Below are 72,089 nucleotides of genomic sequence, written 5' to 3'. Positions count from 1 at the left end.
TAATTTCTGTCACGGCTACAGGGTAGCTAAATCGAGTATGGGAAAACTTGAAAATTGGTGTGTATAGGCTGATCATTGTAGTACTTACTATATAAGGTTTTCAAAATGTATAAGAAACCTATATCACCAAGAGACAGTTTTGATTGTGGGATTCAGTTGGTCTCAGTTGAGAGCCACAGAAGGCTAGCGCTCAATTGTAAGCCACAGGAGATCTCACTGAAACCCACAATGTAAAAGTGCATCTTGCTCATATAGGTTTATATACTTTTTAACTACAGTATTCAATAGTAAGAAGCATTAAAACTGTACAGTTGTGGAATGTAGTAACGAGTTGTCAGCACACTTTACAGTGTGACATCTGGATGCTGCACTGCTAAGTGTGCTACATCATATTTGTAGCATAAAAAATTCCTTTGATCTGAGGTGTGAAAGTGTTACATGTGCTGTTTGCTTCACAAACTTTCTACAAAGGTCTGGATTGATAAGATTCAACTGTGAAACAAGTGATTTTTACTGATTCATATCTAGCTAGTTTACGTCATAGATCTGAGCTATCAAGTTAGCCATTCACCCAAAGCTGAACAGTCTGGAATCAGTATTGAAAATTAAACTTTCTGAACCTGGAACCCCCTCTGAAAATTTCTAGATCCACCACTGGTTGGGGTTAGGGCTCACTAGTTTTATTTGGATTTTTTTTATTTTATTCCCAGGGTGACTAGCACCCCTTGCCACCACTCCCAGCACCAGATAGTAAAATGCTGGACAAAGATGTTAGACTAATGTGAAGGAAGCACCTGACCTTCAGATGTTGTAAGGTCAAGTGCTCCAATCACTACTGGGCTGCCACAGATGGATCTAGCTCCACGTAGGCAGGATATAGCAAACCGCAGCAAGGAAAAACTTATGGGGCACTTCAGCCAAGACATCACCAAACTATAGGGCTGTTCCCTCTTTGCAGAGAGTAGGGAAGCAATTCTCTTATAAACAGTAGTAGCAACACTACCTATTCCCCCAAAGGTGAAAAACACAAAAGGGGTGAATGAACCCATTTCTACCTCACGAACTCTTTGCTCATATCTTCTCTATTTCTCTCGCTCAAATCATCTATAGAGAGAAGCAACAGCAGTGTCATGGTAGCTGGAAACAGTTGGATTAAACACTCTTACATCAAAAAATCCCCTTTGATGTCGACAACCTCAAAACCCTTGGGTGCTAACATCTAAACGAGCCTCAACATCAACATTCGCTGTTGCATACTGAAGATTCTCACCTGTCAGTCTCTGTAATACCGGTTCAATGGCAACATCATGGCATACCTCAGATAGAACAGTTGCAGTGAAGTCCCCAAGTTCGTTATGTCTAATAGTAGGGAACCCACCGGATGAACAATTCATAGCATGGTCAACAGTAAATCCATTGCCACAAACACATTTGGATGGAAGACCAAAAGGTAACCATCCATAACAAAGGCACAAAGCATCACAAAAAGCCCCCTTGTGTAGGGCAAACCCGTGTTCTTCAATTGGGAGAACAGAAAGCCAGGACGAAGCTCATTTCTCACTGGACAAGGTTAGAATCCGTTGAAGATTAGCTGGCAATAATGGAGTTATCTGAGAAACTAAGGATGCCTGCCGCTGTTGTCTTAAAGCAATGATGTCAACCTTAGCATGACATTGATCAGAAAAAACGGTGGGGACTATTCTACGGAACGGAACGGAACGGAACGGAACGGAACGGAATGATGGACTAAACCACGGAACGGAACGCTTTCTCAAATTGAAGCTTGCAACTTACCATTCCCTTATAAGTTAGCAGTGGCATCTCCAGTGGGTGATTAAACCAGATTAAACATAAGATAAAAAGAATTAACGGATCGATTGTGGGTTTTTGTTGGTTGTCATTAGTAACGAAGTATTATTGTGGGATGAGCTGTATCAGTGATGTTCATCCATACGGAAGGGAACTTTATGTGAGCTGTTTTTCTTATTTAGACTTTAGAAAACAGTCTGGGCCGGTCTTTCAAGCCATAAGTCAGTGTATAAATAAAGCAAGCAGGAAGATACTGGTAACAGGAAAGAGCCAGCTGAATTAAAACTTGAAGAATTTTGTGCAGTGTGTGAGGAGCAAATATTTTGGCAGACCGCAAGGAGGGTATATTCTGCAAACATCACTGAAGTGTATGCATGGAGTTATTTATATCTTAACAGCTGGTGCAATGGACTAATGCCGTATTCAATAGTGAGCTGATTTTATCTGTTGCACAATTCAAGGATGTGTCTGACTGCTAGCCTTGAATTAGGCTAAATGCCAAAACTCCAAGATCAGCCAAATCTCTATTATAAGCCGCATGTGAAACCATGCCCGTAGCCACCAGGCAAACGTGATTTGGACCAGGATGTGTGTGTAATTTCAATGTATCTAGTCAGACCTGAAATGGAACACTCACATTAATTACATGCCACCTAAGAATCCTAGGATTTCTTAAGTGTAACATTTCACATGCTTCACTTCAAAAAAAAACAGGCTAAATTTGTTCGTCTATTTTCAAGTGATTCCCAGTCCAGCTGGTCCATGAAATTACAATGGGATCACATGTATTTGTTACAGTGCGGGCTGTCCTGTGTTGGATCTACTCTAGAGTTGAGATTTCAAGGTAGACTCACTGCCAATGTACTGACACTAGTACTGTTGTAGCATGTTTAAGTGGAGGACAAATGAAATAGTAATGCTAGATTATTTATGTATACAAATTTTTCATAATGAAATTGATATCCCATTTTGATTTGTACTTCCACTTAGCAACATATTCAAGAACAAAAAGCTACCACACTTAATCTCCAACCACTGTCATTAATTAACCAAGATCTCACTAGTCTGTAATTCACCTTACTGTAGTGATTTTATTGATTCATCTGTATGTTTTCTTCATTTTCCTTTGAAGTTGTACCAAGAGTTCATAATAAGGTGGAGAGTGTCTAACTTGAATGCATTCACCAAACACCCTGCTTAAAGTAACACCTCGGCCTTATTTCAGAACAAAGGCTTTACCTTCTTCAGCAACACTAATCAACAGTTTTCTATCCCCCAGTAAAGGTGTTGATTTGATGAAAGGTGAACTTTACGCAGGGTGTTTGTACAGGCCATACTGAGAGTTAGACACTCTCCCCCATACAAATCAGTATTACGAACTCTTGGTTGTACAGTATAGGTAAACAAAGATAAGTTTCTCTCCCATCTTATTCTAGGATTTCTATTGACAAGGAAAATTCAATTATTTGTATACAGGCTCAAAATTGAGAATATAAAGAAAGTGAATTAATATTATACAGTCAGTTTGCTTTTGGATATTTAATGCCTCCAACCACAACAAAAATTTGATGAATCCATGCATCTCATCACTGGTCGTCTGAACATTCTGAAAGTGATACCTCACTCAATCAACCATATAATCTGTTTATTAGACTGAATAAAGTCATGATTACCTAAACAATCACTTAATTAATGTTTTATAATTATCCTATTCCATTTTCCTGGAGGTTCCACTGATAAAATGCAATTTCAGCAATGATAGCAGCTAGCCAAGCTGCAAGTTGATTCAGAAAGCATTCCATTCTGTAAAATAGACCCCATCCAGAATTCAACTCAGTACTCAGGCTGAGATATCTGACAATAGTCCACTACTCTGTTAATGAATCATTGACGTTCACACAATATAGCCTCCTTGAGGTATCTGAATGTTTGCTCCTCACACACTGCACAAAATTCCTTTAGATTCTGCTTAGACTGAAGCTTGTCACCATACTTGTTTCCTTTGTAGTGTAGCTATACACATACTGATTTATGCCGATTAGAAAGGCTGGGCCTCAGACTGTACATTCTAAAGTCAAGTAAGTAAAAATAACTCACATACTAGTAAAAAAGTCATACATTAAGTTCCCTACTTGATATATCCGAAGATGAACACACTGAGTCAGCTATTCCCACAATTAGTACTTCGTTACTAATGACAACCAACAAGAACCCACAATCGATCCATAAATTCGTTTTATCTTTTTTGTGGTACGTTTGATTACCTGCTGGAAGTGCCACTGATAACTTGTACAGCAATGGTAAGCTGCAAGCTTCAATCTGAGAAAGCATTCCGTTCCGCAGTTTAGTCCATCATTCCGTTCCGTTCCGTTCCGTTCCGTTCCGTAGAATAGTCCCCACCGAAAAAACAGTAGAGACCCGCCGATTATGCTCATAATTTTACCTATTATGCTATGCTGCACTGCTCAAAAATTTACCTATTATGCTTAAATTTATGCTCAATACTTACCCATTATGCTCAAATTATGCCCAATTATTTATGCCTCAGTTCTCATGCTCTGCTAATAATTTCCAATTTATGGATAAATAATAAGTGGCTGAAACACAAACTTACTTGTCAAAATGCATATCACAGAAAAGATCGATATACTCTAATAGAACAGTCAGCTATGTGATTGTTCTATTAGAGTTACTGACTGTTCTATTAGAGTATATCGATCTTTCTGTGATAGCTATACTATTACACAAATATTCTACCTATTATGCTAGCATTATGCTCAATGCTTTCAGACACCTATTATGCTCATAATTATGCCAGCATAATCGGCGGGTCCCTAAAAAACAGTTGCATTGAAATTATACTGTTGTTGAATAATCTGAGTGGTCAAAGCAGAAGTAACTGATTCAGATGCATTAAACTCAGGGCAAGCAACTGCTGATGGATCAACCAAGCCAAGTCCTCCCAATCACACAGGAAGAGTAAACAACTTTCTTCCAATTCATCTACAGATCATCCAGTAATTATGTAATCACTGGAATAAACTCACTAGTGATTGTAGCTCCAAGAGGCTCAAGTAAATCAGAAATATCAGGAACAGTATGAAGAAAATAAGTCCACTTTCCAATGAGACCATGCGTAAAAGCACAGTAGGCAACATGAGGCTGAACCATAGCAATCCTACTCAACTGTCAGACACAAGACACCCAATAGTCCACCTTCTCATGCATGTACTGCACAATAAATGATCTGGAGCCAATAGCAACACCTAAATGACGCCTACCTTCTATAGTGATATTTACACCACAGCCAGCAAAAACTGCTTCAGCAGTTGACAAACTCTCTGCCTTTAACAATCAGCCACGTCTTAGCAGCATTCACAAAATAGCCATAAGCTGGTCCTAGGGAAGCAAGTCTGGACCACCAACTATGCAAACCAATTAGAGACCCACCTGCCGTGGCATCATCTGCAAACCATGTTTGTCGGACATTACATTCACGTACAGCATTAATCAATGGCAACACACTGGTGGCATACATTGCCATGGCAAGTGGATCTCCCTGAGTGGTACCCTCTGACGACAGCATTTGGTGACCATCAATAAATAAAAAAACATCATTACGATAAGTATTCAAGAGGATAGTAGCTAAAGATGGACACAAGTATTATAAGTTGTGAAGGGCTACCTGATGATTCAAACTATTGAAAGCATTGCTAGCATCAACCAACAACACAGCCTCTGTATTATCCTCACTAAAAACATGGCGCATAGCATGTACAACAGCCTCACATCCCACATCCTGCCCTGCACAAAGCTGAAGTGGACCAGCAGCTTCCAAAATCTCCATCTTAAGAATAGTTAACACAGCCTTGCCAATAATTCTCCTAACTACTTCACCCACACCTATAGGACGAACACCTAGCGACAGGCCACCAAAGCAGAAGCTCCATTGGGATCAACAACATCAGTACACAGACACCTGGCAACCAAGCAAGACTAGGACACAAATCATCTGACGCTGGTGGGAATGAAGTACAAAGTCGTCTCCAGCGGAAGGCACCAACACCAAACGGACCAGCAGCACCTCTAGTACAGAGGGCAGCACGACAGATTGTAGCACTATCCAAGGCATCAAAAATAACTGAGTGAAACTCGGGTGGATGGAGATAACAGAGCTTCCTTCCTGACTGGCTGCCCAGGAGGATGCTTTTTCTGAAGTTCATCAAATACTGTCCATGAGGGCTTATCAGGTGAAACAGAATCCCTCAGGTGGAGTGGAGCACCAGCATGTTCCACATCATCCAACAGAGCCAAAGCCGCATGCACATTACCCTTAAACATATGAGAAATAAAGCACGGTCAAAGTTATGGTTTGAGGCAATAGGTGGATGTCGATGCTGGATGGTGCAGTCTTCACATAACAAAGTGTCAATGTCGCTCTGATGCCACAGAGTGAGGCGTTGTTGCAGAGAGGAAATAAAGTCCTTTGAAGAGGCATTGGAATAGGGCCTCTGTAGAAGAAGTGTGCAAAGAAGCATGGCAGCCTTCAGGGCAATGCACTCCAATGCAGAACCCTCTCCATAGGAGTGAAACAAAACAGCTAGTTCCTGCACAAATTCACATCTAGCTTTTCCATAAAAAGGTTGCGCCTCCAGTGAACAACCTCATCATAAGCAATAGACACGTTTAACAAATTCCACACCTTCAATAGTGTTGTTCCACAAAAAGGAGGGGGGAGACATCACTGTAAATGGTGGTAGCTCCATTGGTTCAATATTAGAACTGGTCTCCATAATGGTAATATCAGAACACATAGGACAGATAAAGTCTATAGCATCATGCTCCATACGTTTTCCACGAAATTTTGTAATACCAACACAATCCCCATGATTTATTTATTTATTTATTATCAAACTGGGTAGGCAGTACTGCTGATACACCCAGGAAAAAAAGAAATAATTTACAATTAGATTAGTTAATTAGATGCTAGATTGAAATATAATTAATGAACTACACTGTAAAAAATTAGTAGTGAATTTCACTACTAATTTCTGCCACAATACTCACTATTTTTGTGTAGTGACGTTCACTACTTTTGTAGTGACTTTCACTACCTTTTTGTAGTGAACATCACTAATGGTAGTGACGTTCACTACAAAAATAGTAAACGTCACTACACAAAAATAGTGAGTATTGTAGCAGACATTAGTAGTGACGTTCACTACATTTAGTAGTGACCTTCACTAGTTAGTTTTTACTGTGTACTGTCACTGGAGGTAATGCATTCCATTCCTTAATTGTTTGGGGAAGAAACTGTTCATATATGAAGATGTTCTGGTAAATGGATGTATAAAGGAAGGTTGGTGATGAAGTCTTGTTTGAGTAGGACGTGTTTGGTAGTATACTTGAAGTGCAATAAGGTTATTGTTAGCTTTGTAGAGCAGAGATAGTCTAGCCTTCTTGTGTCTCTCTTCCAAGGTGGGCCATTGCAATTGTTGAAGCATTGATGTTACACTGCTGTATCTACTGTAGTCATTTAACACCCAACGGGCAGCCCTTCTTTGGATCTTCTCAATGTTGGTAATGTAAACTGCTTGATAGGGGTCCCGTACAGCGCTGGAATATTCTAATGTAGGCCGAACAAGACTGAGATATGCAACTTGATACCACGCAGATCTTACAGTTTGGTTCTTTAGAATCACAACAAATCATAAATCTGCCATCATCAGGCTGCTGACATGAACACCACAGCTTCCAAGAGTCGTTCACGGCAGCCTCATCACGGAGCCAGGGGGTTTCAAAGGGTTCCATGGAATCCCCCTTTTGAAGGAGCCTCTCTTACTCGAGATACTCTAATAGAGCAGTCAAATCGATATACTCTAAGAGCAGTCATAATAGCCTTTTTAGGAGCAGTGTAGCAAGCTATGTATACAGTTATAATAGGAAATATAGTTATTATTATTGTTAATTAGCAAAGCCCACTAGGGGCAACACGCTAATGAGCATTACAATCACGCATTATATTATATTAGCTACTTACAGCGTTCTTAAATGTTTCAAGATCTATTGTGTCGATGTTAGGAATTTGAAGGGAGTTCCATTGAATAATTGTTCGAGGGAGGAAGGAGTATTTGTACACATCAACTCTTGTTTGCAATTGAGTTAGCTTGAGAGGATGTTGAGCACGGGTGGAGGACACTGGAGTTGGTAACGGTAAGCAATGATCAGGTATTGCTAGTAAGTTCCTGACAATCTTGAATAGGAAGGTGAGTCTAGCAATTGTTCTTCTGTTTTGAAGTGTAGGCCATTCAAGACTGGTTAACATGTCTGTGATGCTATCATGGTTTTGGTTAGATCTGTGCCAGGGTTTGTTCAAAACGAAACGAGCAGCGCGGTGTTGAATCATTTCTAGTTTACTAATACTAGTGTGATGATAGGGGTCCCAGATGGTCGAGCAGTATTCTAATGATGGTAAGTTGGTGAGGGCATCTATGGTGAGGGGTAGTCTCGTGCCCAGACTCCCCCCACTGCGTTGAATAGGGTCTGGTGACTTACGCAATGTTTTTGGGCCCGACGCCATATTGTTTACGCATTTGTATCCATAGCTATAGTCGGCCATTTTCCTAGTTCCAGCCTATCAAATCGCGTTGTACCTGAATCAAGGCGTCCGATTGGTCAGAAAAGAAAAATGGCGTAGGGCCCAAAACTCCTGCAAATGTCACCAGACCCATTCAACGCAGTGGGTGGGGTCTGGGCACGAGACTATGGTGAGGGGCAGCTATTGTCAATAGGTGATGACCTTTTTTTTTTGTCTTCAACTTACAGCTAGGCTGAAGTTGCAATTCCAAAGTGGAACCCCCCTTTTTAAAAGTCTGGATCCGCCCCTGGGAGCGTAGTGGAAGCCGCTGTACGTCGCTTAGAGCGACGTATCTTCAATTAATGCCCAACTCGACGTCTGGTACCTGAAAAGAGCGCCACAGCAACAACATAAACCACCTTAGAAAACCATGCCACGGCAAAAGGAAGCTGCTGCACCAAAGAGAGCTCGCCCAACGCGCACCAAATCACGTAAGCACAATTCCTAGGTGAAGTCAAGTTTATTTGGGGTTTCCGCGAAAACTGCAATTAACGTAGTACTTTCAAGTTAGTTTTTTATTTTTTTTATTTTTTTGACAGAAGATATAAAGAAAATAAGATTAGAACATACAAATAACAGTTAAACAATTAAATCAAAAACTGAGTTAGTAGCTAGTACCTAAAACGCTTCCGCTCTCTTCTACTTTATAGTTTACCCAAGGGGTCTGCAACTCCTTTGAAATCTTGTACAGCTCTCTTTGAAATCTTGTTGAAATCGCTCTTTTTGAAATCTCTGAAAATTGTTGTAAAGTTTCGTGTATTTCCAGTATACTTCCGTATTTGCAGCATCACGTATGCTACGTCCAGCATCCCCACAAGTTTGCAGAGAACTCAAAAAAGAATTCCGCGTATTCCCGTATACTACGTATCACGTGATGCCATTATTCCGGATATCTAAGATTTCAAATGCTCTGAAATCTTGAAAAATCACAAAGATTTGAAATCTCGTAACGGATTTTTCGGAGTTGCGGACCCCTTGAGCCATAGGCGGCGGAAAGGGGGGGGGGGGGGCTAGAGGGTTGAAGCCCCCCTCGGTCTGCTGAGGGGGGCTTAGCACCCCTCAGAATGATATCACACCGAAATTATCTTTCTTGGAGTGGGGCTGAAAACCGTGATAAAGATCGAGATACTCTAATAGAGCAGTCACTCTAATAAAGTAGTAAGTGTGTAGCGAGCTATAAGTAAGCTATATGTAAGGATTTTTATGTAGTTTATCAGCTAGAAATGGTAGCTAGTGAGGTGGAAGCTCTTGTCAGTTGGTTGTGACCTTTTTTTTTTTTTTTGGTCTCACCTTACCAAACTAATAAGTCTGGGTCAGCCCAGCCCCCCTCATATCAACTACTTCCTCCGCCGCTGCCTTGAGCTTACTCCAGTTTGAAATTGTCAAGGGGGTGTCACTCAGGCTCTTGTGGTAGGTAGATCTGCGACCGCGGTCAAACTCTAAGTCAACGGTCAAGGCCACTAAATAGCTCTTACAGTGGGTCAAGGGTCAAGACGACACGGAAGGTTCGAAACCCACAATCGAAAACTGTACGTAGCTATTATCAAGTTTACGGGATTATACGTAACTCACAAGAAGTAAGGATCTCTAAGATGTTTTTAAGTTCCAACAGGTATTTCGCCGTAATTATAATGATTTTTCTCTCCCAGTTGCTGGTATCACGCTCTAAGAAAGTATTATACTAGGTTACAAGCGCAAGTGCGTATAGGAAAATAGAGAAATAAGTGTAGGTTAAAAGTTCGACAAGAAACGCTCAAGTCACAGGTCAAAGACGATAAACGCTGCAAGTCAAGGGTCAAGGTGAAATTTTCCCCGGTCAAGACTTTGACCGCGGTCGCAGATCTACCTACAGCGTGAGCCGACATGACACCCCCTTGTAAAGCTTTACAGCGACCAGCAATTGAATGGACGATGAATGCATTGACAATTGTTGCGATCAGGTCCTGCGATCTGTAGAGGGGGGCGGCAATGAGTATAAGGCTCGACAGCGGACAAGCAGTGAGATCAAGCCGACGCTTGTGGATACTACTGTGACGCCATATTGACTCTAACTGTACGCACGTGATACATTACATCATAACAATAATAACTACTAACAGTCACTATAACTAACTACTGTCAATTCCTGACATACCCCAGGCCACCAAGGTCTCTAATCCATGTCAAGATCTGTTGTTCAGCCTTCTTCTTGGATGCTCGTTGAGGTCAGGTAAGCTTGACTTCTGTAGCGTCTGCAGCTGGACTCTCCACATCAGTTGGGACTAGCTGATCTGGACTAGCTGATCTGTACTCACTTCTGAAGTGTTATCTGTTTGTGTCTCAGTGGAACACACTTCTAGAGGACACAACTTGGAGATGGGTCTGTTTGTTCTACCATTTACAGTTCTGATGTGAGCAGCTCTCACCAAGCCATCATGTCCTACTATTAACTCCTCTACCACAGCAAGCCTCCAGTTGATTCGGGGTCCATCATCTTGAACCAAAACCACATCTCCAACAGTAACTCTCTGTTTGGTTGTACCATAGCCAGTAGTCTTCTTGTGGTACTCTCGTAGAGGTGAGATATTCATGCCTCCACCTGGACTTGAAGTGTTGTAGTGTCAGTGCCTGTCGTTTAGCTAGTCTTCTTACACTTGACTTGTCACCAAAGGTTGGATCGTCCACTTCATCATCTTTAACAAATTCATAGGTTATTCTCCTGCCATAGAGCAAGTGTGCTGGGGTCAAAGGATCCACATCATTGCACTCTGATGGTGTGTATGTCAGGGGCCTATCATTAAGGACCACTTCTACCTCCACAACTAGCGTTTCCAGCACCATCAATGAAACATTAGCTCTGCCCAGCATTTTCATCAACGCAGTCTTCGTTAATCCGATCAAACATTCCCACCAACCTCCGTACCAAGGTGCACGTTTCGGTATGAATTTCCACACTATTCCACGTTTACCTAATGACTCTGCTAGTCTCCTTGATGACAGTAATTCTCTTAATTCCTCTGTTGCTGAGAGGTATGTAGAACCATTATCCGATACAATAATCCGTGGCAATGATTATCTACTTGCAAATCTTCTAAGGGCTAGGAGGAAGGTATCAGTGGTGAGGTCCGTCACGATCTCCAGGTGCACTCCTCTTGTTGTGGCACATGTAAATAGACAGATGTAGACTTTACTCTCCACACCATTCATCTGTACATAAAGAGCACCCGTAAAGTCGATTCCAGTCACAGTAAATGGTGCCACATCACACATCCTCATTTCTGGAAGTGGTGGGGAATCAGGGAGTGGATAAGGTCTTCCACCATGTCTCTTGCAGATAGTACAACTTCGTAAAAGTGACCTGACATGCTGTCCTACTTTAGGAATCCAGAAAGTCTGCCGAATAGCTGTTACTACGCTGTTGGTTCCAGCATGAAACAACCTGACATGGGAATTGCAGATAATCATTGCTGTGAGTGGGTGCTTTGGAGGAGGCAAGTATGGAAACCTGGTTGTCTGGCACAAAGGTGCATTGTGGATCCTCCCACCACAGCGAATGAAGTCATCTTCATCAATAAAAAGATGGAGTTGTCTCACAAGAGGTAGCCGTTTGGGTGCTGATGAATGAGAACACATGTTGGTAAACTCATTATAGTATACCTGTTGCTGACAGTCTTTGACCCACTTCATCTTGGCTGCATGTAGCTCAACTGCTGTGAGTGGCCCAGTCTGCTTGGTATCCTTCGACTTCAGGTTGGCAACAAACCGTAACACAACGGCTGTAACTTTCACAACTCTTTCAAGGGTACTATAGTTATCCAAACCTATAATCTTGTGTAGACCATTACAGGGAGGTGAGGACATGAATGGAACAAACTCTGAAGTTGTTACTGCTGCTGCTTGCAAGTGAAGTGTTGCTGTTGGTTGCCAAACAGGCCAGTTATTGCAATTAGTTAGCCACTGTGGTCCATGATGCCAAAGCAGGGATGACTGCATCTGTACTACGGTGATACCCCTGGTTAGTAAGTCCGCAGGGTTTTCTTCTGTAGGACAATACTTCCATGTAGCAGTAGAAGTAAGCTGACGGATTTCTGTCACCCGATGTGATACAAATTGATGCAGTTTCTTATCACTCTTTAGCCAATAAAGGACTATTTGACTGTCGGACCACAAATGCACAGTTGACGGTGGTAAGTCTAATGCCTGGGAGATGAAGTAGCTTAGTCTGGCACCAGTAAGTGTACCCATGAGTTCTAGTTTGGGTAGTGTCAATTGCTTCAGTGGTGCTACTCTTGCCTTGGACATCACAAAACTGGTGCTGGACTTATTACAAAGGAAGGCTACTGCACCGTAGCCTTCATGATGGCTTCTGTGAACACGTGAAGCTGACGAAATGATTGGGTGTTCTCAGTAAAATACTGTCTATCGATGGAAGTAAAAGTGGCTTCTCCTATATATCTCCTTGGTAATGGTCAACCACTGGTCTTGGTCATCCTGCTGTAAAGGTTCATCCCATTGTAGTTGTTGCTGCCACAGATTCTGAATGAAAACCTGGCCTTAATGGTGACCGGAGATATTAATCCCAAGGGATCAAATATAGCAGATGATTCACGCAGGACCTCGCGCTTCGTGACTAAGTTGTTGTGGTTAGATAAGGGGGGGTCTTGGAGTCAAGGAGAGGGTGTCAGTTAGGACGTTCCACTTCATACCCAATACATTGACATCAGTAGAGTCAGCTGCTACCTTGTCCTGTGAAGCCTTAGCTGTAAGCAATTCACTGTTGGACGACTAGCTTCTGAGATTGAACTTGGCCTCCTTCATGATATTCCGTGAAATTGTGTAGTACTTAATGACATCTTCTTCTGTATCACAGCCTGACATAATATTATCCACATACAGACTATAGAGCATGTCTTGTGCTAAGGGGGAAGTGTAATGTGATAAGCGATGGTGAATAACTGAGTTCAAAATGAACAGTGAGCACGTAGCACCAAACAGTACAACACAAAATCGATATACAACCAACTCACTTTCTGGGTCTGAGGGATCGGACAGCCACAGAAATCTAGTAAAAATCATCATGAAGGCGGACGTGTAAAAATGCCTTCTCAATATCTGTAGATATTGCAAACTTGTGAAGTCGGAATCGTAAGATGATTGAACACAAATCTTGAAGATATGGGGCACCAACTTGAAGACAGTCATTAAAAGTGGGTGAGATTTTAGACTGGTGACAGCTACAATCGTATACGATTCTGATTGGGATGGTTGGGGATTCCTTCTTAACCACATGATGTGGGATGTAGTGACATCTGGAAGTGACTGGTGGTGAATTGATCTTCTCTATGAACCCCCGTCGTTCTTGATCACTGAGTATTGTGTTGTATGCATTGAGCAAATCTGGTGACATTACTAGTCGACAAGCCAGTGCTCGTGTCCTCTTTTCACACAATGTTCGATTGGTAGGCAAGGGAGGGTGGTTTGGCTTCCAGGGAAACTGTGCCATATAAGAACCGTCTGCTTGACGACTTATACAAGTACTCTGGTACTCGGTCATGAATGCCTTATCTGAGTCAACTGAGGCAGGTGAAGTAGCTGTGGATTCCATGTTCCAAAACAAATTAGATTGTTGCACTGATTGTGTAGAGATGTGAAGGACACTGGCTGCATGATTCTCAGACTGCTTGGTTGACGGTGTCAATGGTCCTGATAACAAGTAGCCAAGCTTTGATTTCATTGCTATGGGACCTTGTCCTCTGACTATCTGATCCTCTACCACCTGCTAGTAATAATCAGCACCGATCAAGAGTGTGATATTGAATTGCTCTCCAGCTGTTAATGGGTTAGCAAGTTTGAGCTCCTTCAGGTAAGGTAGGTTGGCAATGGAAGAGCATGAAGTGTTCTGTATGGGGGCTGCAATGGCAGGTACCAAAAGAACAGACAGTGGCAGCTTGTCCCCTGTGATGGTTTCCAATAAAATTGTAGCAACATTTAACCTTCTTACTAATCCAGTTGAAGATCCAAATGAGGCTAGACAGATGTCTTCTGTGTGATCAGGTTGTAACTGCAAGCTTCTAGCCAAGCATTCTGTTAAAAACGATCTTTGGGAGCCTTCGTCAAGGAGTATGTTGGCTTCAATTCCTGTGTTGTTAGCATAAACATTGGCAACAGCAGTTTTCAATAAACAAACATTGTCTCCAGCTACGTGTAGGGATGATGAAGCACTGGTAGCAATGATGGTCATGCCTGCAGTTGTGGTTAGAGTGGTAACTGTGTCAGGTGTATTACTGCTGTTCTGGTGATCACTAGCATTGCTAGAGCTATTATTTCCACCTTGTTGGTTGCATAGGCTGGTATGGTGCTTTCTAGAACACTTGCGGCATCGATTTCTGGAAGTACATTGTGACATTTTGTGTCGGGCAAGGCAGTTAAAGCACAAATTGTGTTGACAAACTATCTCCAGCCTCTTCGATGGTTGAGGAACAACATCACAGTCTATAGAGGCATGGGAGCCCTTGCAGTATACGCAGACTCTCTTTTTGAGGTCTCCTGCAGCTTGTCGAGTAGTGATTCTTCTGGTCCCAGCATGGAATGATGCTGTGGGTGTGTGAGATGGCGGGGAAGGCATGTTCAACACAGATTCAAACACACGGATTTCCTTAAGGACTGCATCTTGTAAACTCTGAAAGGTCCACTCACCATCAGTACGTTCTCTGGCAAGGTGTTTCCTAGTTTCACCAGGTAGCTTCTCTAGAATTACTGATAGCAGCATGTCTGCGTAGGAGTCAAGTGGTTTGCCAAGCGAGGTGAGGCTTCTGACATGTCCCTCAACAGAATCATGGAACAACTGTAAGCTTGCAAGTGTGTTAGAAGGCTTCGGTAGGTGTAATAGTGCTTGCATGTGTACAGCAATCAGCTTGTGCGGCTGGTCAAATCTGTTCTTAAGTAGTGTCATTGACTGGTTATAGCTTGTATGGGTCAATGGAAACCCAGCTACCACTCTGAAGGCATCCCCTTGCAGTTGCGCACAAAGATAACTTAGTTTCTGAACCTCTGAGAGAGTTGTACTAGAGTTCACAGCGGAGTCAAAACAGTCCCAGAATGACTGCCAGGCCAGGTCAGGGGGTCTCCAGCAAATATAGGGATACTCAGCTTTGGGAGACGACTTGAGGAGTGACTGACTGTACTAACTACAGTAGCGTGCTCACTAGGTAGTGACTGCTTCACTGCTAATTGGAATACTAGCTGCTGCCTCTAATGTGGGACTGGTGTGACTGGTTGTGACACTGACTGTGTGTAGGGTACTTGAATCACTTGTGTTACTCACCACTGGTGGAAAATGCATAAGGGGGGTACCATCATTTGTGGAGGGTTGAGTTCTCTGAACGGTCTTCGGTACTGGTGGCGGCTCAGTAGATTCTGTGTGTATTGAGTTTAGCTTAACTTTCAGACGTGCAACACCATTAGTTCTGGTATCTTCAGCTTCCATTACCTCTTCTTCAAGCTCTGTCTCCTCTGTAATGAAAGGTGCAATCTTGGCATCCAGTTCTTCTAAAATTGTTTGCTTCCGTTGTAACTGTTCGAGGGTGAGTTCTATAGTTGAAACTGCTTCTTCACTATTGTCTACAGTAAGTAAATCTTGGATTCCGGAAAGCAGCTTCGTTGTATGAGAGCGGTATCCACGGCGGGAAGTCCGAAAACGCTTCAGCTCACCCATCACTCCAAATGACGCCAACCCTATTACAAAAAAGAGAGCACAACTACACTTGGAACACACGAGTGCTTGCCTTCTTGGGTACCGTTAGAGAGACTGCCACGGTACCACGACGTTTAGGTGATGGGTTACAATGGAAGAAGGCGTGCACAACGTGCGAGACTGGATGATGGATGGATGAACCAAGATCGTCGATGTCCAAACTGCAGTAGACTGTTCACAGCACCAAATGTAGAGGGGGCGGTAATGAGTATAAGGCTCGACAGCGGACACGCAGTGAGATCAAGCCGACGCTCGTGGATACTACTCTGACGCCATATTGACTCTAACTGTACGCACGTGATACATTACATTATAACAATAATAACTACTAACAGTCACTATAACTAACTACAGTCAATTCCTGACACGATCTGATTGATCAGCCAAGTTCAAGTGCAGTGGTCAAATTCCCCCTGATCTTTCCGCACGGTCGATTTTATACTTCAAGCCCTGCGAAACTACAACTGGGCGGACGCCGCAATAAGATCTGGTGCATCACGAGATCTCTGACTGGTTTAGTACAGTTGTTTGTTGTGGCGAGGTTGCGGCTGCTGTGGTTTCCGTTAGATGTGGCGCTAAAACTAATAGCTACAGTTTTAAAAAACGATTCAGACAGTTTGTTCAAGGAAATTCATCGGAGAAGCTATCTGAACAGTAAGAATTTAGTGTACTTATATAGTACTAACTCATGACCCGACTCGTGATCACCCTGGTCACATGATAAACTCATGACATATAGTTAATATAGTCGGTCACATGACTGGGGCATAATCACTAGTTTGTTGCAGAATCGTTGGTACGTAAATAAGGTTCATTTATTTGGTTTTCAGTGACTTGTCGAGTCATTGAGTTGATAATGGATAGTAACCGGAGAGAAAAACCATCATTATTGATGAAAAAAGCACGAACAATAAATAAAGTGTTGTGTACTTCTTTAGGAACAGATGCATAAGCGCGCCCGATCTTCGGCCCGAGGTAATCGCGTGGCCAGACCGCTTTTTCTCCGCACGGCGCTTATCGATTGGAAATTATAAGCGCTATAACTTCCAATCGATAAGCGCCGTGCGGAGAAAAAGCGATCTGGCCACGCGAGGCTAAGATAAGGCGAGGTGGTAAGGTAAGGGTTTTTCCGGACACTACGTATTTAATCCGCTACTGTAGGATGGAATAGAAACCAATCAGGTTATGGGTATGATTTAAGTACCCTATAGCTACTTGTGTATATTGTATACTATAAAATGCTAAAGTTTTGTTCTGATAGCTTTAAGGATTGCCAAGATCCATCAAGTTTGTTAGCACATGTAGAACATTTTTGTGTAAAAAACTTTCGCTACTACATCAACAGAAGATGTAATGCACCGTTCATAATTCTAAGCGACTATAGGTAGTACAAATGATCAGTCACACTATAGCTACAGTGAACAGATATATGATTTAGAAATAGTACAACTGCCCTTTACCTGCGATGTGTTATTTATAATGCTTCTTGATGCAGGAATGCACAGCAATACATTAATTAACTACATTACAATTACTTATTACTAAATTTACTTAACTATGTGGAGTAACTATCTACTTATTCCTAGTTTGCAGATCAGTGTCAGTAATTAAAGAGGGAGAAAATTGGTAGAGACTGATTGTCTATCACATGCAATCAACACAACCAATAGCCCAGAGAAGCCCCAAGCAAGGATCCGCGGGACAGTGTTAAGGCAAGGACTGATACAGATTTCCAGGCAGTAGATCAAATGTCGCATCTTCAAAAGCAGGGGCGGGCTTGGCTTACTTCTCAGAACAGCTGTCCAGCCATTATGCACCTATCAATATTATCCCCCACCTACCCCTTCCCAGGTGTAGTGGGGGAAATGGTGGTGATTTTACTTTTTGAAAAATCAAATTCTCCCCCCATGGGGGAACAACTAGTGGTCAAATCTCCATGTAGTGTGGCTGTAAGGCACTTTAGGAAACAAGTCAATTCTTTTACTTGCAAGTTAAAACAAACACCTAAAATTTAAAATTTTGAGTGGTCAAATACCCCTCTAGTGGGACAGAGTTTCAGATCAAATCAGGTCAAAATCCCCTAGTAAGTCCAGGAGGGGGGTAGTGAGGCTTATCATTGATAGGTGCATTAGGAAACTAGCTATTAGCTAGTATTATACTGATTTCTATGACCAAACCATCCCATAGAGCACAACACACGAATCATACTCATCAGCTAGCTGATACTATCATTTCCTTACAGCAAAACTTAAGAATCACATCCCAAAGTTTTAAACTTCTAATCAATGCTCATCATTTAATCATATGGATTTGTGTAGTAGGCATTCCAGTATCTGAGATAAATTCTCTGTATATTCTCCAATAGAACCCTGGCACAAAATAACAACTTGTGTTTAACTTAGGATTGCTCTGTCATCCGAGCTCCAATGAGGACGAAAATCGCTATGGGGTTTGTCCATACGCTGATCATCATGAAAATCTTAGTTTTATTGTACATGTTGCATATAAGTAAGTTTTGTGTTGTTTTGTAGTCTTCTCAAGCCTTGTAATGTATGTAGAATACTTTTAAAAACGTACTGTTGGATGGAAGGTAGTCACTGGTGCTTACTTTAAAGGGCGTAGTTATTTTGCTTGGGGTTAGCGATTTTCAGCTCCACAACAATTTTTTGATGGCTGTCTCATCAGCTCAAAGTATAAACCACTTCAAAGTCAGCATAACAATGCTGTAATTGAAACCACAACTCCACCTTAGGTAATTGTTGTATCATTGTGACACCTCCACTTTACCATACACAAGGAAATTTTGATGTCAAAAAAATTTGACGAATTTGACGAATTAGTTTAATTCGTCAAATTTAAATTCGTCAAATGTTTATAAGTGTCCTTAAAAGTACAGGTTTTACCTACAATTCCTTCATTTTTGTCAACATTTTAATCGTTAAATCTGCTGAAGTCTGAATTCGTCAAATTTTTTTTACGTCAACATTTTCTTGTGTACGGTAGTTGGTTACCTTTATAAGTTGTTAATTTGATGTTTTTACTTACTTGACATACCCTCTTGCCTATGGGTATACACCATTGTATTGAGAAGTGTGCAGTAGGTGAAACATATTTGCTCACCACAAAGCGTACAAAGATCGCTGGGATCCAATAAGACCTGAAGTTACTCTAATTACATGTACAAACTTGCAGCTAGAAGCAACTGCAGTTTCAAGACAGTCCAGGTTGCTAGATGGCTTCCTAATTCAATTGTGCAATTTTTCCCTTTAAAATGTATGGAGAGCCCTGGAGAAAATATACCCTTTTTCAATTTTTAAGCACTGTGCATGCCAAAGTAGCTAATTCCAACCCAACAAACTATATATTTCTGAGATTGGCAATCAATACTCTATCTATATATTGAGCATATAAAATGCCAAAAATTTTAAAATCAGGCTGGAATGCCTATAATAGTAGTTAAGTAAACCTTCCAAGACTACATGCAGAATTCGAGCAAGCAGAAGAGGTGATGGTAGTAGTGATAACGAAGGACAAATGCCAAGATGAATAAGCAAAGAGTTAACAATGACAGTAATTGATGTGTATAAATTTTCCTTTTTCCCATCAACCATCAAATTTGGAACCAATATCCTGCTGATGCAATACCCCAAATGAGTTTTGTAATTTTTGTGATCACACCTGTGCATTATAATCTTTTTGAGTGCTGCACAGTAATAAATATAATATAACGATTAACTCCTTAGATTGATACTCTCTTATAGAACACTTTGTAGTGAAATACTCTAATAGAGCATCCACTGATTAAGATAATTGTAAAAAAATGTTGCTAACCTAGTGAGCTATACATATAATAGCTATGCTAAATAAGCTAACCATATAGTAAGAATTCAGTAGATATCTATAATCTATTCTAGCCTATTACATAACTATTGGTCAGCTAGCACCAATGGCGTATCCAGGATGGGGCATTTGGGGCAAATGCCCCCCCCCCCTTCAAGAAATTGCATACAAGATCGAGATACTCTAATAGAGCAGTCAGTTACTCTAATAAAGCAGTCACAATGTTCATGAGGCAGTGTAGCTTACCTATGAAGCTATAAATAGGATTTTATTTTACATAACAGACGTGATATATTTGGTAAAGGATCACTAGCTATTATTGTTGTGACCTTTTTTTTTTTTTTTTGGTCTTCAACTGTTTTTCAGCAAGGTGCCCCCCCCCTCTTTCCAAACTCTGGATCCGCCCCTGAGCACTAGCTAACTTATTTTGTAGGTTCAGTGAGTAGCTACAAGGGCAGCAAATGACTTCCATCAGTAATTTTATTGGAAGAAAGCTTTAACTCAGATGGAAAAGAAGTTTTAAGCACTAAATCAAGTCCCATCAAGACTCACGGTAGTGAGTCGTGCGGCCAGTAAAGTAGAAACGTGCGGCGCAGGCAATAAACGACGCGACCACTACCGTGAGGATTTTACAGGAACGAACGTTGTCAAATTTGGCTTGTCTATAACTCAACCGTCTTTTACGCTATCGCTCTGAAACTCTAGAGTTAAACTCATCGTGTCACTAGTAACTACCACACAAGCAGTGAAACAAATCCATGCCGACTGTTTCGTGATCGAGATTGCCGACATGAAAGGGGATGTTTCGTTTTTTTTCGCATGCGGTTAGACGCAACCGCAGGTGTATGCATTGCGTTCCTTTGTGTTTTTTAATTATTTTTTTTATTCCGGCCCTAATGGCACTCCCATCCTCCCCGATCTCCAGCTAGAAGTTAAACCTAATTTAATTTATAAATGACAAAAAGTAGAAAAAGCAGCTAAACCTACAGAGCCTACACAGACCTACAAAAACACCGCATGGACCGCCAGCATACACACAGCAAAACCCCGGACAGGGGCCTTAAGAAGAAAGCCCTGCAGACTACTGACCAAACTGCAGGGAGTGGGAGCATGAAACAGAGTTCAACTCCCACAAAGGACTGCCAGACAACAGGCTAAATAGATGTAAAATGTCCGGGCATTGTGGCGCCACTGACAAACAGAGAGTTGCTCTAGCAGATGGCGGTTTGCTAGGCCACGAGAAATGCCACTCCTGGTGGTTGTCCTCAAAGCAATATCCTGCAAGACAGGACGACTAGCAGCAGACCACAAACCCAAGGACTCAACCACCAGGGGGACAAAGACACCTCCAGCAGCCTGTACAAGCTCATCATGGTGAGCATCCTTATCTTCTTCTCCCTTAGCAGCAGCCACACCTGCCAAAACTGCAGATCGACCCAACAGAGATTCTTGTAATGGACAATGCACAGTAACATCGAAGTAGTTACGCAGGCTTCCCATGCACAAAGTCAGGGTGAAAAACATCACCCGGGCGATTCAATCGGGAACCAGGACACCATTGCTCTTTACGGCAACCAGTATTGTCCTGAAGTAAAGCATGATATATCACATCACATAAAGCATCGTGCCTACGTATACGCATGGGTCCATGTCCACAGCCCAGCAGATGATCACCAAATTGATCAACAACACTACCACATGGGCAGCGAACTGGAGAAGTGGCAGAAAAGAGAGGGACACCAAGCCAGTATCGAAGAGAACATACAAACTCCTGTGAGGACATGGATAGGCCTAAAGAATCACAAGGAATGGCCCGAAGCCATAAACTGGTACAGGGGTCAGCAGAAATTGAACGAATTCTGGCTTGGTCCCGAATGGTAAGTGAATTAAGCAAAAGGGTCTGACAAGCAATATCAAGTTCATGTTGGAAAACACGCTGCCCACAAGCTGGATGGATAAGATCAGGAAGGGAATCATTGTTAACCAAGAGCAGCAGAATTGAGGTAGCAACATCCTGATCCGGGATGGAAGAAAACACGTCAGGACCCCCACTAAAAGACTGGAGCAGACGATAACACAATTCTTGGGAGCTGAAACAAGAGCCTAAAAAGGCTGCTGAAGAGGTACTGGTAGCTTCACGCAAACCCAATCCTCCCATAGAACACGGTAGAGTAGCCTGCAGCCAAGATAAGTCAGATATAGAAGATTTGCTGCAAATATGACCTAAAGCAGATCGAAGATTATATAATCAAAACGTTCAAGTTGAGAAATAACACAATTTGGGGAAATAGTATGCAAGAGATGATTAAGTGTACAAACACCCAGACAACTTCGGAGAAGATGGAGTTCAACTTGAGGGTTCCCCAAACCCCCAAGACGGTCCTGAAGAGAAGCCACCTTATCAACAGCCTTGCCAACAAATGACAAGAAATAATCAGAGGATCCCCACACAGGGGAGCCAAGAAAGGCAGCTCCTTCCTCTTGCAACAACGAAATACGGGTGACAGATGATTGAAACTCCGGAAACGACTGATTACCAGAAGGCCAAAAGACCTCACATTTAGATAAATTAGGGTAGAGACCAAAACTCGGACCCCGCTGTACAAGCATTTGCAAAAAGGAGGCAAGGCTGGAGCACGTACCCACCAAGGTTCCGTCATCCAAGTACCATAACTGAAAAGCCAGTCCAGCTGGGAAAGTAACACTGGATAAGAAATCAATAAGGACAAGGGAAAACAGTAATGGTCCAAGGGGATCACCCTCAGTGGCGTATCTAGACATTTTACTTTACCTGGGCACTGGGTGGGCACGCCACTCAGCCAAGCAACACACATACACATTCCCATCTTCATATGGACATCAATATAGCGTCTAAAATATGTTGTGCATCACTATCTATGTGCTATACCTACATTAACCAGTGGCGGATCTAGGATTCTTAAAAGGGAGTTTCTGAAAATTGGTATAGCTAGCTAAATAAGGCATCTGATGGCAATTCTGTGGAAAATTTTTGAGGTTTTAGAAGCTCTGAGAGGGATTTTTAAGCTATTTTTGGTTAGCAATTACAATAAATTCAATGCTTTAAACTGTAAATAGTTACTAAGTTACTATAGCTAACTATAGGGCAAATATGGTGACTACAAGTTGTAGCTTTGATTGCTCTATTAGAGTAGTTACTTGATTGCTCTATTAGAGTAGTTAATTGATTGCTCTATTAGAGTAGTTACTTGACTGCTCTATTAGAGTATCTCGATCGTTTTTAATGCAGTGGGAGATGAAAAGTGAGTGTTGCTGAGGGTTTAATAACTATAAATGGTTAGTTAAGTGCAACTGCATGCATGCTGCTGGTATATAGTTGTTTGCTATGACAAATTGTCGATACAATAATGTTTATGTATTGAGAATGCCACTGAGCTAAATTTAAAAGGGGGTTTCTGTCGAAACCCCAGAAACCCATCTAAATCCGCCACTGTTAACTGCATGCAGGATAACTAATGACACCCTACTTGATAAAAACGCTAGCTACTATCGTCTTCTTCACACACAGTAGCTACGCTGGAGGAAACTTTGAAGTTTCACACAGCTACATCTCAAAAGTTGCTCTTGTCTGTTCACATCTTCGTCTTGAATGGGTACTATTCACCACAAAATCATATGGTCTGTCACGATGCTGCAGTTGGTAGTCATGTGATCTTCCTTCTATTAAGTGCCTTACATTGGCAATACCACAATCGAAACCAATGCAAGATCGCCGTTCTCCTTTGGAAAAAAGGCTTGAGTTGACATGGATTAGAGCTACGTAAGTTGTGCTAGTTATTCTTTACAATCATCATTGCTATAAATGATTACTCAACATTGATGTTGAATAGCATTTACCCGGGCACGATTCAAATTAACTAGGGCCCAGGCCCGGGTAGGCCCCGGTGTAGATACGCCACTGATCACCCTGCTGTACGCCAGTTGAGGATGCAATCCGGTGGGGGCCAAAACGTTCCTTTGTGCATTCCGAACATTGATTGCCCTGCTATCGCTTCAGTACTATCTCGATCGCCTCAAGATTCACATCATTGATTTCACCAGACATCATTACCGGCCTACAGTCGTAATTTCAGCACCAAACGAAGTTTCAGTCGACCTAGAGGCCAAATACAAGCCCCATATCGTTGTTTTCCGCAATACTCGCTTGGCATGTAGGGCAATGTGTCTTTAAACTGTTCTAAAATTTTCGTTGAGATTGAAACATGTTTTCGAGAATGGCTAGCTTGAAATTTGAATTTAGTCGCCCCCCACGTAATTTGCTCTCTGTAAGAATTTAACTCGGAATTTAAAGAATGACGTAGAGCACAACTGCAGTCACTGGTTATTGATGAACTGGCGCTGTGTGTAGTTAATCAGTGCATGTAGCCACAAAGAGAAGTGTGCTGCCATAGATTATAGTCTATAATCTATGGTGCTGCATACCATCGTTCGATTTTGAAATTAGTCGCCCCCACGTAATTTGCTCTCTAAGGGCGCGGCTTAAAGAATGGCAGAGCACAACTGCGGTTACCAGTTGTTGACACAAGCTGTAAGTAATTAGTACATGTAGCTGAAGGAAGTATGCAAAACCACCTGAAAAATTTACAATTGTCACCATGCATTTTATAGCACCCCCACACAAAATTACACATGAAATTACAACATACAGAGGACACATGAATACCAAATAGTTTTCACAACAATAATGTAAGAATTGTACAACAATGACTGATATAACTGCTATGAAACTCTTCTCCAGTGGCCCGCCATGGTAGCAAGTCTCACACGACAGCATGTATATTCATCCAAACACAGTGGGAGTAACGAGTAATAAGTGCAGTCACAAGTTGGTATGACTCCATTTGTAGAATCCAGATGAGTGGGTGTGGCTCCAGTATGTCTAAACAGTTAACAAACATTCCTGTTATAAATAAGTGCTAGAGTTGCAATATAATAGTATAGTTTACAACAATACATAGTCTCCATTGTATCACTATCAAACGACACTAAGTGGAGGATATTGTTGCATTTCTAGTATGTACACTCTATCAGTACAACCTGTCTTAATGGCCACTAGTATAGAAAGACAACCACTCTTGAAAAGCCAATTACAATTGAGAATTTATACACTGCTATCTGCTTATTGAGTGAAGGTGGCAATAAACAAGTTCCACCGTAATTTATGCAGTGATCTGATCTTGTATATTCTGTCAGTGGATGAGATCCACTTGGCCAGGACAAAATGTGACCCAAATGTCCTGGATGATCCATACTCAACCCACTTATGACCCAGTGGCACAATGGAACTGAGTATTTATAGAGAATACAGTTATAAATATTTCTAAGATGTGTGGACACATTACAACACATTACAACATGTGCATACAAGCAGTGGCGTAGTCAAACCCGGGCAAGCCAGGGCATTGCCCGGGCATCAGATTTCTTTGCCCCACCATCAGCTCCTAGAGTAATTATAAAGACGTGGGCTGGATAGCTCGAGATTTTGCTAAAGTTACTTAACTAGTCACTGTACAAGAATAAGTATAGCACAACACTCACCGTGCCATTTTCGCCGATGGTTTCCTTCTTTTTGGCTAAACAGAGATGGGGGTTATCCAAGGGATTTTCCCTACGAGTAACTTGATTGTGCACAAATAGAGGAGGCAATAAATAGAAGCAAGATCACGTGATTACAAAAAACCGTACAGCATTGTGGCAAGGAGTGAAGGACAAAGAATTGGTTTCACTATAGTGGGCTGGACGGTTTACATTTGGATTAAGTGATCACGGTAGCTATCGGTGTTGTCAAAACTCGGGAAGCAAAGCAGTCTAGAGGTATTTGTGAAATTAGCACCCATCTATCCGTGTGGATACTGCTCAGTTCAAATGGTATGGAGTACTTGTTCAGTCAGCAATTCTTTTCTTTTTGTTTCTACTTTTCTAGGCTAACAACTGTAGTGGCAGAGCATAGTCATCACGTGATAGAGCGCCTCGTGCTTTAATTCAAGAATCTTTGTAGTCTGGTATTAAGACACATGTAGCTAGATGTATGTAATAGGTTAGAAGGCCAATAGTTAGCTAGGCGTTCGTTTCTATTACGTTGATATTAGTCATCTTGCATACAGTAGTGTAGGATGATACATAATGCATTTTTAAAATGTTATATTGATGTCCATATGAAGATGGGAATGTGTACGTGTGTTGCATGGGAAATGGCTTGCCCACCCATTGCCCAGGCATGGCGAAATGTCTGGCTACGCCACTGCATACAAGACATGCTACGTACCGTTTTAGCATTTCAAGTCACCACATTATGTAAGGACCAGTCAACAATGCTTCATAGTGCCCATCAGTAAACCTGAAGAAAAGTTACAAAAAATAAAAATGCACATAAATACAGTGAAACCTCATTTATAGGGCCAGCTCTGGGACCAAAAAAAATTGGCCTGAATAACAAGGTGGCCTTATTAATGAGGTCATAAACTACTGTTTATCTATATTTTGAACCTTCTATAGGTGGCCAATATAATGAGGTGGTCTTATTGAAGAGGTGGACACTAAGTGAAGTTTCACTATACATATGGTTAACAATGGTGAACAATATTAATGGTTAACAATAATACGCTGAAACCTTACTCAGGTCACTTCTTGTGGCAGATTGCTCTGTACACAAAATGACACATTCAGGGATATAGTATTTAGATGGATGATAAAGTAACGCATTATGACTTAAATACTCCTGATGTGTCACTGCTAGGCAATATCTGATATGGCTACCATATACACGGCACTGCCAAAGCACAACATCGCACTCGCTTGTACGCACAATTTTGCTCAAAATTTTAAAAATTGATAATTAAGGGTATGGCAACTGTTTCGCTCGCAAGACTGTGTGGCAGCTGTTCCCCTTCTGTACAAGTGGCCACCAAGACAGGTCCACTGTGGATGAAAGCCAGGCATTAGATATTTGGTATTCCATGTGTTCAAGGCATTCCAGGGCTTCTGGTAGTCTCAAATCTCACCAGTTTAACTCAGGTAGTGTTGTGGTCACCACTAAACCACTGGAATGCTGTGTTATGTTCATCTTATGCTTGGCTACTATATATATAGTAGAACTGAAGGGATACTCTGAAAAATATAATATAATATCCTATGGATAATGACTTCCATCACTTTCACTTATAAAGACCGAAAGTGAAAATTTTTACACGTTGGGCTGACAGTCAACTGCCTATGCCTGAAGCAGTGCCTTTGGTGCTCTAACAGATTGGCTGCCCCCTTGCTGCTGGTACTCACTGTCTTATACACTGTTCACACTAAATCCATCTCTATAGCCAGTTAGAACAGCATGCTTCTTACCATTTAAGGCCGCAAAATGCAGCCACCTCTTTAATAAGCTAGGTCAGAAAATTTTGTCTGTACCTGAATAATGACCAGTTTTCACTGTACTATTAGTGATTAGTGATCATGGAGGATTATTTATTAAGATACTAAGATATACAAATGCTACAACCTCTAAATATAGCAGTAAAATTTTTACCCTGGTCCAATAGAGCGATAACTTTTACGTCACAAAATTACGTTAAATGTGTAACCACAACTTCCACGGGGCAAAAAGTGGGGCAGATTCAATGGCGGAGCACCTTCAAGAGGCTGCAACTTGGCTTCTGGTGCTCCATTCGGCATGAAACTTACTCAGGACATAGATGAGAAACATGATGAAAACATCACTTGGGCATCAGGTTGGTTTAAAAGGTAGCTAGTAGCTTTGATAATAATATAAATCAATAATAAATGCTCACAGTGGGCACAGAGACAAACTCTGCCCAATCTTGTTGTCAGGTTGGTTTTACCCGGCCAGGTTAAAACGGCTTCCCACGCAATTATCAGCCATAACTCGCCCAGCACGGATCAAACTAACCTGCACTACTTAAATATCTGTTATACTACTCTCTTCTTTGTTCCTGACAACGTGGTTTCGTTTAGAAAGACAGTCTCAACAAACCTCAGGCAAAGTAAAGTGTAAACTCGTGCCCCAATGGTATGCGTACATTTTCTGCCCCGGGGAAGTGATTATGTAACGACTGTGACGTCAGGTGTTACCACTCTATCTCTAATAATCGTGAGAGACTCTACTGTACAAACCGAGACACAAACACATGTTTTATCATGACGGTATGTGCTAATCGCCTTTTTACAATTAAGTTTTACGACACAAATACATGTATAGTTAGACTCAACAATTAGCACTAAATCCCTTCTACACGAAAAGGCAAGCAATGAGACAACAGCCTCTCAAAGATCACAGCCTATTCTGGTGCGCTTATTTAGTAGTAATATAAATTTTAACGGCGTTTATTTACAACAGGACATAATTACGCGCCCCTCTATTGTCTCTGTACATACTTGCCATTTCTCTACTATTCTTATTTCATTTCACAAGAGTTCCTATTGCAAAGGCGTGGTTTCTCCGCTTGAATTAGTCAATGCGTGAAGTAGATCGAGATACTCTAATAGAGCAGTCAATGACTCTAACAGAACAGTCACGTTTCTACAAGTGCTGTATTTTTATATTGTAAAGTCTGTAAGTAGCTAGTGATTTAAACTATACAATCCAGTGTTAGGCAGAAGTTGTAAATATGCTGTAATATTGATTGCTGCATTACAGCTGTTTTGTGACTGCCAGTAGAGTATCTTGATGTACTACAAGATGAAAGGCAAAGTGTTACTAAGGGTTTACTAGTTAAAATGGGTGTTAGTTGACTGCAATTGCATGCCACTAAAATTACAGTTGTATTTTAATATTCTATCACTGTAATCTGGAGTTTCTGTCAAAACCATGGAAACTCACCTATTGTTTTCAACAGTATATGCTTACTCTAACAAAAAGTATTGAAATCCCATCCAAAAACAGCTTGTAGCTGTAAAAAAGTGCGCGTCCAAGTAAAGCAGAGCTAACTGTGACAAAAAGTAATGATATCATAATGCGGCCATGTGTGAGGTGTGCAAGTTGTAAAATTAATATTAGCTAATCAGATAATCCAATATTGTTGTTAAAGTGTTAATGAGAACTATGTGATGCTGCTAGTTTTTAAGTGTGTGAGCATCTTCATAAATGCCACATAAATTTGATTCTCAATAAAGCAATGTGTATAGATTCTCTGATAGCAATAAATAGTTTGAGTTTGGCCGCCTTTCCTTTGTTCATAGCATTGCCGTACACAGGAAAGGTGGCCAAACTCGAACTATTTATTGCTATCAGAGAATCTATACACATTGCTTTATTGAGAATCAAATTTATGTGGCATTTATGAAGATGCTCACACACTTAAAAACTAGCAGCATCACATAGTTCTCATTAACACTTTAACAACAATATTGGATTATCTGATTAGCTAATATTAATTTTACAATTTGCACACCTAACACATGGCCGCATTATGATATCATTACTTTATGTCGCAGTTAACTCTGCTTTACTTGGACGCACACTTTTTTACAGCTACAAGCTGTTTTTGGATGGGATTGTATTTTATATACCTAAGTTTCCCACAAGATTAGCTATATAAATAAGGCATTGATCTTTTAACTGAGAATGGTTTAATGAGTGTGAATGGATTGCATACTTACCACACGTAGCTAGATAGAGTGTAAGTACTGTTAGTATTGTACCCTTTCTAAGATTCTGGTAAAATTGATATGCTGTAGTCAATGACCATTGTATTTCTGCATTGCAGAAGTTCCAAGAAACACTCAGGAAGTGATGGCATGAGATGAATCAGATGATAGTAGTGTGGATCAGTAGACCAAAACTAATGTATATACATCAAGTTTTATTAAATTTCAAGCATTATAAAATTAAAACCTTGCCAGCATCAGGGGCGGATCCAGGGGGGGGGGGGGGGGAGGCTTTGGAGGCTGAAGCCCCCCCTTCATATTTAGGCTTTACTTGATCAATATGCTGAGTATTATAATGAAATTTTGTCTTAGCATAATTATATGATCACTAATAATACAAATACTCATAAAACCACCTTATAAACGTCTTTCCAAGGTATTATCAGTGGATTTATGCTAAAATTTATGCAACAAGGACCCGAATCAGCATTGGAGGTTTACAAGATCGAGATACTCTAATAGAGCAGTCAGCTAACTACTCTAATAGAACATTCACTGGAAACATGTAGTTGGTTCTGTTATGGAATTTTTCCAAATCTGCCTGCACCTATACATGCAATGAAATGAATTGGTCTGTTTAAAGGGCTTCATTCATCTACTTGTGTATGACAATACTTAATTCAGGTTCACAATTTCCATTGAAAATGCTCTCAGATTCAATCTTGTATTGTTCAAATTTCAAAATTTTCCACTTTCAACATTATTATTCTAACATGCATCTATTCAGTGTTGTGCAATTGTGAGAGGGTGCATCATGTACTTGGTTGTCTGTACCTACCCAAACTTTTCCATTAGCAAAATGCTTCAGAGAGCCATACCTATAATCTAAAGGCAGTATATAAAATATCTACAGGCAGAAAATATTATGAATTTTATGTGGAAATGTCTCCAAATTGCAGTATTTTAGCATCAATTTTTCAAAATTTTCCTGGGGGGGGGCATGCCCCCAGACCCCCCTAGTTCCAGCATGCTTCGCATGCTGGGAAGTGTGCTTCGCTACCTCTACCCAAGAGATTAGTACCTTGAGTTAGCTCCCCCCTTTTATAAATCCTAGATCCGCCTCTGAGCATCCCCAGACCCCAGCATCTGAGTACTACCACTGGAAACCCCCTGTTAGAAATCCTAGATCTGCTCCTGGAAAGCACTGCAAGAAACTCGCAAGGCTTGCAGCAGTTCTGTTTCTTAAAAATTGCTATCACCAATGAAGTAACCAGACAAAGAGAATGCTATCAGTCTCTGCTAGGCCACAGCACTCAATAGAATGTAGCATTTCCCATAACAATGCCAGGTGCGCATTCTTTTACTAGTGTCCGGAAACCCCAGCCACATATTTTTTTTGCATTTTCTCAAACTACAAATTTAGATTGCTCTTTCTCCTAGCACCCTATACTAGAGTTTCCAACTCAAAATAGGAAGGTGCTTACTTCTGAAGATTTTCACACAGACTGACCTTTTAGATAATGCAAACAAGTGCTAATTTATTATTGGATTGCTTGTAGCATTGGGCATCAGCATAAGTTTAACACACAAAAACATACAAAAAGTGCGTGGTCACATGACCAAAAATACCATAATAGTTACATTGGACAGCTGATTCAAAAAATCATTGCATTTAAGGGTGATCTAAATTAGTGTATTTCTTAGAAGACTTCTACATCTTGTAGTGCTATAGCACATCCTGTAGAGTTGTAGTGGGACTGTTGGCCACGTGACCACTTTTTGGATATTTACAGCCGGTTAAAACTGCACTAATATTGATAGTTTAATGATGATAACATTGTATTAGCACTTGTTTGTTTTATCTTAAGACCACTCAGTATGAAATTCATCAGAAACAATGAAAAGAGCTGAGGCATCATCCTATTTTGCAGTGGAAATCCTATACAAAGAGATTTTTGGTCACATTACCACTTTGTGGATATTTACATATGGTAAACTTATGCTGATATCAAATGCTGCAAACAATCCAGTAACAAATTAGCACTTGTTACGTTATCTTAAAGGTACATAAATCTTTGTGAAAATCTCAGTCCAGAAACAACCAAATGAAGCACCTTTCTATTTTGAGTGGAAACCCTATCTATACTTTACCACCCACAATTTATACCACAGATAGCCTAGTTCATTATCTACAAATCAGCACTAAAATCCATTTTTCTCTCAAGGAGAAATGAGCAAATTTCTAATGTGTGTGCAAACTTTGTCCAGAAACATCTGCCCTAGAGGGTTTGTGTGGGGGCGGCAAATCAACCGTCTGGTCACTGTTGCACATTTATTTATTTATTTATTTATTTATTGTTGCTGATGTTCCCAGAGGGTGAATAACACCCAAAGGAAAATTACACACATACAGATGAATACAGTACAGTTATATGCCTAGTAATTGGTTAGTAAATACATATGTCAATCACATTAGTCTGGTATCACCCTCCCCTTCACAAAAAAAAGAGGAAGGGTCTGGTCACTCTAGCATTACAATAGTCTTGTGCCCAGACCGCTTTTTCCCTTTATTAATTGGGTGAAGGAAAAAAGGTGCAGCTAACTACAAAACCAATAGCTATTTCACCCAGAATTTGAAGGGAAACAAACAAGCTGCAAACAAGATGTTTTCTTTTTCCTTGAGCCTGCTGCAGCTACTGGGTGATTTCTGCAATAGGTACTCAAAACAAGAAAAACAGTTGCTTTGTTAGTGGTTTGTTTGCAACCCTTCAAACAATTCCCAGAATCTGGGGATTCAGAACAAAATGACCATTAGAGTTACACCAGACCATTTCCCCCCACTCAAATGCAAAAAGGAAAAGTGGTCTGGACATGAGATAGCATTACAGAGTTGTACCTATGGAATGTAATTAAACAATGATATCACATTATTGGCAGCAAAAATGGCATGTCTAACAACCATACAAAGTAAATAGTTCTAGAAATAGGTTACTAATGTAACCAAAAGATACTTTCCATACTGATTAGGTGGCATCAAGAATGCATCAGCTCCAACTACAAGGACCTTTACTACATCCATCTTTTGCTCTTGTAAAGAGCACCTTATTGTCAACTACAAGCAGCCTTAATCATAAGTTTCATAACGCACCATCACAAAAGTTTGTGACAAACTCATCCACATTTTTACAGAATTCTATGGTAACTCAAAAATAAATGTCACAATTTTTTTAGTAATTACCATCAACACAATCTGATTACCTGCATGTTTTCTGTAACACACTACAAATTTTGAATGCTAGAGTGACCAGACCCTTCCCCTTTTTGTGAAGGGACAGGTGCCACCAGACTAGTTGCACACTTTCCATGAACATACTGGAATGTAATTAGATTTCGTCGCTAATGTCTTTGGTGATGTATTTACAACACTTCTGAAGGTCCTCCTTGACAATTCTGCTGTTTTACAAATCTGTAGCAAACCATATTTGTTCCTTTTTACCAATGCTTTTAAGAGTTCTGTACTAGGGGAACATAGATCCTAAGCTCATGGCATTGTCAAACTTTCATAAAAGCAGTCTGTAATTCATTCTTTAAGAATTTGAATAATTGGTATTTGTTTCATCATAGAGTCCATGAAGCAGTTGCAATCTAATTGACTCTGCCAACATTCTGGCAGTGAACTGTCATGCTGCAGATGGTTCCCCGCCATAAGTGGTACAGCCAGACTAACTATATACTGCATCTCACATAGTCTGGCCGGATCATGTAAAGTTGCTGCAGGTGGTCTGCTCTGCTGCAACTGGTCCCCCAATAAAATCTCCACCATAAATTTCCCAGTCCATCTTGTGAGTGAAATAACAAACAAGAAATCAACCTCTTGGTCAAAATGCACAGCTATCTACAAAGTCCGAGTCCTAAAGTGGAAATGATGACACTGTGACATCACTAGCCTATATATGTAACACATTGTGGAAACCTTCCAGTCTCAGGTGCAGGGGGCACGTCTCCCCCTTTCCAAAAAATACAAACATAACTTTATATTAAAAGCTCAGGATACTCTAATAGAGCAGTCAGTCAAATACTCTAATAGAACAATCACCACTTACAGTCTAACACTATTAAGTAACCTCCACAGTTGCTGAGTGTAGCTTGCATCTACAACACCATTCCATGGCCATGAGTAAATTTTTTTTGCTAGAATTTTTTGCAAATAAAATCACATGGTCATTTGTATGCCATTCTTAGGCTTACAACGTAAGACTGTCACTGATCCATACAATTCTTGATCAATGCAGACAATTTGGAACTCGACTTAGAAAGCATAATTTAATACTATATGATTAAGATATACTTGTATAAACTACTCTACATCAATAATTTCAGTCCTGAAACATACTAAATGCTTTTAGCTTATGGGGGACTGTGCCACCCAGACCCCCTGCTCGATATACCTACTACCCTGGTGTACCCCCTTGCCAAATCCTGGATCCACCTAGTAGTAACTTTAATAGCTGGACATCAGGTGGAGCTCTTAGATTTGGCATATATTTAACTTAATTGGTAATCATCCTACCCTAACACTGGCTGTGACAACCTGCAAGGATTAAACATTTTAGGACTTACGTGTGGTAGAAAATCAGGTACAATGCTTTACTTTGCAGTAGACTTGTGTGTGTGGAGCCAGTAGAGGTCACTGATAAAAACAACCTGATTGAGTTTTACAAGAAATTTGTGGGATGAAAAGATGGAATTGGATATTTATTTTACCTTTATTTCAAACTATTGTGATAATGAGTCACTGCATGCTACATTCATGATTTCTATTCTCTCCTCAGCTGTGCAATATACTAGTGTTGTTCCAGTATTAAGAAATCTGTTAGTATAGTATTGGTATTAGTATTTAACCTTGACTTTCAATGATAGTAAAGTACTAGTATTACTTTTGGTATGTAAATTTTGTATTTTAAAGTATTTACTACCAAAACTTGATTTGGTAAAGTATAGGTTACCAAAAGTTATAGTAAGTAGTTAGTACATAACATAATTATATCTAACCAGTTAGTAACAATTAGTCTGAATCTGCTGGTGCAATCTACAGATTTCTTCGAATAAATATTTCTGTTTAAATGTTTATGTTTCTCTTTCCACTAGTAGCATCCCCACCAGTTGAAAAAATGTGTTCTATAGGGGCAGTTGAGGCTGGTACTGCTAAAATATCAGGCCATTAAGGAGCTAATACTGGAAAATGCCTCAGTTTCCCAACCCAGTAATCTAATGGATCCATTCTATGCTCTTCAATGGTTATACTGGCATGTGATTATTTTATGACTCCCAAATTCCAAACAGTTACCGTACGCAAGGAAATTTTGACGTAAGAAAAAATTGACAAATTCATACTTCAGCAGATTTGATGAATAAAATGTTGACGAAAATCAAGAAATTGTAGGCAAAACCTGTACTTTTAAGGGCGCTTATAAACATTTGATGAATTTAAATTTGACTAACTAAACCGATTCGTCAAATTCGTCAAATTTTTTAGACGTCAAAATTTCCTTGAGTACAGTACCACACCACAAGAGGCTACAAGACTAGAGTAGCCAATGGCATGGGAATCACATACGCTATACCATTAGAAATCCTGAACCACTTATTGTACAGCAGGTTATAGCTATGTTTGAGGTAAAATTTGCGAATTGAAATTAAACTTGCAAAAATATCTGCTGTCAGGGCTGAGATTTTTATATTTTTGAGCAAGTAGAATTTTGCCAAATTTGTATTAAAATTTCATCATATTTCCAAAAAGAGACACATAGAATTCTTGCAGATATAACAACTGCAGAAATTTGTTCTGGGAAAAAATTGAACTTGTATGTATAATCTGCTATATATATTTTATTGTGTCCATTCACAAGCTCAGGAAGTTAAAGCCATGCTGAAATAAGAATTGCAGACCTATACATATCCCTTTCAGACAATCCAATTTCACTAGAATGTCATTTGGGTTCAAGTCAGCATACTATAGGTATTCTGTAGTGCTCATGCTTGACTACTTACTGAGCTCTCTGGAAATAACATTTAACATCAACCATCAACTAAAGCTTGATTGTTTGATACTGTGATTTCCTGCTGCTCACAAGTTGTTCCAATTAGTATCACACTTGTTGGCTTAAGGGTTGCATTATTTTAATCATTAGGCGGTATCACACTTTCATCATCATAATATTATTCACATCAACAGGTAGAAATTGTGGATCAACTGCTCTGCTAGGTTACCCATCTGTTGAGAGTCAAGAGGTGAAGCGTCAGAGAGATAACATGAAAATCATCAGCAACATGGAACATTTTCTTTATATGCAGGTGGCAGTACAGTTGTGTCAGGAGAAGTTTAACCTTGGCAAAGTGATTAAGCGTAAATAAAGCATTGTTGACCATACTTTAGACTTGTGAGTTCTGCTGCATTGCCTGCAGGAAAAAAATTCACCTCTGCCACATGATCCAGCTGGCTACACTGCATGCTTGACTTCATCACAGTGCTCATATACTGTAGTTGATATTATATACATTTTATTAAATGACTCACTGCATTGTTCTATTGATATTGCTTGAAGGTTCAACTTCTCAAAGAAAGCACTCTTTAATGAATAATCTTGCAAGCCAAAAATAAACTTATCTCTTGTTAGCTCCAACTATTCTGCTGGTGGCCACCTTTCCTTGATGCACCACAATAATCAATCTTCAGCTTCAATATTTTTGTAATTGTAATGTTCTACCATGCATGGATTGGACGGATTCAAGAAGAATATCTTCATGATGCTTGGTAATGATCTGGTGGCTTGGTCACTTGTTTTGGATAACGTGGTGCAGAAGGAACTGTACTTGTTTTGGTGGTGAAAGTCACTTCAGAGTCAGTTATATCTTGGTCAGGGGCAGAGTCCAATTGTGAATCTATTGCAGAAATTGTATCAAAGTTGTGATCTGCTGTTGCAGTTATTGGTGAATTGCTAGATGTTTCTTTTGATAGATTCAGCTCTTGAATATGGTTAATATGTAATATGTTTCCTCTGCATGGTGCCATCATTACACTGAGTAAGAAAACACTAGCCCTAATTGATCTACTATAACTTACCACATTCCCACTTGTTGCTATCATAGAAATCCCTAGCCATTACTTCCTCACCAGTCTGTTTCTATCACTGTACGCTTCTGGTCAGCTTGTTTCTTCTGAACATGGGCAGTAGGGCTGAAATGATCATGTTATTTTAGTATTTGAGTACTCTCTAGAGTTAACGATTGAGTACTCATGAATACTAGCTACTTGTAGTCATACCCATTTGACATGACCTTAAAGAGTTTACAGCTTTTCAAGAAATAACAATGATACACACCTGTATTAAAGTACTAATGTTACTGTCTCTGACAAAAAAATTATGCCAATCAAACTCTACAGTCTTCATTGTGTCACTTCCTGATGACAAATACATCATGTGAGTTAGGTCACGTGATCTTCATGAATACTTGAGTACCAATTTTACTATCTGAGTACCAAAACCTAACAAGTACTCACCAAGTATTAGTATTTGTTTCAGCCCTGATGGGCAGCAACATCAGGCTTTAACAAGTCCAACCAAGTGCGTAAAGTATGATTCATCATCAAAGTGCATGGGGTGACACCTGTGGTAACATATGGGGTTATCCTGTAATGCAACAAAAAGTTAGCCAACAACTTGTCTAATGGAACTCCCATCTTGTGTTCTGCCTTCTAAGCCAACTTCAAGATTTGGACTATCCTCTCTGCTGCCCCATTTGATGCAGGGTGGTATGGATGGTGACATCCTGGTGTGTTTAATGCCATTGGCAGTCATAAATCATTGAAATTTCTCTGAAGCAAATTGCGGCCCATTGTTGGAAACTAACTGCTGAGGAACTTAAATCATGCTCTGAGTACCTCGATTGTCTGGGTAGCAGTTGTAAATGGCATAATGCTCACTTGGGGCTACTTAGAATGAGTGCCGGTAACTAAGAAAAACATTTATCCCGGTAAAGGATCAAATGATGGTAGCTATTACAACATATCTTGTGGGCTACTTTTGGTATTGAACAGATAGTGGCAATGTTCCAATGTAATAATTTTCCAATATAACTATTGTGTAATAGCCACCATCAACTATTTGTTGCTGGAACCCTACTTCATTTTTAAATTAATAGCACTAGTAGGCTTTGACAGAAGCACAACTGAAGTTTTTAGTGAGTTTTCTTCTACACCCAAATGTACAGACAGTGAAGCAAACATGAAGAGGCCAACTTTGGCAATGAACATTAAACAGTGGTAAACAAATGTGGGTGTCATTCTTGTGAATCTGGAGGTATACCCTCGGGAAACTTTTAGAACCTCTGAGATGACTTGTTACTTTCCACTGTGTTATGATACATCTATATTTTAAGTTGCTACTCACAGTTTGTATGATATATATAAAATTTGATTGTTCTATAAAATGCCATTTCCACTGCTTATGCTACAGACAATAAACAACAGTAGTCAAATCAAATTCAAGTGGTATGAGTTTTGTTTAGCACAAATCACTAGTGAGAATATTAATGGATTTCAAATATGATACAGTAACAATTAGCTTTATCTGTGTAGAATTAAAAGTGGGCATGTACCTGACCAATGATACTATATAATATTACATTTGATCATTCACATGCATATGTAATTAATTAAACTTATGTTTTTGTTGCAGAAATTATATTGTGGTGAACCACTTGTCAATCCACAGTACGTGTCCAAGCTATTTCTAAACAATTTCAAGATCACAGACTGTTCCTCTGCAATTCCACAAATGAAACTTAGATCAGCAGATGAAATGCAGCACTTGCATGGAAATGGAGTCAAGGTTAGTAAAGATATGTATAAATAAATGCCCATTACAACTCCTTCCTTGTTTAAATTTAGTTACTTCTTTATTTGTGGCCTCCTAGGGATTTGTAAAATGCTTATTGTCCTTACAGCAGCTGTGCATGTAAGTAGACCTGGCATGATGATCTTTGTGGATTTATAAACCAACCCAAACTTTTTATTTGTCCATTCATTGTATCAATTGTACCCATAACATTAGAATCTACCTTCCATAATCATATCAGTTCCTTTATGCATGCTTATATAATGAATGGAGTAGTTGAGCTCATGTTTACTGGTCGCTCACCCACTGTTGGCTATTAGCCTGCAAAATCCATAGTAAATCAATGATCAAAAGTGAGATTTGCAATGCTTGAGAGCATTGAGGTCTTCCTGCTGGCAGCCATATTTAAGAACCCCCTAGCAAGTCTCTTAGTGGAGTTTAAAGACCTCATTAAAGATCAAATGCATACCATTATCTGATGATATAGTTGTGTATATATCATGCAAAGTTTGCGAATTTTTGAACTTATTTTATTATTGTAAAGTTAATTTAATCATTCAACTCTATACATAAATTTTCAGTTTGGAGTGGCTTAACTATCCACGTGGATTAACTTTTCATCCATAAATTTAACTCCATATGCATTTTCCACTCTGTAGATCACTTCAGAAGAGAAGTACAATGACTTTAATAAACTTATGCCAGAGTATGTTGTCATGGCACTGGTGATTTCCTTATTGATATGTGACAGGTCATTCTTCCATTATTACCTTTTCTTCCTGAAAACAAATGACACAGTAAGCACAAAAAAGTTTGTAAGACCTTATCAGTTAGAAACAGCAATGGCTACAAGTGATTATAATGTGAACAATAAGTTTATGCTTTCACCGGATTATGCTGCACGTCGTGCATCACCACCTGATGTGCATGATTTATCAGTAGTAAATGGAACTATGGGGGAGAGCACAATAATTGTCTTGTATTTTATTGATTTGATTTTTGATACTGTGCAAAATGAACAAGAAACTGTGTACATTTTGTTGAACAGCTTTGACTGTGGCACAGAATCTGATGCATACGGTCTGCCTTGTCTGATATTGATAGTCAGTTCATGCATGATGCTTGTCAGCTTTATTGAATTACAAATCTATGTAACATACTACTTGCAATTTTTTGCTAATGATACAGTGACAGAAGATAGGCTTAGAGAACTATGTGGAGTTAGACCCACTGCAGTTGAAGGAATGTTTCACAGCCTTTCCATAAGGAGGCCTAAACTGCACCTGAGTGGTTTATGCCAAGAGGATGTAAGACAACATGGTGATAATGATCATAGTGAGAATGCTAATAGCCACCAAGGCTCTGAATGTAAAAATAGTTGGGGTAAATTGAAAACTAGTGGAATTAAAACTTTTAACTTGCTGTTGCTATCAGTGTTACTATTTTCATTCCTAAAAGTATCTGATGCTCAACCATCCTTTTTCCATCAAGATAATAAGTATGTTGATCTATTTGCAGAATCAGATCTGTTGTTTTCCAATGATATGATGCGAAAGGCTGGTTGCAGCTACCACTATAGTACTTCAACTCAGCTAGATACGCCACAACCTGTACTCCCAAAACTTGAATCTGTGAACTTTTGTGATTCTGGGAATGTGTACTTGAACTTGCAAATATGTGAGCCTAAGAAATTACTAATTCAGCATGAAAGTGGTAGCTTAGAATTTCGTGAACACGACAGTTCCTCAAAACAACAATATGTTTACATGTGTATTACTTCACTGTGGAGCTGTGGTGCATGGTTTTTGATGGCTGTTGTTTCGTTTATATTTGAAGGTGGAAAAACAACTGGTGAGTATTTCTTTACCTACAGTGGTTTATGGATTATGAATATTTTCTACAGGTCTATCACTCTTTGTACTAGGGTTTAAAATGGCTAAGCATGAGTTCAGTCTGCAGCCATACAGGAGTACCATATTCAATAATAAAGAAAGTGAAGTGTTAGAAGTTTTAGCTTTGTATGATCTCCCTACTACAAATTATCCTATTGCAGTAGCCAATAGTTGCTTTAACAAACCAAGTTGTTTAATGAAGGAAAAGTCTAAGAAAAGTGATTCAGAGCTTGCTTATAGAAATTACAAGCCCTTTTATGTGACTAAATTAGCATCAGATGCATGTTTTATGCAAGCCAATGATGGCAGAACACTTAATGGAAGGAACACTATAGGTTATTGCAGCACAAAGTGTGGCATCACCAAAATGGATGATGCCTCAAGGACCGGAAACTTGCTAACAACTCATTCAGATACAGATCAGCAAGTTATGGCAACAATGGTACAAATTCTACCAATGGCTGTAATTACTGTATTGGTGCTCACTCTTCTAGCAATTGCAATGTACGCATTGACTGCTGGTGCTGTTACTTATCAAGCACCTGAGCAGGGAAATGGTGACAATTCAGCTCTGTATTTTGGAAATATAAATCCAATTCTTTATCAGACATCAGCAGACATGCCTCAAAGTAAAGTGATTGTATCTCTGTCTCAAATGATTGGACGTGTGATCAACAAAAAGTGGCTGCACCCTGGAAACACTAGTGACATTGTTGGGTTTGAGATAGTACAAGAGAGTAGCAGTGAAGTAAGCCTCAGTTTCATGTAATAATGAATTTTTCCATCTCTCCATGCTTCATTATTTTAGCAAACTGCTGGAGGAAAACAAACAGATAGATCTTACAAACAACCACCATGTCGAGTGCAGGTATACTGTAGTTCCCCCAAGTAATCATGACATATGCTGATGTTAATTAGTTAAAGAAAAGTATTGATAATTCTGTGTTGGTTACTGGAACACAGGTCAGTATTTATATGCAGGTATACTGTAGTTGTACAGGACATTAATTTTATATTGACATTAATTAGGTAACAGAGAAAAGTACCAATAATACCATCATGGTTACTGGAACACAGGTCAGCATATTTATTGATCATACACGTGCATGTGTTAATTGAATATTACTTGTTTGTTTAAGGAACACACACAAGTTGATGTTAAGAAGAATCGATCTGATTTAGTTCTTTAAATCAGCAAATGTCTAGACTTTTATAGTAACACTTTGGCTATTATGTAATTGGTTTAGTATTTAAACTGTCTATATACCCCTATTTATTGCCTTGACTATTAATTTTGTGGAATACTATTTAACTGGCAATATATACCATAGCTACAGTGTGTTTAAATGGTTTTGTATTTAAACTATACCCTTGTGCATTGATTTGCAGTTGCTGCACATGTATGTGTAAGGATGTACTTTATTAAGGCTCATCATCCAACATTTTTGTTCAAAGATGATGTGTGATTAATTTTTGCTTGATTTACATTTGGCTTATGTAATTTATAGAACTACAGTACAACCATATATATGCCATAATTTTACATATGTATGTAGTGCATAGTTGTAATAAACATGTTTGAGTTACTTTAAATTTTTAAACCGATCACGTTGAAACTATAATTTATTCTAAAGTTTCAATCCTAGCATGCAGCATGCAAATTTTCTAAATGTAATAACTACTTAAAGCACACTATCATGTACTGATAAATAATGCATATCCAGCTACCCACAAATATCTGTAGAATTTAACCTGTCACAAGTTTCTTTACACTATGAGTTAATCGACAGATTAAGTTTGAAGCAATATACTGTGCATGTTGGTGCATGCAGACATGGTTATTATAAGCTTTCCATGGGCCAATTACTACATTAAGTTATTAATAAGTTTAAAGGTACTCTTGATGTGTTGTTGCTTTTTAGCCATAGTGTATATAGTTTATATAAACTTTCATTTTTGGCAATAGTTGTGATTCTTCTTATAAACTTCACTCTATACATGTAAATTTGTAAAACTGAAGCTGTTACAGTCAATTTTTACAAGACATACGCATGGATTATACATTACAGTCACTAAGTTCAGTCATAGAAATCACAAAAAGTCAATGCCTGTAGTCATCACAAACATCATAAAAATGTTTTTTTCAATGCGTGTGTAGGTAAGTTAACACTTATATTATTACTATGGGATATAATCCAATCTGGTTACTACATCTGCTTCCTGTTTGTCAAAAAACAAAATCTTAGTGGTTTGAAATGGGATATAACCACAAGCTGCCATGGTAACTACATGCATAGTAGCTAAGAGCTAGCATATGAGCAACAGTCACATAATAATATAGGTATCTTTAAGTCCTGCAAAATGTTAAGCACCACAAGCTCTCCAATGATAATATTACCTCAACTCTATACCCACCCCATCATTGCTTTATACTTATTGACTTTGAATTCATCCAATTATATAATACCAAACTCGAATTAGCTACTAAAGCAATGCAAGTGCTTCGTCAAATAGTTTTGATGGCTAATAATGGGACTTAAGACTTCTCATCCTAAAAATAAAAGATAAAAGCCTTTCAAAAGAGGAACTACATAAAAATCTATTGACCAATACACAACCATAATGATAGAATTTGTATGGCTACCTAAACATCTACATACTTTTAAATATTATTTTTCATTGAGTTTTAGTTTGTGTTTAATGCATTAAACCAGCAATGGTTCAGACAGAATTCATCTTAAACATTTCATGCAACAAGGCATTATACCTTGATGACATTACTCTAAATGTGTATACATGTTTTTTTTTAGTAGCACACAGCTAAACTTCCATTTTTGGCACAGAGTTGATCTGTATCATGGTGTTATGCTTTGAGGTTAATTAACACATCAAATAATTCATCTATGAATATGAGTTTCTTGGAAATTTCTTTGGAATGGTGCGAATGTCAACAGGAAATATGTAGTGTTCTAAAATGTGTAGTTGAAATTCTAGAAGGTGTGATTGAAATAGTTGCAATAACACAAGAGACAGGCACAACTCTTACTGCATGGTCCTTTACTTTGTTCATCAGTTAGTATCAACTACCAGTGTAACTATAGTAACCAATTTATTTTATGTTCCATGGTTGGTCAACATTTGCGACCACTTGCTTAGCCATGATGACCGAATTCAATTGTGGGATAGCAATATGTAGGACAAAACTGTCGTTAGCTGTGAGCAGCATCAAACATAATCCACTGTAGTCATACAAGTGTTAAACTTTGTTCTAATGATTTTCACATCTTCCAAAATAATTTTAAAAAATGTCAACAGCTAGTATAGCATACAAATTTAAGTACACAATCTGTTAAATAGAAGATGTACTGATTCATAGTAAATTTTGCAGGTACAGGGATCTGTCAAAGTTTTCCCCTGGCAATTTTAATGCCAGCTATATAGCTATAGTGGCAAGTAAACAAACTCTCCCATTATAAATGAACACATTAGGCTAATGTCATTATAGTGTTTCTGAGATCAAAAATCTCTTTTGTCACCGCGAAGCAGCAAAAATGTAGTATATGGTTATGGAGAAATACCCTTGCATTTTTCTAGAAATAGTGTAGTTCTATCACCACTACTATGATCTCTCTAAACTGAAACACCACTTAATGGAGATACAATATGGTACACACAGCTTATTGACACAGTCATATGATTCATATTAGTGTTATTCTGCTAGACAACTAGTTGTGTGTGCTGTATGCCAAATTACACTGATCAGAAAGATGGTATTATTACATGTTGTCTAAACAAGTTGTGATAAGTATGCTTGAATCAAAGGGAATTTTTATTCAGCAAGGGTAATTTACTAAAGTATATCATCTGACCACAGTTTATATAAATTTGGTATATAAAATAGTCCCATAATCTGGGCCAAGAAACTTGAACATTGTCACTAGATGGTACAGTGTTCTGTTTGCACTATTAGCATGGCCGAACACATATAGCTATATACTAGCCATATATACTATTTTTATAGCTACATACAGTGTAGTATAGTAGTGGTGGTAGTGGTAGTAAAAGTGTAAACTTCCTTCAATTTATAAAGTGGATATGAATGTATTTATGACAAAAAAAAATTTGAAATATATAGCTCACATACCAACCAACAAAATATTATATAAAAATAACATACCTCTTCTTCTGACAGGTATACTGAGTACATTTATATATAGGTCATAGAATAAAACAATGGAATTTAACAACATGACTACCAAGTCTCATTGGCCCATGTTATCCAAGAAGAATAGAAGCGCTACCAGTGTACATAGATTTTCAATTATCTCTCAATGGATAAAATACTACACCTAACATACCAAGATCAAAAATCGGAAAGAAGACTGTAATGAGTGCCAATTGTATGGTATGCAGCTCAGTTTACAGAGATGGTTTGAGTTTCAGAACAATTTTCCTGAGGAAAGAGTGCTGAACAGCTACCTACAGGAATCATAACAATGTGTAGTACTAAGGTACGTATGTACGTATGCATTTAAGTATAGACTTAAAATTCCTTAGTATATATAGCAGATAGGGACATGAAAATTAAAAGATAATACATTTACAACTTACATAGAATTTTTCTAGTTGAAAGATATCATTGCAATACAAACTGGGGTATCTGGGACATTCCCCTTGCAATTCAATTGTCATGGAACTATAGATCCATAAAGGGGACAGGCTGGGATGTATATAAGACAAAGTAGTACACATATGTACACCCATGCACTAGACTCACTTCATACGTAGCTATGGGTATTGTACCTCACACATGTACAGTTCCTTGATGCACAGACATAACACACTTGTATAAACAGTTGCCTAATGGTTATTTAAACAAGCTACTGACTGATTAGGTGCTTCAACTATGTGGATGCTGACAAAAATTCTTTTACTACTATAATAGCTACAAATGCTATAAGGATTAAAATAAGTTCGGAGCACTTGACAATGAAACATGGACCAAGCAAATGGAGATTATACACATAGCTACAATTATTGAAAATGTTTACTAAATCAGTCACTGATTATAAGATTTCTGCTATGTAACTAAACCTGCCAGTAAAAATAAGCTAGCAATAAGGCTTTGTTATAATATGAACTACCATCATTGCATGTTTCTAGTCAATTACTTATGGTCAAAACACTGGCTGTATCCTTATCTACATATTGGTAATACTCCCTATCTTATCATGTTATGTCTATTAAGTACTGTGAAAAGACTCCAATGTCATGGTTAAGTTGTACCCAAGCAACATATAACATAATATAATCCTATTGGATACAATAATGTTTTATGGGGACCTTCCTATATATATATATATTATAATCAAAAATCGAAAAAATACAGCATGAAAGCAGCTAGATCTGTTCTTGTGTGCCATTGATTTGCCATACCACGACACATTAAGACACCTTAACTTACCATTTCTACAACACTGTCGACGAAGGAGTGATTTTTTGCTATAGTAGCGCACCTAAGAGCACTAGATTTTGACTGCTCCGTGGAAGTAGCTAGATGGGCTATTATCACTGTTGATGTCATAAGTGCCTATGAGAATTTGATACAGGTAAATGAGATCACCCCTTCGTCGACAGTGTTGTAAAAATGGTAGTTTAAGGTGTCATGGTATGGCCATTTTTAGGCCATAGTACATCATGCAGTTTTAACAGTGTAGAGGTCACACAATGAAATTATTTAACTTTTGAGCATCATACAAATTCATAAAAATCAAGTTTAATGTTTATAATATAATAACAAGGCAATCAATAGCTGGAATTCATTATCCCAATCTATTGTTGATTCTCCCTGACATTACAGTAGCTAGTCGTTTATTTGATTTTGTATAGTAGCTAGTCCAATCAGGCGTAGGTAGCTAGCTGACACAAATTTTACAAGTGTAACTTGTTTAAGGCCACTCCAAATAAATTCTCTACTTTCCGTCCTCCACCCACATCTGGTTGCTGTCAGCTCTAAATATTCCATTATTCCGTATCAAGTCAGCACAAACTCACATTTGTGTTATTTTTGATACTTAAAAAGGAAGGAACAAGCTTAAGCATGTTTTTAGGCAGCCTTTTATGGCTGTGCCAGGCAAATAATAGCTAGAAAAGCTGCCAATCTTATAATGAAATTGGACAGCCCACCATACAATTATGCCTGAGTCCAGGACGGGAAGAGAATGTAAAAAATAAAAAATTATTTGGAGTGGCCTAATGAGATGTAGCTAGCTAGTTATAAACCTTTATTCTTATAAGTACAAGCCTTTATCCTTATAATTTACAACTACACGCACCTGCATGCCCATGAATGCATGATGATGCATAACAATAGATTGAAGAAACAAGTCCTCGAAGTGGTCTATGTACCTTCTCGCTTCCCGTCGACTCCACGTACAGGCTAGCACTGAAACTAAATGGCTGATTCCCAGCGTAACCGTTTTAGCAAAAATATTGCTTGAGACCCTCTTTGGTACTGTTGGTAGCACGATCGATTACATAAATGAATTTCAAGTTCGTTCCGGTCACGCCTCCTTAATTAGAGCGTCCTTATTATTAAAGAAGTTCGCGGACACCGTACGCGCCAGTTTTAACAGTCAATGAGCGAAGTGGATCGAATAAAGCTTTCATCGGTTATAAAGTAGCTATTGGAAAGGTGTACTGAGTATCGGTCAATTCCATTCCTGGCTGTCGCCACCTGTATCTACTTTTGGAGCTCAGTTTGCAGCGGTCATCTTTCAGTTCAGTTCAAGTTTGACCTATGCGGGTTTGACTCGACTAAGAATCAGTTTAGCAAACCTAAAGGTGAGTGGTGTAATGTTTTCATATCAAACCTATTATAATGCATGCATGCATCTATTAAGGCTCAATGCTAGCTAACTAATTAGCTACTGAGTTTGCTGTCCGTGTTTCGAGTTGCTGACTGAGGCCACAGGCCGGCCGGATCTCTTGCAATGGCACAAGCATCATGTTGTTTTTCGAAGGAACAAGTTCCGTACACTAAGTGTTTGATGCCTAGGTACAGTGGCGTCCTTACATGCACACGTACCCATCAGAGTTTTTTTTGACTGTCATAACCAAAACTATATCTGCGCTTTAAACTGACAGATTGAGGTCCAGTTACCAGGGCTCAGGCTGTGAATATTGCACATGGGTTCTAGCCCAGCATGGTGTGGCTACACCACTACCACGAGGCACAGTATTGTAACATTGCAACATTTGTAAAAATTTTCTAATGAATTTATTAATTTATTTTTCACTTTATTGTTTTTATCAAGGATTTGTAGGGTAGTGCTAAAAGCCGGAACGGAATGGAACGGAACCAATTGGGGGGCGCGCCGAGTAGAAAAATCGTTTTTGACGGATTTTGCATTGTTTTCAACTGCCACAAAGTGACTACAATTGTGCTAGAGTTCATTTCCTTCTACTTATGTGCAAGCTAGAAATCGCGCTCTCGAAGTTTCTATTTAAAGCCCGCCACGTAGCATGTTGTGCTCTTACCAATCCATCAAATTCTGTTTAATGCTGATGTAGAATTGTTTCCTTATCATTCTAAAAGGTAAACTACTGTAGTATTTTCATGTTATAGTCGTGTCCAACTCTTTAGTAACAGCTAGGATGGTTTTCTGAAGTCTGCCAGCATGGGCAATAATTTTACGAGAGTTAACCACAGTGTATGTTAGTGGCTGTGAATCATATGCTTACGGTGCTTGCAAAATAGTGTAGCAGGTTAAATGATAGTTTTTCAGTGTAGGTAATTGCAAAATGCTTTCGTGCAGTGGGCATTAAATAGAAACTTCGAGCGAGCGATTTCTAGCATGCCTACAAGTAGAAGAAAACTAACTTCAGCACAATTCTAGTCACTATGTAATGTGTACAATCTGCAAAAACGATTTATTAACTTGGCGCGAGCCCCGTTCCGTTCCGGCTTTTAGCACTACCCGGATTTGTATGTTTGTGTATTCATGTAAGTTGTTTGTATACTGGGCGGCTCCACTGAAAATCAGCGTTTTCACTTAGTGGATCCCCTGTTACAATTACAACAAAGCACTATTGTACAAAACCCTCAGGGAAATTGAATAAACATATGGATGTACTATCTCCAGTTCTGTAGTGCCAGGTGACAACACGGGGATTGGCTTTGTCCCATTTTCTATAGCAGGGCCATGATTACTATGATCGCCTTGATTAGCACATAATCCAGGTATAACAATGCAATTTGTACCTAATGAACAACTTACAGTAGCTTTGGCTCCAATTTGCACAAAAAAAGCAGCAGCAAATAGCATAATTTGCACGACAAAACCTCGGACATCACATGGACTGTAGTCCCAATAGGCATTAGCCTTTAGCAGTCGATTCCCCTTTCCGCTACTTCCCACTTTCCTGCCTGTGTATATAGTAGTGGACATCAAGGAAATTTGATACACAATAAAACTACTAGAACAGTACCATACATGCAACTTCAACTAAACAGTGTACATAGCCTGTGTAATTAAAGGAGTTGAGTAATCAAAAGTTTACACAAATTCTTATAACTTATAAACTGGCATGCAGTGCCATTCATGCACCATATAAAAATTCTTGTGGCATCACATAATAATATGAAATCTGTTTATTTAAATTTTCTGCTGAAGTATAGAAACATACGTAGACATTGATTCGCTACTAGTTGATAATTGACTGTATTAGCATCCCAGGATAAGATTATTATTCTTTGTATTTGTGGGAAACTTTTAAATGACCCAGAGATCTCACCAGACTGCAATGTTTACAGCTTGTCACTAGACCAGGATTCATCCTAGAACTTTGCGTATCACAGTACCTGATGCTGTGAGCTGCTTCCAAGGTTCCAGGGCCTACAATAAAATCTTTCTAATGTGACATAGTATCAAAATGGAGTGTTGGAAACAAATTTGTATCAACTCAACTACTGTACTAATTCATAATTCTAATTCATTTGACAAGTCAAGTAGAATCACACCGATGCATTGACATAAGTTAAATATAGATCCCATTTGTGGCACTGAATAAGGTGACAAATTTTGTTACTACCAAGTGAATAACTTAGAAGTATCCTAGACCCGCAGACTTTCATTTAGAGGTTGCTTAAATGACCTGTTGTTTGTAATCAGGATGTATATGCATAGTAACGGATGCAAGTGGAGGCTTTAGGGTGGTATTAAACTACAATAACTATTATTACAATTCAGGATGTAAACATGTTATGTATTATGAGATTCACACTGATGGCACTTACACAACTATGTGACTTAATTGGCTTCTTTATAATGAATGTACATTATAGTGGACTGGTGGTATTATGAAGTGCTAAAGTTTTATGTGTACATGCAGCGTGAGATTTTAATAATCTTCAAGCAGAGCAGTTGTATGCCTAGATTGGATAGGCACTAATAAGACGTGTATACATGCATACCTAAATGTTTCTATAACTCAACACAATACTGTAAATTACTTTGTACATTAGTTATGACATTACTGTTTGTATTGTTAAACACAGGTACACAGTTGTTATAATGGACCAGAAAACTCCTCCTTTGGTTAGAGGTATTCGACTCAATGGAAAGATAATTGGACAGGGTGCTTATGCTGTGGTAAAAGAAGGTTACAAATCAGATGATGTCATGTGTGCAGTGAAAATAGTTCACCCAAAACTCCTAGATGCTACTAAAGGCAAGAAATATTGTAAGAATATGTTTGAGTATGAGGCTTCTATACTGGCTATATTGGATCATCCCAATGTAGTTCAATATTTTGGCATGTACTATGAAGGTGATGGCATGAATAATCCTCCATGGCTTGTCATGGAGCGTTTACACACTTCACTGAGATCTCTCATTAATGAGCAGAACCCACAGCCTCACATTAAGGTTAAAATCTTGTGTGACGTAGCTGCAGGCCTGGAGTACTTGCATTCATCTTCCCTTGGCATAGTTCACTGCGACTTAACACCGAATAACATTTTACTAACTAAGAGTTTAAAGGCTAAGATTGGGGATTTTGGTGTTTCCAGTTTCCTTAATAATGGTACACTTACTACTCAAACACCAGGTACAGCTTTGTACATGGCCCCGGAAGCAAGACAAACTATGTCCAGTTACAACGAGAAGCTAGATATCTACTCTTTTGGTTGGGTTGTGATCTTCACGTTTACTGGGGTAGATCCTGGTGAGACATCTTATTACAGGTCTGAGGAAAGAAAGAACCAAATTTCACAATTGCAAGAGCCCCTACAAAGGTTAGTTGCTCAGTGCTTGGATGATGAACCTCAGAAAAGACCCAATGCATCTGAGGTGCTTACTCAGCTACACAATATTGCAAAAGGTGGTGTGCAACATACAGATAACTTGTTGTTAAGTAGTGCCAGTGCTGTACGAAGCATAAGTAATGCATCTCTGACAGGGCCCATACATCACAGTCATCCTGCACTGTGGGCTTATTCTAAGAATCCACTCATGAGCCATTGTAATAGTGCCCCTGCTGGGTTTGCATCAGGTGATCTTCCTAGACAATATGAGTTTCTGCACAACAGAAACCAGTTTTCTAGAAACTCGCATGATAGTAGCTTGACTTCTTCAAAATTGAGGTTGTCTGTTTCCCCATCAGCTACCTTGATGACAGGTTATGGAGCAGGACCTGAGTTAGCCAAGTGTTCAGGTGGACATACCAATTTGGATGTTCAAAAAGTGGTAAGAAAAGCATCGTCGTTGACAGAACTCTTCTGTGGCATTTCAATGTGGCACACAATTAAAGAATTTTCTTCAATCACTAATTTACAATGTAAGAGTTGGTCGATGGCTCCTGTTAAGTTTGTTTACATTTCAGCTGACTCAAGCTTATGTACAGATAAAGATTACGAGATTGAAATAAGATACAAGTTTGACAATGTCACTGCTAGTCATTTCTGTTGTGAAATGAAAACTGAAATTCCTAATTCCATTGATTTAAGCAAGCTGAAAGGGTCTGAATTCACAATAATGCTTCACAAAGAAAGCAATGTAAGAATTGGTGTTTTACATATAGAAGCTGTTAGCAACCAGTCTACTTCACGTTTAATTACCACCTCAAGCTCTGATGAGTTAGATGAAACAAAACTTAATGACTATATGGCCCTACTATTGTGGATCAGTTTACTACAGTTACATTGGCTCTTGCATTGTGTTTGTCTTCCGAGGAAAAGACCAATGGTGTGTCCTTCAGGTAAAAAGGAAGAGTACAGCCAGGTGGTGGAAGACACTTGTAGTCATGTAGCTACAGATACAAGCAATGGCATTATTATGCCTACCAATTCCAATTGTGTGCACTCAATTAATCCTTGTTGTACAAATTTACCATTTATTAACAAGCTTTGCACCAGTGAACTAACCCTTTGGATGCATTTACATAACATTAAAGTAGCAATGTTTCTGTGCATCAATAATTTACTGGGGCAAGGTGCATGCAACTACATTAACGAAATGCAGGTTACAGAACTAGAGAAGAGAAACCTGTACTACCATGCATATGTTTGTGTTAATAAAGCTGACAATTGCAATGATGATCGGATGCTATCATCAGGAACTACTGCAGCTTCATGTGTCAAGGTACAAACACTAACTGTGGTCGAGTCAGATTCTTCACCTGATGGTCGTTTAATGCCAATATGCTATGGGCAGTGTTTTTGCTATTTTATTGAGCAATACCATTTCTGGATGTGCACAATATCCTATACTGCTAAGATCTCCATAGCTAGACAGGATATATACTACCTCAATCAGTATGGCATAAAGTATGTGGCTCATAGTGCTACTATGATAAGTTTGCATGTGAGATTTTCACTTGCTAAAAGTGTTAAACGTTTTGGACTTAGTGTACATGCAAGAATTGCTATATTCAATGCACGAAAGATGGAGCTATCTTACATCCAAACTTCTGCATTGTTCACAAGTTACACGTTTAAGCCAGGTGATTCCTTGTGTACAGCAGAATCCATCTTTGAGCCACCAATAAGAGGTGGTCTATATTTGAATACATCGAGAGCCAAAAAGCATTTTAGTAACCCTATGGTAGAGAATATTCACCAAGCCCAGTTGACAACTATTGCTGATGTGCAGCGCTTACCGAAAGTTAATATGCTTGTTCAACAGGGAACTAACCAACCAAATGCTTCTGACACTTACGCATCGTCCTTGTTTAAAAGCTTGCCAAACAATAAATATCTAGCTATTCAGCATCCGAACTCCAGACTTAACAATCAGGTTACATCATCAGCTAGATGGCCTGCAGGTGCACCCAAGGTACTTCTATATTGTAATAATATCAGGAATTTAGTTTTTGAATTCCATATTGGTGTGGGTGATGTTCGTGTGGCTTTGCAGTTAAACAGCACTTTTTTGTTTAGTCAGCTTGCTAAATCCAATCAGTTATTAAACCATGGCTCATTAATGTTACACCACACATTGTATGACAACATGATAGTTGATGTTGTTCAACAGTGCTTGTCAATGTATTATATTACCACATTGAATAGTAATGTCTGCCAGGAGGAACATGTTGCTATGACCATGCCACCTGTTTTTCAGTTCATCATGAAACAACTTCTTGAAAGGTTCAAAGTTCCTTCATGTGAAGCAAAGCCTAGTGTTGAAATTTTGAAAGCAGGATTAATATGTAGCTCCTATGCATATATATCAAACAATCGTTTTCACAATGCTCTGACAGAAGGCAGTCATCACAGTGTGCCTAAGGTAATGAAAACTCAATTGACTGCTACATGTCATTATGTTAAGGTGCTACTTGGTAAGCAATGTGCAGGTCATCTAATATCTTCAGCACATTTACTAGGAATTCCACTGCATAGTGCACAAGTTTTTCACTGCAGAGTTGATATTGACTGTCCAGTGCACATGTTTGTTACTGCAGATCTACCATCAGCAGGTACAATGGACAAGTTATGTTCATGCTATGACAACAAAAAGAAGACAGCAGGTGCAGTTGGATGTTTAGTTGCTGATACTATTTGTTTAGCCATGCTGAATGGTACCTGTTTGTACAATCAGGGTTTGGTGAAAACTGCCTGGTTGCTAAGAGAGCATCTATCCTACACATTGTATAGCAACACATTATCTTGTGTTGTCCAACAGTTTACCCCAATGTGTTTAACTATACACAGTCCATCAAATGATGATAAGTCAGCAGTTGTTGCAGTTAGCCAGGCTTCTGTTTCTGAGTTTGGGTATGATGTGACCACAAAAGCCTGTTCAGCTGTAGAGGGGATTTTACTGGCTGTTACAGTTAACGATCACTTGAGAAATCAAATCGAGTCAAAAGTATTAAATCAAGTATCCATTGCAATTCTTCATACCACAACACCTAGTGGCTCCTATTGTGGGTATACAACTAATCTTTCCATTGCATACTCACCAGTAGTGTGTGGTAACCAATACATGTGTCATGATAAAGTACTAGTTCATCTTTTTGGATTGCAATATACAGAGATGCCATTTACAAAGATTACATCTGTAAGTCATAATCATGGCCGTGCTATCAACAGAGTACTTTCTCAGCCATATCAGAACAAGTACTTAAATCAGCCCAATAAGGTGTCACTAATAGACCAACTTAACAGTGACACATTGTTACAATCAGGAAGTACAAGGGCAGAGTGTACTCAGTTAGAACCATTAGTATCACTACCCGATGCTAAGCTGAACTCTTCATCTGTATGCGTTGGCCAGCATTTTTACTGTTGTGATCCATACTACTGTTCTTTAGTAGATCAGGTTGTGGCAATCAAATCTGATACACTTGACCTTACCAGTCAGCTAGTGCCCTATAGAGCTTGGACAATGTATTTGTATATGTGGTATTGGAAAACTATACAATTTCCTACATCAGTGAATCTGATAACTTCAGCTGATAGTCCGGACAGACTCACCACAATTGTAAGTGGTAACAGTTTGCCGTGCAAGGAAAAGGTTGAATTGTTTTTTGACAAATTGATTCCCAGTTGCAAGAATAGCCCTGCATCAAGATTTATGCATTCCAAGCTGATCACTAGTCCATCAACAACTACAGCAAGTATTCCGACATGCAAAACTGAATTTAGTTTTGGCAAATTTAACAATAGTTTGTTTCCAAACATACAAGGTTCCAGATGGCATTGTGGAAAGACAAATCTATTATCATTTAGCAGTCACCCCAGTGTGATGAAAACCCTGCCAAATGCTAATAAACTCTATATGTTTAGTGAACAATTTTCAATTCTCTGGATCATCGCACACATGCTAGCAGTTAATTATCCACTAAGAAACTATAAATCACACAATATGTCACTAGTGCCTGTTCAGAATTTGGAGCATAGATGTAACTGTGAAGTTATGTTGTCTCCAGATATTGCTGCAAATGTACCACTAGAGACATTTATGCAACTTGATGACAGAAACAGTTTAATGGCCAAGGCTTATGCTGCTGATGATGTAATTCAACAAGCTACTAGTATTAATGCTGCTGTGCTAGACCAGTTTGTGAAGTCCACTCAATCATATGGTAAGTATCTGTTACCATCATGTGAAGCTGAGGTTGTCCAACATTTCATTCTGTTACATTTATTGGCAAGTAGTGTCAATCTAATGATTAGTACGCTTTGCCATAAAACATTGGATTGGCTTTTTGAATACTCAAATAGTAAGAATGATACATTACATGCTGGTATGCTTTCAGTAACTACAAGTTTGAGGCTTGAATGTCAAGACGTTTCTCCAGTGAATCTTACTGTTGCCGCACAACTGTTTAGAGATTTAAAGTATCCTAACAGTTTGGTTAGTGATTCCCAAGTTATAAACAGAATTAAATGTGCAGTCTGGTTTGCAGAAGTTTCCAAGCCCTGCACGCGCACAAGTTCTCACATAGTATGCGATCTAAGTAATATGAATTTGAGCACTTATGCTTCACTGAAGCAGTCAACTTTGATCTTATTAACACAGTTCTTGTCACAAGGGATATCTCCTGCTATACTGTTCAGTAACTTGCTTGATAGTGGACAGATGATAACACTTGATGCTACGTTCTGTTCAAGAACTGTTTTCTACAAAATTGTTTACATCTTGGTTTACCATGAATTTGTCAAGAACAGTGTACAGGATATCTACAAGAATACCAGTAAGCAATACAGTTTTATGTTGTCTGTTTCTTTTGTTCCTGAATTCACCTCAGATTTACAGGTGTCTGTGACAATGCATATGATGTTGAAAGACCATTCAATAGCTGGCAATAAGGTGTCAATGTGTCTCTCAAGTCTTGTAATATCAAATGTCACTTTGTGTCCGCACACAAACAGCAGGAATATCATTAGCAAAGCCTTAACAGACCATACCATCGCAGCTCAACTAGTGGGACATCATTTGACCACTCTTAATTATACAAGATGGTCATTTATTGCATGTGATGATGAACACAACATTCAACCACATGCATTAATACCTGTACTAGATATGGTTTCACAAGAAAGTCTATTTGACAGAAGTACCACAACCACAGTTCTGTCCCACATAGATAATCTAGTCCATGGGAATAGCAAGAAAGTGTCTCGCATTCCCAATGTTATTGTTGGCAGGTACGTGGACATTGAAACTTACCAGTACAATCAATTTGTAAACATAAAACACTTAGTTGACAAATGGTCACTGATATCACATCACAGGCTGTGTAATAGCCCACTAATTGATGTTGTCCAACAGTTACTCTTGAGTTTTACCACATTGTTGAGTGATAAAGTAGTGGTTAACACAGTTGGCCAGATAGATGATACCAATGTAACTTTAAAGATACCTCTAGCAAGACACAAGGGTACTATTTTACCTTGTAACACTGAATGTTCAGAACATCACTTAAATTCAAGTGTAGAATATTTGGCATATACTACTATTTCTGTACAGCTGTCAGTTTCTTCTAAGAATGTAAACTTTCTAATAGTTACAGCAATGAATATTATTACCTCTTCAGGTGTGAGTTTTCATCCATTCACTTGTGTGTATAGTAGTAATAAACATATGTCAGGTGATGCATTGGCAAAGATGAACACTCCTCACTATTCACAATCAAGAAAGGAACCACAACAGTCTACTGAAATAGATGACAGCACAACAATGGTGTTTAACTTACAAGGCCACAATGATACTTGTGAATTGCCTGTAATATTCGGCAGCAGAGACTGCAAGTTTAAGGTTGGAAAAAATAAACATGTCATGACTCAGCACTTTGTTGTTACACACGATCTGTTTGATAAGCAACAGATGTGTTTTGCTATTTTCTTAAGCAGCATTGTTTACCTACACTTTAGTTATAAAATGATCTTTTCAATTAAAACTACACTAGAATTTAACCTGATACTGCATAACAGGAAACTGCACCCAGTGATACCATCTGATCACTACATCTACAATTTGGTAGCAGCACAATTTATATCACTGAAATACAGCATGGGTGTTACTGAATGTTTTTTAGCAGTACGCTGGAGTAAAATAATCCTTGATGGTCCATTGGAGAATCCTGCTGAGGCTGAACTAAACTATTATGGCTTAAAATTAGTCATCGATCAGCAAAGAAGTAATTGTCCATGTGTAAATGTATCAGTGAATAGTTTTCCAAGTATTTGGCACAAGTTTGTTTTAAACTCTCAGTCTTTTGATAGGTCATCATTTCATCCCATGGAATACCTAAGAATGCATTATTATTTACAAGAATTACCTTTTGAACAAACATTGGCATGTGTAACCTGTAGTACAGAGATGGTTATTGCTACTCCACCATTGAATCTGTTATTAGGAAACAACCCAGCTGACTTTAGAGGACATGTTTCAGGCAATAACTACGATCCCCTTTCTGTTGCTATTATGTCAAGTGGCTTCATATCGCTTCCACCAATTACCAGTAGAGAATGTTACGCAAACACACAGAAGCTGGTTCATTGCAATTTATTACATCACTTGGTCAACAGAGATAAGAAAACATTTGATCGGTCACTGTGCCCAAAAATTTTTAAAACTTTACTTTTCAACAATGATCAATATCGCCAGCTAAAAGCCAAACAACCACAGCAGGATAATTTACACATACAACAAGATATGGAAAGAACTAGAGAGAAACAAGCACTTCTCAAAGTCAACACTACTGGTAATGGATATGGGAGACAACACAACAACAATAATGGCAGTAAAAATAGCAATAGTAATCATGCCAATGGAACGGGGAATGGAGGAACTCAGGGAGGAGGAAGTAGAAGAGGATCTCAAGAAGAAGGCAATAGTGGTGGAGGAGGAAGAGATCAAGGTACTGGCAGTGGTAATGGTGATGAAGGTTGTAATGGTGGTAGTGGTGGTAGTGGTAATCATGGATCAGGCAATTTAAGTAGCAGAAGTGGAAATAATGAAATACCACAAGGAAGTGAAAATACTCCACCTGTTTTACAGCCTGAAGTAAACCATACTGACAGACAACCTACTATTTACCGTCCATTAGCATCTCCGTATGCAGGAGGCTCTAACTACCACAGCTCAGACTTTCATGTAACTAGTGACAACACCACCTTATGGGATTTCCCTCATCCTGTAGAAGAAACTATTGCTAATGGAAGAAGTGTGTTAGTACTAGGAATTGCTTCGCAGAAGACACCTGTTTCATATCATCCTCATGTAGAAGAAACTAATGTTAATGGAAGAAGTGTGTTAGTACTAGGAATTGCTTCGCAGGAGACACCTGTTTCATATCACCCTCATGTAGAAGAAACTAATGTTAATCGGAGAAGTGTAATAGTAATAGGAATTGCTTCGCAGAAGACTTCTGTTTCATATCACCCTCACTATCCACTACCAGTTGAAGGAAGCACACCAGATGATTCGGAAAGTACTTCAAAACTTGCTATAAATTTAAACCTCCATTACCCTCCTCAACACCTTCCACTAAAGAAATCAGTATTACCCAGTAATCAGGGGTTTAGCCAGAACAACAACAATGTAATTCACATTAGCACAATTCAAACGTACATGTTTCAATCGGAGAACCCTGTACCACACCATGATACTACTCATCCACCACTCCTACAAGTCATGTCAGAGAACATCGATACAACAACTGTAAGTGTGATACGTAATCCAATGAATTATTATATTTTGCTTGTTTTTGCAGTTATTGACTGGTCTCATTCATGAAGTAGGTGAACAATATATTTTGGTTCCTGAAGATTCTTGTCCAGCTGAGGTATCTTACTTGAAGTACCCAAAGCAATTCTATGCAATGTTGGGGACTGGAGGAAATACAGTAAGCAGATATGATATTTACAGAGTATTAACATCATCACACTTACTTTAGCAGCGTACGGTGTTTCAAGAAAGTGACATCATCAGTAAATCATTGCCTGGACCCACACAGGTAACTGTACATGATAGTAAGGTCACAGTATAAAAATTACTACTTAATGTTGTGAACTCTTGATCATATAAAGATACACAACTTTCACTCACTTGTTTATGTACATTTTAGGAATACCAAAACTACATCAGTGATATCTGTGGAGCATTAAATCTGGTAAGTAATGTTATTCTACTCTTAAAATATGTAACAATTAACATTAATGATATTGTATAGTGTGCTGTAATAAAAGATAAAGCAAGCTGCATAATAGAAATGAACAGCAGGGAGGTACACTGTGAACAGCTTTGTCTGGTGTCACTAGCACCAGAAGGTGGAGAAATGGTTTTACTAGCACCAGAGGGTGGAGGAATGTATTAAGTATTGGTGCCATCATTGGAACTAATATTAGTTTATTGTTTTGGTACATGTGCTGTCAGTTAGCTATACGTATTATGTAATTAGAATTATTCTTCATGAATGTAACATAACCCTGTTCAATATATTCAACTATAACAACAAAAAATTAAAATTTTATTTTTAGTTTTTGTATTTTCCCTCCTTATATGTTGCTATGTAGGTTGTAGACACTTTTATATCATTTCAAGTAGTATTAAACTCAATTGTTAATGTATTTTATGTTAACTATTTTAATTACTGTACGTAGGTACATTTTTTCCATTCTATACCTTATTATCCTATATATTCAAATTACCATATAACGGTGAATATTTGGTGTAACCTAACAACTTCAGAAATGATTTTTTGTCACCATTATCCCACTTACCTGAGCATCATGATTGTTTTTAACAGAGGCTTATTGACAATCTCTATGTCTGCTAATGCAGAATCACACGTTTCAAAAATTAACATTATTCTACAAGATGAATGGTATTAATATGCAATTTGCTAAAGCTTATAGTGTAGTACCACTATGCCGTGTAATGTCAGTAAGCAGTAATTATGTTATGTTGTTGATGCATTAAATGAATGTAGAACTGCTTACTCGGTTTTATCAGTTATTTGATCTCCTGTCATCAGCAGTAGACAACAGTGTCATCATTACCAATATTCTAGTCTATTTTACTATATGTATAGTACACAGCATGGGTACAAAATATGCACGAGATGCTATCTGGATGGTGATGGTATGGGGAAAGGGGCTCGATTCGTTGTATAGTATAATGAACTATCGCAAAATATTTTTGGGACTGCATCACCACTGAATTTAGGGCTTGTATGTGATGGATTGTGCATGTCTTTTGTACAGTGAGGACAACACAGCAATTTGGTAGACAAAATTTTCCAAGCAGCCGATTTTTTAAATACAATACAACAGTGAATACACTTCAAATTGTTAAATACCTTTCATGGTTTATATGGGAACATATTGGAATAAAAATTCAAATAATATATAGCACTGGTATTAGTGCCTCGCTGTACTGTGAACATTACACATCTTTACCTGATAGATGATGATGAATGATTGTTTATGACCTCTAAACAGTTGGACCATAGATACTAGACTTATAATAGGGATTGGCAACAGAGGCGTAAACGGAAATAATCTGCGTTTCGCTTTTCTGTAATACTATTAGGAAATTTCAAGTCACTACCAGCTGACCGCTATACTACTGAGAATGTTTCATGTGTTTCCACGAAGATTTAGTCTTTAAAGGTACGTAGCTCCGTTAGGGATTCTTGCTAGCATGCGTGATGAAATTTCAGTACGGAAGTGAAACCTACCTTGCGTCTTTAGTCAGCTTGAAGTGTGAATAATTCGTGGTTCTGTACAGGTAAGCCAGAGAGATGTGAGGATGTCCTATAGTTAAATTCATACTTTAGCAGAGAAGCTACATATTCACACTTCAAGCTGACTGTTCTATTAGAGTTATTGACTGCTTTATTAGAGTGATTATTGATGATTACACTCCATTAGTTTAGACCACTCGAGCTCAAATGAGATACTGTAGCGGACTGGGTGTGCCCCTCCTTTTACAGCTCCTGGACTCTAGTAGGAGTAAGACCTATTATGTACACCAGACCGTAAACTGAATTTGAAGTCAGTGAAGCATCATCCTTGGTCTCAACAATGAGGGACATCCCGTATCCATGAGGCAGTACTGTCACACAGGATCAAACATAGCACAGTTAATACACCCTATACAACTTTGATTCATGTGCCACACAACTCAAAGTTACAAATAACAACACCTTGCCAGGCTATTATTTACATGTCATATGAAACTACATGATGTAAACTTTGCAAATCCTACTTGGAGGTTGGTTCTTGCTCTACTCTTGCATGAGCCTGTTGCAGCTTGTTTTGTGTTATATTTCTGGCTCAATCTAGCCTGCTAGTAGGTCTGTTGGTTCTGCAACTGCTCAATCAGATGTTAACAGCTTACCTAGCATTACAATCAATCAAAAATCAAAATTAAGACTACTACATAAACACACCACAAATAAATCATTACACCAGAGTAATTTCTCCTGCCAGACATTTTATGTGGGCAGCAGGAAAGACTCCTAGTCTCTGTTGCACAGTTTTCCCCCAAAATACAATAAATTGTGTCATGATATTTTTTGCACTAAAAGTGATAAATTTACATATGCATAGTGAACCAGATTCAACTCTGTATTGCATGCACACACTAAAGCAAAGCTTTTGGTAATAGTATAGCAGCCACGCACACACACATTAAAGCAAAGCCTTCAGCAAGGGGTCCGCAACTCCCTTGAAATCTCATACAGCCCTCTTTGAAATCTGAAAATTGTTGTAAAGTTCCGTATGTTTCCTGTATACTTCTGTATTTGCAGTGTCACATATGCTATGTCCAGCATCCCCACAAGTTTGCAGAGAACTCGAGAGAAAGAATTCTGCATATTTCCGTATACTTCCTATCACGTGATGCTATTATTCCGGATATCTAATATTTCAAATGTTCTGAAATCTTGCCATAATTGTTTGAAATCTTGAAAAATCGCAAAGATTTGAAATCTCGTACAGGGTTTTTCGGAGTTGCGGACCCCTTGGCTTTCAGCAATAGCATCAACGTAATTCCAAAAACCCAGTTTGAGACCTTTGCTAAAGAGCACACACTAGATCATTATCTGTCATATTCTTCCCTCTGGTTCTTGGATGGTCTTCCAACCTTGAATTTCTTGTAATTTTTCTCCTTTCATCAAAGTTCTAATGCCAAGACTATACATGTGAAATTTTCTGTTGCTCACTTTAAACTCTGCCTACACGAAAGTAACAGGAATGGAGTAACATTCTCCAAAGTTAACATTTGTACTGAACCATGGAAACTCTTCAGCCAGCACTTCACGAAGCTCAGTAAAACTTGTACAAATATCACTTTGAAATGCCCTGTAAATAAGCATTCCCCTCAAACAACGCCTGTATTGTTAGAAATTTTGATCCATTCACACTTCCAAGGCAAAAATAAAAGGGTGGGAAATGTTAACGCCGTTTAGGAACGTTGTGTTACTTCAATAAAACTACACAACGGTAAACAGCGTTGAACTCCACAGTAAACAACAAAATGACAGCGCGCTAAAACACACAAATAAGAAACTTACCCATCCAATGTACTTCATATAGCCATACAGAGTACAATATAACGGTCGGCCCTCGGCCATTTTCCGACCAAGTGATGCTGTTGACCGATCAATGTAGCCGTTGGTCGGCCATTTGTGCCGATCAAATTTTTTACAACTGTAATTCTTTATTATTAGTCTTTAGAAGATGTAATATTATAGTTATTATTATTGTCGTATCGTTAACTTTCCTTAATCACTAAGTGAAGTCTCGATCCCGTCGAAGCATCGACTCGATGCGCATGTGTAAGCTAGAGCACTGCACCTCGTATTTACCCAAATTATCGATTGTGGGTTACTGTCGATGTTGTGAAGAAGCGATCACTACACTGATTACACGAGTGGCGCCTTCCAAGAGAAGAAAAGAAAGTAATGTTTGCGAAGTGGAGGTACGATATTAAGTATAAGATGGCCATTTCGTGGTTATAATCTGCAGAGATGCAGTGGCTGGAGAAAGTGGAATGAAAGTCACGTGATAAAAGTGTTCTGCACACGGAAAGTTCGAGAGTAAGTTTTGATCTATTGCTATTCACAATAGCTAGTTGATAATTCAATCTGTGCTGACTCAACACCACTTGTAACAAAACATTCAGGGGAGCACGCTCCCACAGTGGCTGCCCGGCCAGCCATAGGGCTGCTCTGATAGAAGGTCAGGTGCCTTTCCCTTAATCCAATAATTTTTTTAGTCTTTCTTTTGGCTAGCACTTCAACATCTAGTGCTAGGGGTGGTGACAAGGGGTGCTGGATACCCTGGGAAAAAACAAAAAAAACAAAGCATTTAGCCTAGCTAAGTCTATAAACTGGCTGTACAATACATTGATTCATAGTTTTGTTTTGTAAAATATGTATGCAACAACACAAATTTGTACATGTATTACTAATAAACAATTAATTCTCTGTAAAATGCACATGCGTAAAGTTCAGTGATAAGTAGCTGAAAGTGGTCTCAGATTCAATCTCAGAGTGATCCTTTTTCAAAAATTTCCTGGGGGGGCATGCCCCCAGACCCCCTTAGAAGGCTTGTGCTTCGCACTGCAGGGTGTGCTTCGCACTGCGGGGTGTGCTTTGCACACTAGGACAGTATACCTCTATCTTATGGCCATGCTATTTCAGAAATGGCCAATCAAATTTACTTTTGATTGGCCATTCTGTCCGAGCAATAATTTTCCCTTATATTGTACACTGCCATAGCTTCAGCTTTAACACACGAAGAATACGTGCACTGCACGCCTGCTTGAGTGCCAGTCACTTAAAGGCTCCACCATTTTTTACTTCACAGCGAAACAGCGAAACGCACATTGATTTACGAAAATAATAATTTTATAGTGCGTTGCCAATCCCTATTATAAGTCTAGTATCTATGGTTGGATAAAGCCGGCCACTCTTCCCTGCCAGAGAGACACACAACATACAAGATAAAGTACAACAAATACATGTAGTGATACTACAAAGATAATAAGCACAACAAGAACAAATAGCCACAACACAAATTACAGACCAGACTATACCAGCGTTGAAACCGGGTCACTACTGCTGACCCGGATGACCCACTGACCCGGATAGCAATCCGGGTCAGACCCGGATAGCAATCCGGGTCAGACCCGGATGTGACCCGCATTAAATTAAGCCGAGGCGCGCGATAAGAGCTATGTTTCGGGTATTCTCGAGCGAGCGAGACTACGTTTTGAGCGTTCGATTCGTGTTTAGTAAACGAGTAGTTATGTGATAACTAAGCCGGTAAGTTTATAATTTAAAATCAGTCAGTGGGTTTGGTTCCACGTAGCTATACTGTGAGTTTACAGACAGCAATTGGGTGTGGCTTCATACATACTTAGTATTGCAATTTCCCAATATATTAAAATGGGTGTGGCTCACAAAAGTACTTAATATCCTGCTGCATGCAAGACTAGACCTAGACTATATACAACTCATACATTAATCGATTAGTGGGCGTGGCTCCACGTAACCTTGCAGACAGAAACGGACACAGTTTCATGCTACAGACTGCACTTACTAATAAATGGGCGTGGCTGAACGTACGTTTGTAACGCGATAAGTGGGCGTGGCTCATGAAAGAGCTACGCGACTAGCGTTTATAGGTTCCACGTCGCCAAACGATCAATTTCGTTTCTCACGTGATCCAATCCGGGTCAGACCGGGATAATTTGTAAACCGGGTCAGGCCAGGATGACCCGGATGACCCTACCCGGTTTCAACGCTGGACTATACAAATTACCAAATAACAAAAGTCTCATTTTCCAAAAGATGCTGTTTATATATTCGTTCCTTAAAACTGTAATAACTGTTCGGTTGAATAAATGTAAGTTATTCCACCCCTCTCCGCCACTACATAGCGTAAGCAATCAATTATCGACCGACATCTATTTATTATCAGCCAAAACAGTGTCTATTATCATCCTATAGAATCTGGATTAAAACATGGAACTTCAGAACACTACGATGCCTCGTGCTGCTTTGTTTTGTTCTTCTACCAGCTACAATCAACCTCTATTACGTGTGACTGTTGGTTAATGATGAGTGGTTTGTGTATAGCTTACTTTTAATTGTTACGCCAGTCTGATATTCTTGCCATGAAAATGATGTTTGTAGCATACTGAACTTAATCCGTGTTGTTTCTTTTGTTATAAAGCACACTGAACCCTACACAAGATGTTCAAGCTAAGAAGGGACAGGCTGAAATCGTTTTAAAATCTCTAGTGATTGTCTGTGCCAGAATAATCACGCTTCCAGGTGGAATAATGTTTGTTTACAATCGCACATGTCTGTTTACAAGATAGTCACTATTAATTTTATTTAACTTGGAATTTGTGTCTTGTGGACTGCTAAAGGTAGTTTTAATCATCATGGATTAGTGGCTGTACAATGACAGCCGTCATGAATTGTTTATGTGGACAAAGAAGACGGAAAGATCTCTTGTGGTAGTTAGAAGTGATGAGTAATGGAGCTGCCTAGAAAGAAACAGTTCTTAAAGCAAGGTGAATCACAGCAAAGTCTTGTGAGGCTATCTACATCCTTTAGACAACAGGAGAATTACCTACATAAGCAATGGTAGGCTGGAAGAGTATTTACAAATAAAAGTACATTCACTTTCAGGCATAATTGACTGTATATACATTATATTTAGAAGTTTGGAACCTTGTAACCAGCTGTCAAGTATTGAACATGTTACACTGCACAGGAACAAGTGGATAAGACACCCATCACAGTGTTTTCAGTTATCATTTATGTATAAAGAGCTTATACGTCATTGCATGAGTAGATTGCTGGATAGCAGGAAACAAACTAGCTAAAACTGAGCCCAGTGGCACCAAGATTATTCTGTTGACCTTTGTTACATTATGGATGAAGCAATTGTTCTATTAAATCTATTAAATTCATTTTGTATTGTGTTTAAAGTGTTAAAATACTTGAGTGATTGTTTTATTAGAAATTGATTTGAGTGTATTTTGAAAATCAAGCATATAGACATACATGAAATTTTGGTGGAATTACTGGTAGACTATTTTGCACTACTGGCAGGATTTAATTTTGAATTTTGTGTGGATGCCAAGCAAAATACTTCAAATAGGATGATAATTGATGTGCACAAGTTATCGAGTGGCTGATAAATGATGTTTACCAACCATAACTGATGCCTTACATCACTGCCTTTGGCTGGATGCTGCTGACGAATGCTACCGCCTTGAACGCTGGTAGATTGTGTACACCTAGAGTATTAAATTGCCTATCACTGGGTATAAAAAGTTTGTGTATATCTTGTTCTAAACGAGATTCCGGTAGGCTGGCATACAACCAGGCTGATAATTGATTGCTTACACTATATATATATATATGTATATATGCATGACCTGCTGAGTGAAAACCAGCTGTTTTCACAAAATTGCTATAAAAATGTATTGAAATAAACCAGGTAGAAATATGCGTGCTACATAAGAATTTATACACGTTTTAATTGCTTCAGTATACACTGAAACAAAGCTCAAATCAATAAAACCTATCATCACCAGATTCTCCTGTTCATTGCATGGGACTAAGAAATTCTTTGTTTCACTTATTTACAATGCCATAGAAATATTTACCATCATCATTTAATTGTTGAAATTGCCTACTTCTTTGTACACATGGGGACATACATGGAAAACACTATACCTTGATCAATGTGCCAGTTCATGGTGAACAGACTGAGCCAAAAACCATCTTCGTAGTTTGTTTCATTCAGTCATGAGTTTAAAAGCGCCTGCATTATATTTGCCATATTGTTGCTGTATAAATCGAGTTTATTCCTGTTCCAACTGTCTAGCACTATAACTCCAAGACTACTCATCACAAAAGGCTGAAACTTTGGCTGTCCACTCCTTTGTTACTACAGATAACAGAAAAACAATAAAATGGAATTCGAGCTAGGAATGTGCAAAAAACAGCCAGTTTTTGCTCAGCAGGTCACATACACAGAAATTTATATTTGGGTGGTCAAATAGCCTCCAACTCACATTTTTGAAACTATTATAAAAATCTTACAATCCAGAAGGTTTTGACAAGCTACAACATTATATTATTAACTTGAAAATTTAAGAATTTCAGTCTTCCATGCAACAACAACAAAAAAAAAACTTTTTTAAGTTGAACTTTAATTTTCAAATTTTGTAGAAGTCTGAACCTTGCTGAATTTATAGTCGGCACGCGTTCACCTGAGTCCCTGCCAAATATAGTAATATCAAAGAGGTGAACATGTGTTCACTCCCAATGGTTTTGTACTGGAACAAGCATATTTTTATGTTGTAAACATGTTTGCACGCCTGAATCATCCATACTAAATGTATGGGATATTTTTAAAACCTCATAACTCAATTGGTTTTCCCTGTATCAAAGCGCTTTTTTGATTAACGTTTCCGGCGTTTAAAGGGCTTCACAGCGCTACTAAATGTTTGGGCAGCTGGCCCATATAACAAGAGTTATTAACAAGAAACGAGGGCTCAGGTGAACGCAAACAGACTATAGTGATAACAAATGTAATTCAATTCATACCTATAAATACAGATTAAATTTGATTAGTTGTTTCACAAACAAAATCTCAAGAAGATACAGTTGGTGAATTTAAAATATGCAGATATAACAAAATACAAGTATGGTCCCCACAAAATAATATACCTTGTTTTCAGCCATAATGTGTTTTGAGAAGATATTTTGCTTGTGCATGCTTTGGAAAGTATATGAGGCTTATGCTTAGTATTTATAGTGATACTTTAATTGATTTTCACTTATGAAAATTTATCACTCATAAAAGGTATGCCGGTCGGGTCCTTAAAAAAACAACTAATTAAGTTGACATGGGCTTAGCTAACATCAACACCATTCAAATGTCACATACAACAGCATGCAAAGAATTTAAATAACCAACCACAGAAAGTCATGGGGACTGTTATGTTAGAACAACCAACTGTTCATTCAGATTATTAAGATCATAAAACTGATAGTGAGACTAGCACCATTTTATGATTAATGTTCCACCCCTTCCACTTTAAGTAGCTAATACTCCTACGAGATTGCTTTTAATATGTCATTACACATTCACCACTTATGTTGAATGAAAACAAAATAAATGACCTTGCAAAATGGTCCTTTGAGATGCTTTCATTGTGAGCAGTTCAAAGAACTAGATGATGAAGAGTGTTTGAAAACTTTAAAAGCTATACTGCAACACAATGTTCTAAGGGTGAAAATATGTTTCAAAGTGAAGTTCATGTTGGAACCAACAATGAAAGACCAGGCTAAACAAAATCAATGTCTCTGTAGTTCATGTGACAGTACACATACAATTGCAAAACCACAGTCATAGCTGGACTATGCAATCACATATGCAAGACAATCCAGGGTAAATAAGGCTACCAATAGGCAGTTAATTTCTAAAAAAATGTGTGGATAATCACAGTACATGTGCATCATTATGCATGTAAAATCTATAGGATCATCAAACAATGAATATATAAATATTAAGCACCTTTTCCATATTTTGAAAAATTGTGAAGGAATGTCTTTATTAGATCACTACTAACTATAGATCAATTGTATACTTGTTAGAAGCTACACTGTTGACTCATCTATATCTACTTATCTTGCTCACTGTAACATTATCTGCAAAGAGCAACACGATTTTCAGAAGACAGAATTAATGTGCACCACATGCAGTTACCTGAGGCACCTACAGTAGCATCTACTTTGAATGTACGTAATCATATAGTAAAGCTCTCTCTGGCATCAGTGCTTGAACCCATGATATTTCTACGGGGTATAGCCAGGAGCATTCTTCTCTCCCATAGGTGTAGTAAAATTAGATAGGGGGCTCTAGACTCTCAGTTTGGTAGGGCAGTGTTGAAGAGCAAAAAAAAAAAAGATTGACACCTCCTAAAAATGGCTGCCCTCCCAGAAACTACAAAAATTCCTTATCTACAATTGCTACATTGCTTCTCTGAATACTATATTAGAGTATCTCGATATTTTTGCAACTTACAATCAGAAAATCACAAGGGGCCTGGAGCCCCCTTGACCCCCCCGGGTTGCTATGCCTATGTCTCCTGGTAACCAAACAATTGAGATACTCTAATAAAGCAATCAATAACTCTAACAGTACAGTCATCCACACCACCATGTGTGAATGCATGCATGTGGGGGAGAATGTCTAACTGCCAGTACAGCCCGTACAAAATCACTGCTACAAGTTCACTTTTGATCATATGTAGCTGCTACACCTCTACCTTGCTTATAACGATGATAGAGAGCTGTTGATATGGAGATTATATCAATTGTGGGATTAATCGTCATTGTCTCTGAACATCGTAATGTTGATATGCATTATAAATAATTGTGATGTCACAAATGTATATTAGCAAATTCAAAATGGTGGTGCATACTGTTATGGAAGAACCAGATCTGGAAAACAAGCCTGATACAGTTCATTGTATGAATAAATATTACTACGTAGTTTAAAGTTTACCTGTTAGAAACCGTAGGATATATTCTGTTTGTATTAAACTGTAACTACCTATGGCCTTAATTGTGTTGAACAGTTGTACAGAATTTCACCATGATTGTAAAAATAAATGATTCATATACAAAGTTGTGCATACATGATGCTATTGACACATGTGAGTTATAACATCGTGATACTTATCATAATCATGATATACTATTGTGAAAGTAGCAAAATGTCACAATCACTCAGCTCTGTCAATATGTCATGACTGATGCCGATAAGGCCAAGCTTTTGTTCTAAGATAAGACTAAAGTGTTACTTGCAGCAGTAAATGACATGTTATGCAGGAAAACACTTCCTACAGACTATTTATTATCCCTCTATGTTTTCATATGAGTGTAGTGGTGATCCCTGCTGGTAAGGCCACTCCAAACAAATTCCCTGTTTCTCAGCCTGGACTCAGGCATGCAGGTGGGTGGTCCATTTCATTATTCCACTATAAGATTGGCAGCTTTTCAAGCCATTATTTGCCTGGCACAACTGCATAAAGGCATGCTTAACTGTATCTTCTTTTTAAGTTGCAAAAATAACACAAACGTGAATTTGTGCCAACTTGATAGCATTGCAGACATGTGAGCTGACACAGTTACAAGATGGCTTTTACTGAGCTGTAGAGTATGCAAGGATGAACAGAATAACAGAACATTCAGAGCCACGGCAACCAGAAGCAGGCGGTGGACAGGAAACAGAGAATTTATTTGGAGTGGCCTTACTACGGTACTTTCCAAGGTTAAGTAATCTCAAATTCGTAGGGCAGCCATGAAATTATAAAATACTTACATTAAGCTATCAGGTTATTCAAGAATATGAATGATGACTTACAAACTGATGTTATGTTCCTGGACTTTTCTAAAGCTTTTGATAAAGTGGATCGCAACCTTTTATTGCACAAACTAAATATCATGGTATTTGTGGGCAACTATTGTCATGGCCAACTGATTTTCTTTCTAAGAGAAACAACAAGTTGTTGTTGGAGGTCATCACGGTAATCCAGCTGAAGTAGCTCTGGGATACCACAAGGCTCTATCTTGGGGCCCTTACTTTTCTTATGTTTTACACAACCGTCAGTAAACTGTTTTGCTTTACACAACAGTAGATGACTATCTAATCCAAAACAGCCAAGCTGTAAAAAAAGTGTGCGGCCCTCAGAAAGGCTATGGTGAAAAAAGATGTGAAATCCAAGGTGGCGGCCAAGAAATGGCTGTGATGGTAGGTTAATGGTAAAAATTTTAATAAAGACAATTCAGGTGAATTTTTGTGGCTCTTCACAAAATTTACCTAAATTGTCATTATTAAAATTTTTACCATTAACCTACCATCACAGCCATTTCTTGGGCCACCTTGGATTTCACATCTTTTTTCACCATAGCCTTTCTGAGGGCCGCACACTTTTTTTACAGCTTGGCTGTTTTGGATTAGATTTCATTTCTTTTTGTATTTGTATACCAGCTTTGGGACTTTTTTAACCTACGTTTTTTTCTTTGCTACAGGAAGAAGAAAAGATGAAGTAGATGTACTTTAAATATTTTATCAGTAAATGTACAAATTATATATACTGTATAATACATATTTGACCGCATTTGCGAAAAGGGGTCTTCCACACACATCCAATTTGCCAACTTTGACAATTGATAACTTCAGATTGGAAAGAGCTATTGCCTTGATATTTGGGCAGTGGTGAGCACCACTATAGCTGAATACATGGTGAAATTTTCAGGTTAATATGTTACTTGAACACTGAGTTATGATCTCCAACGTTTACGGAATTGGATGTGTGTGGAAGACCCCTTTTCGCAAATCCGGTCACATATATTGATTACAGAAATCTCCATGGTGGTTTCTTTGTAACTGAACACTCTACATGGTGACTTCTTCTAATTGCTCTCTCTACAGGGTCAATTGTTTGTAGCTGAATGATCTACAAGGTAACTTCTTCTAGCTGATCTTTCTACAGGGTGATTTGTTTGTAGCTGAATTCTGTACAGGGTGATTTATTTGCAGCTTAACTCTCTACAAGGTGACTTCTTCTAGCTGAACTCTCTACAGAGTGATTGATTTTTTTGCAGCTGAACTCTCTACATGGTGGTTTCTTTGTAACTTAACTCTCTACAGGGTGATTTGTTTGTAGCTGAACTCTCTACAGGGTGATCTGTTCATAGCTGAACTCCCTATAAGGTAACTTCTTCTAGCTAATCTTTCTACAGGGCGATTTGTTTGTAGCTGAGTTCTCTACAGGGTGATTTGTTTGCAGCTGAACTCTACATGGTAGTTTCTTTGTAGCTCTACAATGTGACTTCTTCTAGCTGAACTCTCTACAAGGTGACTTGTTTCTAGCTGATCTCTCTACAGGTGATTTGTTTGCAGCTGAACTCTCTACATGGTTTAATTCTTTGTAACTGAACTCCCTGCAAGGTGACTTCTTCTAGCTGATCTCTCTACAGGGAGATTTGTTTGTAGCTTAACTCTCTACAGGTGATTTGTTTGCAGCTGAACTCTCTACATGATGGTTTCTTTGTAGCTGAACTCTCTACAAGGTGATTTCTTCTAT

General features: G+C 38.8%; 2 protein-coding genes and 2 long non-coding RNA genes across 6 annotated transcripts; 2 read left to right on the top strand and 2 right to left on the bottom strand.

Moving 5' to 3' along the window:
• Positions 1–3,433: 3,433 nt before the first annotated feature.
• LOC136251654 (uncharacterized) lies at positions 3,434–4,195 on the bottom strand. Its single transcript, XR_010699134.1, has 2 exons — positions 4,074–4,195; positions 3,434–4,000 (listed from the first exon to the last, which is right to left on the bottom strand). It is a non-coding gene; the product is annotated as an uncharacterized lncRNA (long non-coding RNA).
• A 23,450-nt stretch (positions 4,196–27,645) lies between these two features.
• LOC136248880 (uncharacterized) lies at positions 27,646–41,930 on the top strand. Its single transcript, XM_066040713.1, has 8 exons — positions 27,646–27,778; positions 38,393–38,545; positions 39,211–40,402; positions 40,455–41,191; positions 41,252–41,311; positions 41,362–41,406; positions 41,473–41,520; positions 41,583–41,930. The coding sequence occupies exons 1-8, from the start codon at positions 27,743–27,745 to the stop codon at positions 41,631–41,633; spliced, it is 2,322 nt and encodes a 773-aa protein (XP_065896785.1). The 5' UTR covers positions 27,646–27,742; the 3' UTR covers positions 41,634–41,930.
• Positions 41,931–44,500: 2,570 nt separating this feature from the next.
• LOC136248888 (uncharacterized) lies at positions 44,501–63,331 on the bottom strand. 2 transcript variants are annotated; one of them, XR_010697859.1, is made up of 7 exons: positions 61,164–63,331; positions 59,001–59,045; positions 58,844–58,912; positions 58,524–58,783; positions 48,723–48,871; positions 44,802–44,922; positions 44,501–44,740 (listed from the first exon to the last, which is right to left on the bottom strand). It is a non-coding gene; the product is annotated as an uncharacterized lncRNA (long non-coding RNA). The 2 variants fall into 2 exon arrangements; XR_010697858.1 differs by lacking the exons at positions 48,723–48,871; positions 58,524–58,783; positions 58,844–58,912; positions 59,001–59,045; positions 61,164–63,331 and adding an exon at positions 46,852–47,006 and having other exon boundaries at positions 44,506–44,740.
• Positions 47,084–59,598, top strand: LOC136248876 (uncharacterized). Of its 2 annotated transcripts, none has more exons than XM_066040706.1 (6): positions 47,084–47,286; positions 50,003–58,613; positions 58,666–58,797; positions 58,852–58,908; positions 59,020–59,064; positions 59,125–59,598. In XM_066040706.1, the coding sequence occupies exons 2-6, from the start codon at positions 50,019–50,021 to the stop codon at positions 59,266–59,268; spliced, it is 8,973 nt and encodes a 2,990-aa protein (XP_065896778.1). In that variant the 5' UTR covers positions 47,084–47,286; positions 50,003–50,018; the 3' UTR covers positions 59,269–59,598. The 2 variants fall into 2 exon arrangements, with proteins under 2 accessions (XP_065896778.1, XP_065896777.1); XM_066040705.1 differs by having other exon boundaries at positions 58,849–58,908.
• Positions 63,332–72,089: the final 8,758 nt, after the last annotated feature.

Source organism: Dysidea avara, chromosome 3 (assembly GCF_963678975.1).
Source record: "Dysidea avara chromosome 3, odDysAvar1.4, whole genome shotgun sequence".
NCBI lineage: Eukaryota > Metazoa > Porifera > Demospongiae > Dictyoceratida > Dysideidae > Dysidea > Dysidea avara.
This window is presented reverse-complemented; position numbering and strand designations above follow the sequence as displayed.

Excerpts from the sequence above, each read along its gene's own strand:
- LOC136248876 (XM_066040705.1), top strand. The coding sequence starts at position 50,019 with ATGGACCAGAAAACTCCTCCTTTGGTTAGAGGTATTCGACTCAATGGA. Across the intron at positions 58,798-58,848 it reads TGGGGACTGGAGGAAATACA|CAGCGTACGGTGTTTCAAGA; the intron begins GTAAGCAGATAT and ends CACTTACTTTAG. Across the intron at positions 59,065-59,124 it reads TCTGTGGAGCATTAAATCTG|TGTGCTGTAATAAAAGATAA; the intron begins GTAAGTAATGTT and ends GATATTGTATAG.
- LOC136248880 (XM_066040713.1), top strand. The coding sequence starts at position 27,743 with ATGAGAAACATGATGAAAACATCACTTGGGCATCAG. Across the intron at positions 41,192-41,251 it reads TACAAGAGAGTAGCAGTGAA|CAAACTGCTGGAGGAAAACA; the intron begins GTAAGCCTCAGT and ends TCATTATTTTAG. Across the intron at positions 41,521-41,582 it reads TCATGGTTACTGGAACACAG|GAACACACACAAGTTGATGT; the intron begins GTCAGCATATTT and ends TGTTTGTTTAAG.